The 72089-nt window shown below is 36.9% G+C and overlaps 1 protein-coding gene across 1 annotated transcript; it reads right to left on the minus strand.

Annotated features, from left to right (window-relative positions):
* Positions 1-40204: 40204 nt before the first annotated feature.
* On the minus strand, positions 40205-41239 carry LOC148163060 (endogenous retrovirus group K member 8 Gag polyprotein-like). The gene has a single exon (XM_088028553.1). It carries the CDS (start codon positions 41237-41239, stop codon positions 40205-40207), a length of 1035 nt encoding a protein of 344 aa, XP_087884679.1.
* Between the last annotated feature and the right edge of the window lie 30850 nt (positions 41240-72089).

Here is a 72089-nt window from a genome sequence, read left to right on the forward strand (position 1 = left end):
ATTACCTTGTCAAAACCAGACAAAGACCCCACTGAAAAGGAGAATTAATGGCCAATATCCTTGATGAACATGGATGCAAAAGGTTCTCAAGAAGAATCTAACAAATCAAATCCAACAGTACATTAAAAGAATTATTTGCCACAATCAAGTGGGATTTATTCCTTGGTTGCAAGGGTTGTTCAACATACATCAATTAATCAATGTGGTACACCATGTTAATAAAAGAAAGTATAAAAACCGTGTGATCTTCTTGGTAGATGCAGAAAAAAATTGAAAAAGTATAACATTCTTTCTTGATAAAAATCCTCAGCAAAGTGTGGATAGAGGGAACATACCTCAACACCATAAAAACCATATACAGAAGACCCACAGCTAATATCATCCTAATGGGGAAAAACTGAGAGCTTTTCCTCTAGGGTCAGTAACAAACCACGTTGTCCACTTTCACCATTGTTATTTATCATAGCATTGGAATTCCTAGCCTCAGCAATCAGACAAGAAATAGAAATAAAACTCATCTAAATCAGCAAAGAAGTCAAACTTTCACTATTTGCAGATGACATGATACTCAATGTAGAAAACCTGAATGATATCACCAAAAAATTACTGGAACTGATACATGAATTCAACAAAGGCACAGCATACAAAATTAACATACAGAGATCTGTTGCATTTTTCTACAATAATGAAGCAACAGAAAGAGAAATCAAGGAATTGATCCTATTCACAATTGCACCAAAAACAATATAACTCTTAGAAATGAACCTAATCAAAGAAGTAAAAGATATGTACTCTGAAAACTATAGAACATGTATAAAACACATTGATGATAACACAAAAAATGAAAAAAACAAAACATTCCATTCTCATGGATTGGAAGAACAAATATGGTTTAAATATATGTACTTTCCAAAACAATCTACACATTTAATGCAATCCCTATCAAAGTACCACCAGCATGTTTTGGAGAGCTAGAACAATCCTAAAATTTGTATGGAACCACAAAAGACCCCAAATAGCAAAAGCAATCTTGAAATAGAAAAGCAAATTTGGAGGCATCACAATTCCAGACTTCAAGTTATGTTACAAAGCTGTAGTGAACAAGACAGTATGGTACTGGCACAAAAACAGACACATATATCAACGGAACAGAATAGGAAACTCAGAAATGGACCCACAACTATATCATCAACTAAATCTTTGACAAGGCAGGAAAGAATATCCAATGGAAGAAAGACAGTCTCTTCAACAAATGGTATTGGGAAAACTGGACAGTAAGATGCAAAAGAATGAAAGTAGACCATTTTCTTACACCATACACAAAAATAAATTCAAAATGGATGAAAGACCTAAATGTGAGACAGGAACCCAACAAAATCCTGGAGGAGAACACAGGCAGCATCCTCTTTTACCTTTGTCTCAGTAACTTCTAGCTAGACAAGTTTCCAACGGCAAGGGAAACAAGGGCAAAAAAGTATTGGGACTTTATCAAGATAAAATCTTCTGCACAGTGAAAGAACCTATCAACAAAACTAAAAGGCTACCTATGGAATGGGAGAAGATATTTGCAAATGATGTATGTGATAAGAGGTTATATAAAGAATTTGTCAAATAGAACACCCCAAAACCAAATAATCCAGTTAAGAAATGAAGACATGAACAAATATTTTTCCAAAAAAGACTTTCAGATGGCTAACAGACACATGAAAAGATGCTCAAAATCCCTCGTCATCAGGGAAATACAAATAAAAACTAGAATGAGATATCACCTAACACCTGTCAGAATGGGTAAAATTAACAACAAAAGAAACAACAGATATTGGAAAGGATGTGGAGAAAGGGGAATACTCTTACACTATTGCTCAGAATACAAACTAGTGCAGGCACTTTGGAAGGCAATATGGAGATTCCTCAAAAAGTTAAAAAATAGAATTGCCCTATGACCCAGCAATTGCACTACTAGGTATTTACCCAACTGATACAAAAATACGGATTCTAATGGATACATGTACCCTGCTGTTTTGTGACATTATCAACAATAGCCAAATTATGGAAAGAGCCCAAATGATCAACTGATAAGTGATAGAGAAGTTGTGGTATATATATATATACACACACACATATTGCTCAGGCATAAAAAAGAATGAAATCTTGCCATTTGCTACAATGAGGATGGAACTAGAAAATATTATGCTAAGCGAAATAAGTCAGAGAGAGAAAGATATATACCATATCATTTCACTCATGTGAACTTTAAGAAACAAAACCGATGAACATAGATAGAGGAAAGGGGGAAAATAGAGAGGCAAATCATAAAATAGACTCTTAACTATAGTGAGCAAACTGAGAGTTGATGGAGGGGAGATGGACGGTGGATGGGCTAAATTGGTAATGGGTATTAAGGAGGGCACTTGTGATGAGCACTGAGTGTTATACATAAGTGATGAAATCTCTAAATTCTCCTGAAACCAATATTACATTATATGTTAACTAATTAGAATATAAATAAAAACTAGAAGCATACAAACAAAATAAAAACAAAGAAAACATTGATAATTATGTATTTATTGCCATTTTGTTAGTTGTTCTCTGGTTGTTCATGTAATTTTATCTTTCTTCTTCTCCTGTTCTCTTTCTTTGTGATTGATGAGTTTCTGCAGTGTTGTGTTTGGCTTTCTTTCTCTTTATTTTTTGTGTATCTTTTATAGGTTTTGGTTTTGTGGTCACTATAAGGTTCATATATAATATCCCATATACATAGCAGTTGATGGTCATGTATGTTCAAAGGCATTCTAATAACAACTTTTTTTTTACTCCTCCAAGTTTTATGTATATGCTGTCATATTTTAAATCATTATTAATAATTTTCTTATAATTATGACCTTTTCTTTTCCCCTTAGAGTCCCCTTTAATATTTCTTGTAAGATTGGTTTAGGGGTGATAAAATCCTTTAACTTTTGTTTGTCTGGAAAAATCTTTACCTCTCCTTCAATTCTGAATGATAATCTTGCCAGGTAGAATGTTCTTAGTTGTAAGATTGTTTTTGTTTTTGTTTTTGTTTTTTCTTCCAGCACTTTGAATACATTATGCCAGTCCTTTCTGAACTGCAAAGTTTCTACTGAGAAATCCTCTGACAGCTATATAGTGTTTCCCTTGTAGGTAATTTATTGCTTTTCTCTTGCTACTTTTAAAATCCTCTCTTCATGTTCAATCTTTTATATTATAATTTTTCTGTGTTGTGGTGTGGCCCTCCCTGGATTTTTCTTGCTTGGAACTCTCTGTGCTTCTTGAACCTGGATATTTATTTCCTTCCCAAGGTTATGGAAGTTTTCAGCTATTATTTCCTCAAAAATTTTTCTGTCCTTTAACCTCTCTTCTCCTCAGACCACTATAATGTTCATGCTTGTGCACTTGATGTCAGAGATCCCTGAGCCTATTTTCATTTTTAAAATTATTTTATTCCCTTTTTGATGTTCAGCTTGAGGGTTTTCCACTACCCTGTCTTCTAGACCACTGCTACATTCTTATGTATCCAGTAATCTCCCCCTCCCTTCTGTAACCCTGTTTGTTTCCCAGAGTCCAGAGTCTCTCATGGTTTGTCTCTCTCTGATTTCTTCCCATTCAGTTTTCTCTCCCTACCCCTGTGGTCTTCAGTGCTACTCCTTATGTTCCACAAATGAGTGAAACCATATGATAATTGTCTTTCTCTGCTTGACTTATTTCACTTAGCATAATCCCTTCCAGTTCTACCCATGCAAATGGTAGGTATTCATCCTTTCTGATGGCTGAGTAATATTCCACTGTATATATGAAATACATCTTCTTTATCCATTCATCCATTAAAAGACATATTGGCTCCTTCTACAGTTTGGCTATTGTGGACATTGCTGCTATGAACATTAGGGTGCATGTGCCCCTTCTTTTCACTACATCTGTATCTTTGGGGTAAATACCTAGTAGTGCAATTGCTGGATCATAAGGTAGCTCTATTTTTAATTTCTTGAGGAAATTCCATACTCTTTTCCAGAGTGGCTGTACCAGGTTGCCACCCATCAGCACAGTAAGAGAGTTCCTCTTTCTCCATATCCTCCCCTCATGTTTCTATCGGCCATTTGCATGTCTTCCTTGAAGAAGTGTCTGTTCATGTCTTCTGCCCATTTCTTGACTGGATTATTTGTTTTTTGGGTGTTGAGAATGAGAAGTTCTTTATAGATCTTGGATACTAGCCTTTTATCTGTATTGTCATTTGCCAATAAATTCTCCCATTCTGTGGATTGCCTCTTAGTTTTGTTGACTGTTTCTTTTGCTGTGCAAAAGCTTTTTATCTTGATGAAGTCCCAAACGTTCATTTCTGCTATTGTTTCCCTTGCCTTTAGAGACCTGTCTTGAAAGAAGTGGCTATGACCAATTTTGAAGAGGTTACTGCCCATGTTTTCCTCCAGGATTTTGATGGATTCCTTTCTCACATTTAGGTCTTTCATCCATTTTAAGTTTATCTTTGTGTATGGTGTAACAAAATGGTCCAGTTTCATTCTGCATGTGGCTGTCCAATTTTCCCAGCACCATTTATTGAAGAGACTGTCTTTTTTCCATTGGATATTCTTTCCTGATTTGATGAAGTTTAGTTGACCATAGAGTTGACGGTCAATTTCTGGAGTCTCTATTCTGTTCTATTGATCTATGTTTCCGTTTTTGTGCCAATACCATAGTGTCTTGATGATCACAGCTTTGTAATATAGCTTGAAATCAGGCATCATGATGCCACTGGCTTTGGTTTTCTCTTTAAACATTCCCCTAGCGATTCAGGGTGTTTTCTGGTTCCATACAAATTTTAAGATTGTTTGTTCTAGCTCTGTGAAAATGCCATTGATATTTTGATATGGATGGCATTGAGAGTGTAGATTGCTCTGTGCAGCTAGACATTTTAAAAATGTTGATTCTTCCAACCCATGAGCATGGAATGTTCTCCATCTCTTTGAGTCTTCCTTTATTTCTTTCATAAGTGTTCTGTTGTTTCTAAAGTATAGATCCTTTACTTATTGTTTAGGTTTATTCCTAGGTATCTTATGGTTTTTTGTGCTACTGTAAATGGAATAAATTCCTTAATCTCTCTTTAGTTATATTGTTAATATATAGAAATGCAACTGCTTTCTGTATATTGATCTTGTATCCTGCCACGTTGCTGAATTGCTGTATGAGTTCTAGTAATTTGCAGGTGGAGTCTTTTGGCTTTTCCACATAAAGTATCATGTCATCTGCGAAGATTAATATTTTGACTTCTTTTTTGCCAATTTGAATGCCTTTTATTACTTTTTGTTGTCCAATTGCTGAGGCTAGGACTTCTAGTACTATACTGAACTATAACAGTGAGAGTGGGCATCCCTGACGTGTTCCTGACATTAAGGGAAAAGCTCTCAGTTTTCCCCATTGAGAATGATAATTCTCACAACAGTGAAAAGCCACTGTTGGCTTTTCATAGATGGCTTTTATGATATTGAGGTATGTTCCCTCTATCCCTATACTCTGAAGACTTTTAATCAGGAAAGGATGCTATATTTTGTCAAATGCTTTTTCTGCATCAATTGAAAGGATCCTATGGTTCTTGTTTTTTTCTTTTATTAATGTACTTTATCATGTTGATTGATTTGTGAGTGTTGAACCACTCTTGCACCGCAGGAATAAATCCCACCTGGTTGAGATGAATAATCCTTTTAATTAACTGTTGGATCCTATTGGCTAGGATCTTGTTGAGTATTTTGGCATCCATGTTCATCAGGGATATTGGTTTGTAATTCTTTTTGATGGGGTCTTTGCCTGGTTTTGGGTTCAGGGTAATGCTGGCCTCATAGAACAAATTTGGAAGTTTCCCTTCCATTTCTATTTTTTGAAACAGCTTCAGTAGAATAGATATGATTTCATCTTTAAATGTTTTGTAGAATTGGGGCGCCTGGGTGGCTCAGTTGTTAAGCGTCTGCCTTCAGCTCAGGTCATGATCCCATGGTCCTGGGATTGAGCCCCGCATTGGTTTCCCTGCTCTGCTGGAAGCCTGCTTCTCCCTCTCCCAATCGCCCTGCTTGTATTTCCTCTCTCCTTGTCTCTCTCTCTCTGTCAAAACAAACAAACAAACAAACAAAAAAACAAAGAAACAACTTAGAATTCCCCAGGGAAGCTACCTGGCCCTGGACTCTTATTTTTTGGGTGGTTTTTGATTACTCCTTCAATTTTGTTATTGGTTATTGGTCTATTCAGATTGTCTATTTCTTCCTGTTTCAGTCTTGGTATTTTATAAGCATCCAGGAAGGCATCCATTTCTTCCAGATTGCTTAATTTGTTGGCATATAGTTGCTAGTAATAATTTCTAATAATTGTTTCTATTTCCTTGGTGTTGGTCATGATCTCTTCACTTTCATTCATGAGTTTATTCATTTGGTCATTTCCCTTTTCTTTTGGATAAGTCTGGGCAGAGGTTCATAGATCTTATTAATCCTTTCAAAGAACCAACTTTAATTTCATTGATCTGTTCTACTGTTTTACTGGTTCTATTTCATTGATTTCTGATCTAATCTTTATTATTTCTCTGCTCCTGCTTGGTTTAGGCCTTATTTGCTGTTCTTTATCCAGGTCCTTTAGGTGTAAAGTTAGCTTGTGCATTTGGGACTGTTCTAATTTTTGTGAGAGAGGCTTGGGTGGCTATGTATTTCTCCCTTAGGATCACCTTTGCAGTATCCCATAGGTTTTGAACCAATGTGTTTTTATTCTCATTGGTTTTCATGAATTGTTTAAGTTCTTCTTTAATTTCCTGGTTAACCCATTCATTCTTCATTAGGACACTTTTTAACCTCCAAGTGTTTGTGTTCCTTGCAAATCTTCCTTGTTGTTTTCTAGTTTCAAAGCATTGTGGTCTGAAAATATACAGGGAATAATCTCAAGCTTTTGGTATTGCTTGAGACCTGATCTGTGACCCACTATGTGCTCTATTCTGAAGAAAGTTCCATGTGTGCTCAGGAAGAATGAGTACTCTGTTTTTTTTTAGGATGGAATGTTCTGTGTATATCTGCAAAGTCCTTCTGGTCCAATGTGTCCTTCAAAGCTCTTGCTTGTTGATCTGCTTAGATGATCTGTCTATTGCTGAGAGTGTAGTGTTGAGGTTTCTTACTATTAATGTATTATTATCAATATGTTTCTTTATACTGGCTCTTAGTTGGTTTATGTAATTGGCTGCTCCCATGTTGAGGGCATAGATATTTACAGTGGTAGATTTTATTGTTGGATAGACCCTTTAAATATGATATAGTGTCCCTCTATATCTCTTACTAGTCTTTGTTTTAAAATCTATTTAGTCTGATATAAGAATTCCTACCCCAGATTTCTTTGAGGTCCGTTGGCATGGTAAATTGTTCTCCATCCCCTCACTTGCAATGTGGAGGTGCCTGTAGGTTCAAAATGAGTCTCTTGTAGGCAGCATATGGATGTCTCCTGCTTTTTTTATCCATTCTGAAATTCGGTGCCTTTTGATGGGAGCATTCAGACTGTTCACATTGAGAGTAACTATTGAAAGATTTGAATTTGGTGCAATTGTGTTGCCTGTAACATCCCTGTATCTATAGATGGACTCTGTTTTTTCCTAGTCTGTATTACTCTTGGGGTCTTTTTTCATTTATAGACTCTCCCTTAATATTTCTTACATGGCTGGCTTGATGGCCACATATTCCTTCAGTTTCTGCCTGTCTTGGAAGCTCCTTATCTCTTCACCCATTCTGAATGACATCCTTTCTGGATAAAGTATTCTTGGATGCATGTTCTTCTCATTTAGTACCCTGAATATGTCTTGCCAGTCCTTTCTGTCTTGCCAGGTCTCTGTGCATACGTCTGATGTTATTCTGATGTTCCTCCCTCCATATGTAAGAAATCTCTTCCCTGGGCGGGGGGCAGAGCAACACGGCAGAGATGTAGGAAACTGGATTTCGTCTGGTCCCAGGAGTTCAGCTGGATAGGGATCAGAGCATTCTGAACACCTACAAACTCAACAGGAGATAGAAGAAAAGAAGAGCAACAACTCTCTGAACAGAAAAGCGACCACTTTCTGGAAGGTAAGACATGAGGAGAAGTGAATCCAAGGCGACATTCAGGAGGATAGACGGCGGGGGAGCTGGCCTCCAGCGGCCGGTTCTGGCAAGTGATAAAGAAGCGGAGCACAAAATCGGAACTTTTAGAAATCTTCTCCTCTGAGGGACATCGCTCCAGTGGCTAAGCAGGGAATGGAATCCTTGCGGGACAGTGTGCTCTCAGGACCCTTGGGGTCACAGAAAGACCGAGGGTTCATGAGTGAGGCAGAGCTCCCAGGTATCATAGCAGGGAAGCTGGCTGCAGAGACAGAGCTGAGGAGTGGGCTCTCAGCTCGAGATTGCCATAAACTGTGATCCGCGGCACAGTCAGGCCACTGCTCCTCCAGCAGGGACCCAACAAGCGGCAGATCTGGGGAGACTCCCCTTGCTCCCCTGGGAGGAGCAGCCCGCGAGCACACTGCAGGACTGCAGGGATCTGCTGGGTTTGGAGATTCCACACAGGGTCGGGTGCCAGAGATAGAAATCCTTGGGCACATGCCAGGTGAGCATGGAGTGTGGATAGAGACCGGGGAGACGGGAGTGAGTGACTGCTTTTCTCTGGGAGCTCACTGAGGAGTGGGGCCCTGAGTTCTCAGCTCCTCTGGGGCGGAGATTGGGAGGCCGCCATTTTCACTCTCATCCTCCAAAGCTGTACAGAAAGCCTGCAGGGAACAAAAGCTCCCAAGAGCAAACCTGAGCAGATTACTTAGCCAGGACTGGTAAGGGGGGCGGGCAAGTCCACCTCTGGCAAAGACATTTGGGGACCATGGCAATAGGTTCCTTCTCCAGAAGATCAGAAAGAACAGCCAGCCAAGACCAAGTTTACTGATCAATGAGAACGGCAGAACTCCAGTGCTAGGGGAATACTGCACATAGAATTCATGTTTTTTTTTTCTTTTTACCATGATTCTTTAGTCTTTCAAAGTGATTTTTTAACTTTTTTTTAATTTTTCTTTTTCCCTTTTTCAACCAACATCTTATCAATCCCTTTTTTAAAAAATATTTTTCATTTTTCATTTTTAGAGCTATATTTTATGGCTTCATAGTAGTTACCCTTATTTTTTGTATAAATATATAAGTTGTTCTCTCTTTAAAATTTTGAGATACAGTTTCTTCTAACAGATCAAAATATACCCTAAATCTCTAGTGTATGGCTTTGTTCTAGTCTCCTGTCTGATCACATTCTCTCCCTTTTTTCTTTCTTTTTTCAACCAACTTCTTATCAATTCCTTTTATAAAATCTTTTAAAATTTTCATCCTTAAAGTCATATTCCATCCGTTCATCATATTAACCCTTATTTTTGTACATATATAAGTTTTTCTTTCTTTAAAATTTTGGGAGGCACTTTCTTCTAACAGACCAACATATGCCCAAAATCTAGTGTGTGGCACTAATCTGTGCACCAGCCTGATCTTGTTTGATCAAATTATGATTTTTGTTTTGTTTTGTATTTGTTTGTTTTTATCTTTTTCTTTTTTTTCCTTTTTTCTTTCTTTCCCTTTCTTTTCCGCCAGTTTCAGTTCTTTTCTGATTTGTTTAGTGTATATTTTCTAGGGACGTTGTTACCCTGTTAGCAGTTTGTTTTCTCATTCATCTATTCTCCTCTGGACAAAATGACAAGACGTAAAAAATGACCTCAACAAAGAGAACAAAAAGCAATACCGACTGCCAGGGACCTAATCAATACAGACATTAGTACGATGTTGGACTGGAGTTCAGAATGTTGATTTTAAAGATACTAGCTGGGCTTGAAAAAAAACATGGAAGTTATTAGAGAAAACCTTTCTGGAGAAATAAAAGAACTAAAATCTAACCACGTCAAAATCAAAAAGGCTATTAATGAGGTGCAATCCAGAATGGAGGCTCTAACTGCTAGGATAAATGAGGCAGAAGAGAGAATTAGTGATATAGAAGACCAAATGATGGAAAATAAAGAAGCTGAGAAAAAGAGAGAGAAACAACTACAGGATCACAAGGTCAGAATTTGAGAGATAAGCGATACCATAAGATGAAACAATATTACAATAATTGGTATCCCAGAAGAAGAAAGAGAGAGAGGGGCAGAAGGTATATTGGAGCAAATTATAGCAGAGAACATCCCTAATTTGGGGAAGGAAACAGGCATCAAAATCCAGGAGGCACAGAGAACCCCTCTCAAAATCAATAAAAATAGGTCAACACCACATCTAATAGTAAAACTTATGAGTCTCAGAGACAAAGAGAAAATCATGAAAGCAGCTCAAGAGAATAGATATGAAACCTACAAAGGTAGAAACATCAGATTGGCAACAGACTTATCCACAGAGACCTGGCAGACCAGAAAGGACAGGCATGATATATTCAGAGCATTAAATGAGAAAAATATGCAGCCAAGAATATTGTATCCAGCTAGGCTGTCATTGAAAATAGAAGGAGAGATAAAAAGTTTCCAGGACAAACAAAAACTAAAGGAATTTGCAAACATGAAACCAGCCCCACAAGAAATATTGAAAGGAGTCCTCTAAGCAAAGAGAGAGCCTAAAAGCAACATAGACCAGAAAGGAACACAGACAATGTACAGTAACAGTCACATTACAGGCAATACAATGGCACTAAATTCATATCTTTCAGTAGTTACTCTGAATGTAAATGGGCTAAATGCTCCAATCAAAAGACACAGGCTCTCAGATTGGATAAAAAAAACAAGACCCATTGACATGTTGTCTGCAAGAAGCTCATTTTAGACCCAAAGACAAACCCAGATTGAAAGTGGAGCAGTGAAAAACCATTTACCATGCTAATGGACACCAAGAGAAAGCTGTGGTGGAATCCTCATATCAGACAAATTAGATTTTAAACCAAAGACTGTAATAAGAGATGAGGAAGGACACTATATCTTACTTAAAGTGTCTATCCAACAAGAAGATCTAACAATTGTAAATATCTATGCCCCGAACATGGGAGCAGCCAATTATATAAAGCAGTTAATAACAAAAGCAAAGAAACACATTGGCAACAATACAATAATAGTGGGGGGCTTTAACACCCCACTCACTGAAATGGGCAGATTATCTAAGCAAAAGATCAACAAGGAAATAAAGACCTTAAATGACACACTGGACCAAATGGACTTCACAGATATATTCAGAACATTCCATCCCAAAGCAACAGAATACACATTTTTCTCTAGTGCCCATTGAACATTCTCCAGAATAGATCACATCCTAGGTCACAAATCAGGCCTCAACCAGTACCAAAGGATTGGGATAATTCCCTGCATATTTTTGGACCACAGTGCTTTGAAACTAGAACTCAATCAGAAGAGGAAAGTCGGAAAGAACTCAAATATATGGAGGCTAAAGAGCATCCTACTAAAGAATGAATGCATCAACCAGGAAATTAAAGAATTTAAAACATTCATAGAAGCAAATGAAAATGAAAACACAACTGTTCAAAATCTTTGGGATGCAGTAAAGGTGGTCCTAAGAGGAAAGTATATAACAATACAAGCCTTTCTTAAGAAACAAGAAAGGTCTCAAATACACAACCTAACTCTAAACCTAAAGGAGCTGGAGAAAGAAGAGCAAATAAAGCCTAAACCCAACAGAAGAAGAGACATAATATAGATCAGAGCAGAAATCAATGAAATAGAAACCAAAAGAACAGTAGAACAGATCAACGAAACTAGGAGCTGGTTCTTTGAAAGAATTAACAAAATTGATAAACCCCTGGCCAGACTTAACAAAAAGAAAAGAGAAATGACCCAAATCAACAAAATCATGAATGAAAGAGGAGAGATCACAACCAACACCAAAGAAATACAACCAATAACAAGAACATATGAACAACGATATGCCAGCAAATTAGATAATCTGGTAGAAATGGATGCAGTCCTAGAGATGTATCAACTACCAAAACTGAACCAGGAAGAAATAGAAAATCTGAACAGACATATAACCACTAAGGAAATTGAAGCAGTCATCAAACGTCTCCCAACAAACAAAAGCCCAGGGCCAGATGGTTTCCCAGGGGGAATTCTACCAAACATTTCCAAAATCAATACCTATTCTTCTGAAACTGTTCCAGAAAATAGAAACAGAAGGAAAACTTCCAAACTCGTTTTATGAGGCCACCATTACCTTGATCCCCAAACCAGAAAAACATCCCATCAAAAAAGAGAATTACAGACCAATATCCTTGATGAACATGGATGCAAAAATTCTCACCAAAATACTAGCCAATCAGATCCAACACTACCATTAAAAGGGTTATTCACCATGACCAAGTGGGATTTATCCCTGGGCTGCAAAGTTGGTTCAACATCCGCAAATCAATCAATGTGATACAAAACATTAATAAAAGAAAGAATAAGAACCATATGATCCTCTCAATAACTGCAGAAAAAGCATTTGACAAAGACAGCATTCTTTCTTGATCAAAACTCTTCAGAGTATAGGGATAGAGGGTACATACCTCAATATCATAAAAACCATCTATGAAAAACCCACAGCAAATACCATTCTCAAGGGGAAAAACAGAGCTTTTCCCCTAAGGTCTGGAACATGGCAGGGATGCCCACTATCACCACTGCTATTCAACATAGTATTAGAAGTCCTAGCCACAGCAATCAGACAACAAAAAGAAATCAAAGGCATCCAAATCAGCAAAGAAGAATTCAAACTCTCACTGTTTGCAGATGATATGATACTTTATGTGGAAAACCCAAAAGACTCCACCCCAAAACTGCTAGAACTCATACAGGAATTCAGTCAAGAGGCAGGATATAAAATTAATGCACAGAAATCAGTGGTATTTCTATACACCAACAACAAGACAGAAGAAAGAGAAATTAAGGAGTCAGTCCCATTTACAATTGCACCCAAAACCATGAGATAATTAGGAATAAATCTAACTAAAGAGGCAAAGAATCTTTACTCAGAAAACTATAAAATACTCATGAAAGTAATTGAGGAAGACACAAAGAAATGGAAAAACATTCCATGCTCATGGATTGGAAGAACAAATATTGTGAAGATGTCAATGCTACCTAGAGCATTCTACACATTCAACGCAATCCCCATCAAAATACCATCCACTTTTTCAAAGAAATGGAACAAATAATCCTAAAATTTGTATGGAAACAGAAAAGACCCCGAATAGCCAGAGGAATGTTGAAAAAGAAAAGCAAAGTTGGCGGCATCACAATTCCGGACTTCCAGCTCTATTACAAAGCTGTCATCATGAAGACAGTATGGTACTGGCACAAAAACAGACACATAGATCAATGGAACCGAATAGAGAGCCTAGAAATGGACCATCAACTCTACAGTCAACTAATCTTCGACAAAGTGGGAAAGAATGTCCAATGGAAAAAAGGCAGTCTCTTCAACAAATGGTGTTGGGAAAACTGGACATCCACATGCAGAAGAATGAAACTGGACCATTTCCTTACACCACACACAGAAATAGACTCAAAATGTTTGAAAGACCTTAACGTGAGACAGGAGTCCATCAAAATCCTAAAGGAGAACACAGGCAGCAACCTCTTCGACCTCAGCCACAGCAACTTCTTCCTAGAAACATCACCAAAGGCAAGGCACACAAGGGCAAAAATGAACTATTGGGACTTCATCAAGATAAAAAGCTTTTGCACAGCAAAAGAAACAGTCAACAAAAACCAAAAGACAACCGACAGAATGGGAGAAGATATTTGGAAATGACATATCAGATAAAGGCCTAGTATCCAAAATTTATAAAGAACTTCTTAAACTCAACACCCCAAGAACAAATAATCCAATCAAGAAATGGGCAGAAGACATGACCAGACATTTTTCCAAAGAAGACATCCAAATGGCCAACAGACACATGTAAAAGTGCTCAATATCACTCGGCATCAACGAAATCAAAATCAAAACCTCAATGAAATACCACCTCACACCAGTCAGAATGGCTAAAATTAACAAGTCAGGAAACAACAGATGTTGGCGGGGATGCAGACAAAGGAGAACCCTCCTACACTGTTGGTGGGAATGCAAGCTGGTGCAGCCACTTTGGAAAACAGTATGGAGTTTCTTCAAAAAGGTGAAATAGAGCTACCATACATTCCAGCAATTGCACTACTGGATATTTACCCCAAAGATACAAATGTAGGGATCCGTAGGGTATGTGCATCCCGATGTTTATAGCAGCAATGTCCACAATAGCTAAACTGTGGAAAGAGCCAAGATGTCCATTGACAGATGAATGGATAAAGAAGATGTCATACAGACACACACACACACACACACACACACACACACACACACACACACACACACACAATGGAATATTATGCAGCCATCAAAAAGAATAAAATCTTGCCATTTGCAACGATGTTGATGGAACTGGAGTGTTATGCTGAGCGAAATAAGTCAATCAGAGAAAGACATGCATCATATAATCTCACTGATATGAGGAATTCTTAATCTCAGGAAACAAACTGAGGGTTGCTGGAGTGGTGGGGGTGGGAGGGATAGGGTGCCTGGATGATAGACATTGGGGAGGGTGTGTGCTATGGTGAGCACTGTGAATTGTGCAAGACTGTTGAAGCACAGATCTGTACCTCTGAAACAAATAATACATTATATGTTAAAAAAAATAAAAGAAGAATAAGAAGATAGCAGGAGGGGAAGAATGAACAGAGGGAAATCGGAGGAGGAGATGAACCATGTGAGATGATGGACTCTGAAAACAAACTGAGGGTTCTAGAGGGGAGGGGGCTGGAAGGATGGGTTAGTCTCGTGATGAGTATTAAAGAGATTACTGCATAGATTACTGGGTGTTATAAGCAAATAATGAATCATGGAACCCTACATCAAAATCTAATGATGTAATGTATGGTGATTAACATAACACAATAAAAAAAATTTTTTTTAAAGTACATAGTCTGGGACATAGCAAACAATAAGCACAATATATTCTGTTTAAAAGGAAAAAAAAAAGAAATCTCTTCCTTCTAGCTGCTCTCAGGTTAACTTCCTTTGCTCTAAGATTTGCAAGCTTCAGTATTATATGTCAGGGTTTTGATCTATTTTTATTGATTTGGGAAGGGTATTTTCTGCCTCTTGAACACAAATGCTTGTTTCCTTCCCCAGATTAGGGTGGTTCATTTTGTTTGACTTTCTATGCTTATTTCTAAGAATTAGGCAGAACAGCTACTTCTCCTAAACTTGAAGGTTTGGTCTTGTGTATGGGTATCCCCTAGGTAGAATATGTGTTCTTGGTGACTTTTGCTGGCTGGCTTGAGCTGTGCCTGGTAGCGGCTGGGGTTCCCTGACCTCCCCAACCTGTGAAGACCTGGCAGGACAGCTGAAATTGAAATGGGTGCAAGCCAGTGTTTTGCCAGCCTCTGCACAAAGGGGGGGCTCATTGGCAGGATAGCTGAAGCTGAAGTAGGTTATTTCAGCTGCTCCAGGGCTTTCTGCACATATGGTGTCCTGTCGAGATGGCTGGAGTTGAAGCAGGATTCACACTGGGAGGCCCAAGAGCTTTCTTCACAGCTGGAATTCTGGCAGGACAGCTAAAGCTGAAGCGGGTGTAGGCTGGGGGGTCCCATAGCTCTACATGGGGGAACATGTAGAGCACACTCTAGCAGGATAGCTGAAGCTGAAGTGAGTGCACATTGGAGTATCCTATTCACTTCATGCTGGGAGTTCTTTCACAGGATGGCTAGAAATGAAGTAGGCATATGCCAGGGGTTTCCAGGGTGCTCTGCAAAATGATCACCCTGGCAGGGGAAATGGATCCAAAGTAGATGTCAACCAGGAGGTTCCAGAGCACTTTTCTCTGAAGTTGCCTTAGCAAACCATCTGAAGCCAAAGTGGTGTGAGCCTAGAGAGTTCTGGGGTAATTTGTACTTATGTCCTCTTGGCGGGAAGACTGGAGCTGTATTGAGTGTTAACCAGAGGCATCCCCATGTACACCACCTGTGACCACCTTGTTGGAAATTGCTGGGGCTGGTGTGTTAGGGGCCTAGGGTTCATTGATGTGACAGGCTGGTTAAGTTGCCTGGACCATGTACTGGTCTGTGTTTTCAAGGTGGAGGGGAAGCATAGACCATGTCTGTCAGTCCCTTCCATCCAGAGAGAGTTCAAGCAGCTCCCATGCTGTTTGGCAAGTTCTAGGGCTGGCTCTTTTATATACTAGTTGTTCTTTTAAACTGTGTTGGTTTGTTTGCTTTCTGTGCTGAAGAAAAGTTGAATCTATTCCTGGACCCTCAGTACTATCCTTCCCCAATGCAGTTCCCGGTGTTAAGGGTAGGGGTTCCCTTTGTTACCATGTCTCTGTATCTCCTATCGTTCTCTTTTGCCATTCTCTTTACATTTTGTTGTACAGAATCTGTTCAGTTGACCTTCAGTTCTTCTTTAGGAGAAATTGCCATAGAAATGGGTGTAATATGATGTGTTCCGTGGAGGAGGTGAATTCAGGGTCTTTCTATATTACCATCTTGACTGGAATTTCTCTGTTCCTTTCTATAAGCAACTGTATATCAAAAGTCTCTGTATTGATACCCCACCCTATATCTCCAGAATTTTTCTCCTTATTCTTCCAACAAATAAAATTTCCAAAAAGAGAAAGATTTGGAAAGCCCAATTGAACAATACGTACAAGTCCAAAAGTAGAAGTTTGATTATCAAACCAGTGATGTAGCATGCACTGTTTGTAATCAATGAGTGAAACATTGTCTTCATGCTGCCTATAGTTACAAAATGTTTAGAAATAAAAATTTTCAGGGGCACCTGGGTGGCTCAGTCAGTTAAGCAGCTGCCTTCAGTTCAGGTCGTGATCCCAGAGTCCTGGGATCGAGCCCCACATCGGGCTCTCTGCTCAGCAGGGAGCCTGCTTCTCTGCTCCTCCCCTCGCTCACTTTCTCTCGCTCTCTCGCAATTTCTCAAATAAATAAATAAAATCTTAAAAAAAAGAAATTACGATTTTCAGAACCTATACCTTGGTAACCAAAATGTGGAAATGTTCCTTACCAAAGACTGGTCCCTTAATACTGTGTAAATTCACACACTGTCTAGAGAAGAACTGCAGAAGATAATCAAAGCTGAAACTTTAGTTTACATTTTTCTGTGTTGATTGTGGGGAAAAAAAAAAAAAAACTGGCATGAGCAACCAAAATCTCCTATACAGGAATACAATTTAAACTCTCACCTCAAAATGTCCCACAGATAACGTTTGACCAAATATAAGTTCACAGTAAATAAATCAATAAATCAATAAATCTCTAAACAAACAAGCCATCTTGTTTGAGAATCAGCAGAAAAAACATATAAAACCGAGACTCCAAAGACTGTGTATATTGAATTTACTAAGTAGAGGATACTATAACTATCTAAAATAGATGACATGAAATATAAACATAAATAGATGGGAAAATAGATTTAAAGCTATCAGTAGGCTAACAAAGATACATTGGAATGAGACAAAATAGACTTTGATGTAAAGAGAAAATAGGGACATTTTCATAATGATAAAATAATCCATCATGAAGATTGATAATCAGAAGTATGCATGTACCTCATAATGGAGACTCACAATAAATATGGCAAAAATTGAAAGAATTGAAGGGATAGCCAAAACTATAATATAAGAGATTTTAATACCTCCCTCTCATTCTCTCTCACTGCATTTTATAGAAAAAAATAGACAAAAAATGAAGATAAAAAGGATCTAAATAGCATCATTCATCACTTTGTTTTTTTTTGTTTGATTTATTATACCTTTTATTTATTTAATTTTTAATTATATATATTTTTATTATGTTATGTTAGTCACCATACAGTACATCATTAGTTTTTGATGTAGTGTTCTGTGATTCATTGCATATAACACCCAGTGCTCCATGCAATATGTGCCCTCCTTAATACCCATCACCATGCTCACCCATTCCCCACCCCCCTCTAAAACCCTCAGTTTGATTCCCGGAGTCCATAGGCTCTCATGGTTCATCACCTCCTCTGACTGTCCCCCTTCATTTTACCCTTCCTTCTCCTAATGTCTTCCATGTTATTCCTTATGTTCCACAAATAAGTGAGACCATATGATAATTGTCTTTCTCTGTTTGACTTATTTCCCTTAGCATAATCTCCTCCAGTTCCATCCATGTTGATGCAAATGTTGGGTATTCATCCTTTCTGATGGCTGAGTAATATTCCATTGTATATATGGACCACATCTTTATCCATTTGTCTGTTGAAGGGCATCTCGGCTCCTTCCACAGTGTGGCTATTGTTCACCACTTTGACTTAAATAATATTTACAGAACACTACACTTAAGTCCTTCACAATACATTTTCTTTTCAAGTGAACTTAATGCTTTCCCAAGACAGACCACATGTTAGGTTATTAAAAAAAAATAACTAATTTAAAAAGATTAAAATCATATAGAGTATGTTCTCTAACCACAACAGAATTAAAATTAAAAATCATGAAAAATAAGATATTTAGAGAAAATGCAATAAATTCCATGAGTTAGAGAAAAAAAATAATTGGAATCAGAAATTCTTCAAACTTAATGAGAATAACACATATCAAAATTTGTGGGTTGCAGTAAAGTAGTGCTTAAGAAAAATGTATAGCTTTAAGAAGTGTAAAAACATAAAGAAAAATGGTCTAAATCAATAATTTAATGTTTTACTTTACAAAGGTAGAAAAATTAATTCCAAAATAAGAAAAAGAAAAGGAATATTAAAGATATGGTTAAAAATCCATGAAATAAAAAACAGAATATAGTTCTTCGAAATGATTGACTGAATTTACAAACCCTTAGCTTGATCAGTAATAAGGAAGAGAATACAAATCATCACTATTTAGAAATGGGGTTTATCATTGTAGATTCTGCACTCGTTAAAGAAAGTAAGAATACTATAAACAATTTTATGCTATCAAGTTAGACAATCTAGTTAAAACAGACACATTCCTTGAAAATATTAAAAGTGACAGAAGATAAAACTGAAAATGTGAATAGTCCTCTGTCTAGTAAAAGACTGAATTTGTCATCACAAATCTCTTTACAAAGAAACCGCCACGCCCACATATCATTTAAGAATGAAATAACACAAATCTTCCACAAATCCACTCAAAAAAAATTATAGGAGATGAGAACCCTTCTCAACATATTTTATAACCCTATTTCTTTTGATCCTGAAGAAGTCATTACAATAAAAGTATAGATTAATATCTCTCATGAACTTAGATGCAAATCATTTAATGATTTATTAACAAATTGAATCAACAATATTTTAAATTGATTAGATGACTAAGTATATTTGTCTCAAAAATATAAGATTAGCTTAATAATTCTAAAGATAGGACAATACCAATGGTTTCTAATTTTGGAATTAAAAAATATAAGATAAAACTAAAACAAAGAACAAAAATATCATACAAGTTTATAGAGGTGATTGGAAATAAAGTATTTTAAAGAACTTGTATTGTTCATTAAGATGAACATATATATATATTATTTAAGAATAATATATATATTGTTTTTTTAATTTCTTAAAAAAATATGTTGTGTCTCAACACCCCAGCAGACTCTAAGGCAAAGATGGATGATGGTCCAGTGAAGATGAAGAAATGACTCTGAGACTGCGATGGAGACATAGATTTATTGGGGGAACATTTTTACAGGGAGTCAGGAGTAGCCAACTGGACAAAGCATCTGCTGCTGAGATCTACATGCTTCAAGCTTTTATCATGCAGCAACTTAGCCTAGCAAGTTATCTGTAGCCCTTTCCCTCCTTGCTTGGCCAATGTTCCAAGGAAATCAAGGCCTGTCATTCAAGCACATTTCCTTAAAAGAGATATGCTCAGGGTTGGCCACCCCACTCCTGGTCCCCAACCTTGAATGCTAAACAACCCTGTCTTCTACACATTCTCCTTGATGGGAATATAGAGTGAAGATGGGATCTCTACATTTCCAAGATTGTGTTTAACAGGGACATTCAGATTGTACTTGCACAAACTAGACATCCAACCCATACCATACAGCAGAGTATCATTTATACTAAACAAAAACTAAAAGAGTAGAAATACTTATACGACAAATTACAAGAAATTTCATCAAATATAAAACACATATTTTTGAAAAAAAACTTCCAAAATTCAATTATATCCTAGCTTATAATGTAAGTTTCTCAAAAAAGTTCAAAGAATTGGGATCATAAAGAACACATTCTCTGAAAAAACATAATTAAGAAGTCAACAAAAAGATAATGAAAAACTTGGCTAACTGAACATAATGAAAAATAAAAAAAATAAAATAAAGTTGATCTCAAGTTGCCAAAAAAAGAAAAAAATTTTAAAAATTAAAATTTATATATATAAACACAGGAATAAATCAGAAATAAATATTAAAGTATTTAGAACTTGCAGCAAATGAAAATCACATAAACCTTTCTTGAGGCAACTAAAATAGAATTTATATATAATATATTGGAGAGGTTCAACATTGCCAAAAATTGTGTTTAGAAAAAATAATAAAGTCAAAACATCTGAAAAGATTAATCAAAATTTTGAGCAAGTTTATATCAGTATATTTGAAAATTTAATCACAGTGAAAAAAATTTCTTGAACAATATAAAATGCAAAAAGTAAACATTTCTTTATTAATAAATTAATACATAGTTAAAGTTATCTCACAAACAACAAAATACTAAGCCCAGATCATTATATAGAAAAAAATTTTATAGCAAATATTCAAGAAACATAAAAATAAATTTTTATGTGCCCTTACAGTTAAGGTAAAAAGAAGGGAGTATCCAGTTTTCATGTCACAAGTGTAATCTGGACACCAAAAATATTAAAAAACTTAATTATAAATGAATGATAAAACATTAGCAAACTAAACCCAACAATGTATAAATGGATATTATTAACAAATTTTGTTCAATTTTAGAAACCCAATTAGTGTAATTTTCCTCATTAACACATATGAGACATTTGACTTCTTAATATATGTACAAAAAAACATTTAAAGAAAAAAAACCTCAACATTATTTCATGATAAAAACTCAAGCAAGTGGGCGCCTGGGTGGCTCAGATGGTTAAGCGTCTGCCTTCAGCTCAGGTCATGATCCCAGGGTCCTGGGATCGAGTCCTGCATCGGGCTCCCTGCTCCTTGGGAGCCTGCTTCTCCCTCTGCCTCTCTCTCTCTCATGAATAAATAAAAACAAAAAACAAAAAACAAAACTCAAGCAAGCTAGGAATAGAAAAAAAAAGTTCCTCAAATTAATTAAATGCATTTACTCAAAGTCTAAATAAACATTGCAGTCAATGGTATATATTGAAAGCAATTAATTTAAAGTCTGGAAAAAGAAAAGAATATATTCTGTCAGTTCTTTTATTGCATTTTAAAATTGATGTCTTGACCAGTAAAAAAGTAAAAATAAAAATAAAGCTATTAAGAGTAGAAATGAGGGATGCCTGTGTAGCTCAGTCAGTTAGGTGTCTGCCTTTGGCTCAGGTCATGATCCCGGGGTCCTGGGATCAAGTCCTGCACTGGGCTCCTTGCTTGGGGAAGAGCTTGTTTCTCCCTCTGCCTGCTGCTCTGCCTGCTTGTGCTCTCTCTCTCAAATAAAGATAAAATCTTTTTTAAAAAGGAGTAGAAATGAAAAATGCACTCAATATTGAAAGATTATATGATTGTGCATATATACAGGCCCAATACAATCTACAGAGAAATTATTAAAATTTATAAAATAATATAGTATGTTCATGGCATGCAAGATTAATATGCCAACGCTTATTTATTTACACCAGCAACTGTTAGAATATTTAAAGTTACCATATTTAGTAAAAACAAAATCTTCAAACTTTAAAAAGATCTAATGTAAATGTACAGATATACCTTGTTCACTATAGACAATATTGTAAAGGTATCAGTTCTATCCAAATTGGTCTATAAATTTAATGAAATTACAATAAAATGCCAAGGGTACAGTTTTTGGACATTAACAAAATGATTCTAATGTACATGGAAGTGCAGAGGGCTAATAATAGCAAAGGTTTTTATAAAGAAAAAATATAAAGTAAGAGTCTTACCCTACCAATAATCAAAACTTACTATAAAACCAAAGTGATTAAGATCAAGTGGTACATGGAAAAACATAAGCTAATGGAATTCTACCTCTATCAGATTTTATGATTAAAAATTCCTGAAACTTCTGAAAGAATAAATATTCATTCCATAATCACAATCCCAGGAAAAAATTACCACCACAGACTATTTTGATATACTAGCTTATGGCATGGGCACAACACATAATCTTTTCTAATCAATTGGAAATTTAACCTTCCAATAACTAGAACTCTAGGATCTTTGTGTTGGTTAAATGGCCTAGAAATCTATGACTTACATTTCTTACTCAAAGATTTATTTATATTTATTTATTTATTTATTTATTTATTTATTTAATGGATAGCCTTGGTAATGCTAATAATTGCTACTTTAACAACCTCTGGCAATGAATCTTACTTTTAACTAGCATATCTTGAATATAGAACAACCGTGCGAGTTCACCTCACTGCTGGATTGTATTGTGTTTATGATTAAGTTCTTGGACTTTCATTTGAGTTTCACAGTAACTGGGAACAATTACCCTTTAGTGATTACCTCTCCTTCAGGAACATGACCAAGACCCTGGCATCTCTTTTCACAGAGGTCATCAAAGAGCTATCTGATAATGAGAAATTTTTGTTTGAACCATAACCACATCTTCAAATGATTCCAAGCTTAATAACAATCTCAAAAGCTCTTCAGAGCCTACTGAAGTGTCTGTAGGATTAATTAGAAATTTCTTCATGGGTGCCTGGGTGGCACAGTTGGTTAAACATTTGATTCTTGGTTGTGATGTCTGGGTCATGAGATCAAGCCCCATGTCAGGCTCTGTGCTCAGCAGGGAGTCTGCTTGAGATTCTCTCTCCTTCTCCCTTTGCTCCTCCCCCTGCTAGTGCTCTCTCTCTCTCTCTCAAATAAATAAATAAATCTTTAAAAAATAATTAGAAATGCTTCAGAAATAAAATATATTGTTTTAAGAAACTGTGAGAAGTATATTATGTGAATAAGAACATTTAAAATAATTACACATGCCAACATGATGTGGAATGTCACCTAGGAGTCATGCATAGTATATCATGACTATGATAACAAAATTGAATTTCTGCATCCCAAACTTTGCTGTCACTATAAAAATAACTACTTCTGCTATTCAAAAATGCTTTGAGCAAAAGCTCTAATGTTCCAAATGATCCTGCAAATCCCATTTCTATATGTTTTTTTTTAATTGTTTAGTTCTGAATCAGCAGTCTAAAAATGTGTTTAAACACTGCAGGTAACCATTTCCCATGGAACAAATAGGAAGGAAATCAGGTTATGGTGAGGGCACCCAGCAGGACTCTTCTACTGTCTATGCAGTGTCAATGCAAACAGATTTCTTTAAGAGAGACAGGGAAAAGAGAACAGATTGCAGGAAACATATTCTGCATGCAAGAAAGAGCAAAGAAATAGGATACAGGATACTTGGTGATAATTATGCAAAATGATAAAAAAAAAAAACCAAGAAACAGTATAGCTATAACATAGGGAATTCTACAAACTAGGTTTGCTTGCAGCAGCACAAAACAGATAATACATGAGTGTTCTGGTCTGTTATCTTTCTTTTATGCAAAATAATTGCTAGCTCATAAGTTCCTGATGGTTTCTTTATTATGGTTTATGTTACTCAAATTATTATTTGCTAAACACAAGGTTTGAGCTAAATAAAATAATAGTAATAATAATAACAATAATAATAATAAAGTGCATCATATAACAACTACAGAGAAATATATGCATTAAGAATAATCCTTTAAAAACCATAAAATTCTGAACATGTAGCTGGAAGAAATATAAAAAGCTCAGGAACTTGAGATATATTTGTGTTTCCAAACTTAATTAGCTGCATGCTATTTCAGCAAAGGAGTATGCAGAAGGGAACATTATCAGAAAGGGTAACATTTTCCAGCCCAAGCAACTACTTCAGTAAATAAAAGCTGTGTGTTCTTCCACTTCTCTTCCATTTTAAGTAATACAATCACATTACTGGTGGGGGGAGAACTTTTTTTAAATTAAACATCTTATGCTGAGATAATTTTAAATTCACATATAGGTGTAAGAAATAACAGAGATAACTTGTGCTCCTTTCCCAAGTTCCTACAATGGCAGCATCTTACAAAACCATAGTTTAATATTGGAATTCACGTTATTGATACTAGTACAGAAAAGCTGCATCACCACAAGGATCCCTCATCCTTTCTTTGCCACATGTATTACCAGTACCCCCAACTTTTATCCCAAATGGCTGGCAACCATTAATCTGTTATCCATTTTTATAATTTTGTCATTTCAAAAATGTTATATAAATCAAGTTATATAATATGTGACCTTTATGATTGGCTTTTTTCACTCAGAATAATTCCCTGGAGACTTATCCAAGCTGCTGTGTGTGTTAATAATTCATTCATTTTATTATTGAGTATTGTTGAGTTTTCGTTGGTATGGGAGTATTACAGTTTTATTTAATCATTCACACATTGAAGGATATTTGGATTGTTCCCACCTTGGGGTTGTTACGAATAAAGCTATTATTGCCATTTCCATAAATATTTTTATATGAAAATAAGTTTTCATTTCTCTGGGTAGATTTCTTTTTTTTTTTCCTTTTTAAAGATTTATTTATCCTACAGAGAGAGAGAGAGAAAACACGAGTGGGGGGAGGGGCAGAGGGAGAGAATCTTCAAGCAGACTCCCCACTGAGTGTGGAGCTTGACTTGGGGCTCAATCCCACCACCCAAGAGATCATGACCTGAGCCAAAAACCAAGAGTCAGATGCTCAACCAACTGAGCCACCCAGATGCCCTTCTCCAGGTAAATTTCTTAAGAGTGCAATGCTGGGTCTATAGTAGTTTCATGTTTAATTTTATAAGAAACTGCCAAAACATTTTCCAGAGTGGCTATACTATTTTATATTCCCACCAGCAATGTATGAGTTATCTTATTTTACTACATACTCCCCAGAATGTGGTATTGTCACTATTTTTCTTTTATTTCAGCCATTCGGATAGGTTTATAATGATAACTAGCTATGGTTTTAATTTGCATTTCTCTAATGGCTAATGAAGTTGAATATCTTATGTGCCTGTCATCTGTATAACCTCTTTGTGAAATATCTTTTCATGCCTTTTGTCCATTTCTAATTTGATTTTTACCGTTGAGTTTTCAAAGTTATTTTCAAAATACTACTCCATTGTTGGATATATGGTTTTTGAACACTTGCTCCCATTCTTTAGCTTGTCTTCTTATCCTCCTAACACTATCTTTTACAGAATATTATTTTAAAGATTTTATTTATTTACTTGAGAGAGAGAGACAGAGACAGAGAAAGAGAGCCAGAGCAGGGTGGGGGCAGGGAGCCCGACTCAGGTCTCTATCCCAGGACCCTGGGATCATGACCTAAGCTGAAGGCAGATGCTTAACTGACTGAACCACCCAGCTGCCCCCAGAATATTTTTTTTAATTTTAATGAGGTCCAATTTATCAATTTTTCATTCTATTGATAATGTTTTCTGTGTCAAGTCCATAATCAATTTCAAGTTAATTTTTGTATGGTGTGACATTTAGATAGAGAACGCTTTTCAAAATTTTGTTTTTTTCTGCTTTGATTTGAGGTTTTGCTGGTATTGATGTTGTTGTTGTTATGTGTGTATGCATTTTTATTTATTTGTTTTTGCCTGTAGATGTCTCATTTCTCATGCATTAATTGTTGAAAATGATATCCTTTCTCCTTTGATTTTTCTTTTCTTTTGCTTTCTCAAGTATCAATTGGGCAGATTTGGATGGATTTTGTATTTTTGGGTTACCTTTTCTATTACATGGATCTATTTTTTTTTGATCTATTTAAAATTTTTATTTAAATTCCAGTAATATTTGATAAAATGTTATCCAGTTAAAATACAGTGTAATATTAGTTTCAGGTGTACAATGTAGTGATTCAGCACTTCCATGCAACACCTGGTGCTCATCACATCAAGTGTCTTCCATAATCCCCATCACCTATTTTACACATACTCCCACCCACCTCCTCTCAGGTAACCATCAGTTTGTTCTCTGTATGTAAGAGTCTGTTTCTTGGTTTGCCTCTTGCCCCTTTCCCCCCTATGCTTATTTGTTTTGTTTCTTAACCTCCACATATGTGTGAAATCACATGGTATTTATCTTTCTCTGACTGACCTAATACTCTCTAGCCCCATCCACATCATTACAAATGGGAAGATTCTGTTCTTTTTTATGGCTGAGTAATATTCCATTGTATATACATATACCAATTCTTTATCCATTCATCAGTCCATGGACACTTGGGATGTTTACATAGTTTGGCAATTGTAGATAATGCTGCTATAGATATTGGGGTTCATGTATCCCTTTGAATTCATATTTTTGTATTCTTTGTGTAAATACCCAGTAGTGCAAATGTTGGATAGTAAGTTAGTTCTATTTTTCACTTTCTGAGGAACCTCCATACTGTTTTTCAGAGTGGCTGCACCAGTTTGCATTCCCACCAACAGTGTAGGAGGGCTCCCTTTTCTCAACATCTTTGCCAACACCTGTTGTTTCTTGTGTTGATTTTAGCCATACTGCCTGGTGTGAGATGTTAGATCATTGCAGTTTTAATTTCTATTTCCCTGATGGTGAATGATGTTGAGCATCTTTTTTTGTGTCTGTTGGCCATCTGGATGTCTTCTTTGGAAAAATGTCTATTCATGTCTTCCACCCAGGTTTTAATTGGATTATTTATTTTTTGGATGTTGAGTTGTATAAGTTGTTTATATATTTTGGATAGTAACCCTTTATCACATATGTCATTTGCAAATATTTCTCTGATTCTGTAGGTTACCTTTTAGTTTTGTTGATTTGTTTCCTTCACTGTGCAGAAACTTTTTACTTTGATGAAGTTCCAATAGTTTATTTCTTTATTTTATTTCTCTTGCCTCAGGAGACATATCCAGTAAGAAGTTGCTACTGCGGATGTCAAAGGAATTACTGCTTGTGTTCTCTAGGATTTTAATGGTTTCATGTCTCACATTTAGATCCTTAATCCATTTTGAGTTTATTTTTGTGTATGGTATGTATACTCAGATCATCCTGTTTTATCCTTTCGCATGTTGCTGTCCAGTTTTCCCAACACCATTTGTTGAATAGATTGCTTTTTTTCCATTGGATATTCTTTCCTGCTTTGTTGAAGATTAATTCACCATACATTTGTGGGTTCATTTTTTAATTTTCTATTCTGTTCTATTGATCTATGTGCCTATTTCTGTGCCAGCAATCTGTTTTGATCACTACAGCATTGTAATATAACTTGAAGTTTGGAATCCAGCTTTGCTTTCTTTTTCAATATTGCTTTGCTATTTGGGATTTTTTGTAGTTCCATAGAAATTTTAGGGTTGTTTGTTCTAACTCTCTGAAAAAAACCTGGTGGTGTTTTGATGAGGATTGCATTGAATGTGTAGGTTGCTTTGGGTAGTATAGGCATTTTAACAATATTTGTTATTCTGCTTCATGAGCATGGAATGTTTTTGCATTTCTTTGTGTCTTCTTCAAGTTCTTTCACCAGTATTTTATAGTTTCAGAGTACAAGTTTTTCACTTCTTTGTTTAGGTTTATTCCTAGGTATCTTTTGGTTTTTGGTACAATTATAAATGAGATTGATTTCTTAGTTCCTTTTTTTTCTACTGCCTCATTATTGGTGTACAGAGATGCAACAGATGTCTGTAACAATGATTTTGTATCCTACAAATTTACTGAATTTGTGTATCACTTCTAAAAAGATTTTTGGTGGAGTATTTCAAGTTTTCTATGTAGACTATCATGCATCTGCAAATAGTGAAAGATTGACTTCTCCCTTGCCTATTTGGATGCTTTTTATTCCTTCTTGTTTGATTGCTATGGCTAGGACTTCCATTATGATATTAAATAACAGCAATAAGAGTGGATACCCCTCTCTTGTTCTTGAATGTAGAGGGAAAGCCCTCAGTTTTTCCCCATTGAGGATGATATTAGCTTTGGGTTTTCATATATGGTCTTTATTATGTTGAATTATATTTCCTCTAAACATACATTTTTGAGGGTTCTTACCATGAATGGATGCTGCAATTTGTCAAATGCTTTTTCTGTATCTATTGAAATGGTCATATGATTCCTATATTTTCTTTTATTAATGTAGTATATCATATTGATTGATTTGCCAATATTGAACCACATTTGCAACCCAGGAATAAATTCTACTTGAGCGTGGTGAATGATTCTTTTAATGTATTGTGGGGTTCGTTTTCCAAGTATTTTATTGAGAATTCTTGAATCCATGTTCATCAGGTGTATATTGGTTTCTAGTTCTAATTTTTAGTGGAGTCTTTATCTGGTTTGTTATCAGGGTAATGCTGGCAACCTAGAATGAGTTTGCAAATTTTCCTTCCTTTTCTATTTTTTGGAATATTTTGAGAAGAAGGGGAAGTAATTCATTAAATGTTTGGTGGAATTTGCCTCTGAAGCCATCTGGTCCTGAACTTTTGTTGCTGGGCAATTTTTTATTACTAACTCAATTTCTTTGCTGGTTATCAATCTGTTTGAGTTTTCTATTTCTCCCTGTTTCAGTTTTATTAGTATATATTTTTCTAGGAATTTATCTATTTCTTCCAAGTTGTCAAATTGTTACCATATGGTTTTTCATAATATTCTTATAGTTGTTCATATTTCTTGTTGATGATTGTAATTTATCCTCTCTTATTTGTGATTTTATTTATTTGTGTCCTTTCTCTTCTCTTTTTGATAAGTCTGGCTTGAGGTTTATCAGTTTATTATTGTTTTTTCAAAGAACCAGCTCCTGATTTCATAGATCTGTTCTATTGTTTTTTAGTTTCTATATCATTTCTGCTCTAATATTTATTATTTCCATCTTTCTACTGACTTTAAACTTTGTTGCTCTTTTTCTAGCTCTTTTTGGTGTAAGATTAGATTGTTTATTTAATATTTTTCTTGCTTCTTTTGGTAAGCCCATATTGCTATATATTTCCCTCTTATGACCGCTTTTGCTGCATCTCAAATGTTTTGGATCATCATGTTTTCATTTTCATTTGTTTTCATGTAATTATTTATTTATTTTTAAATTTTCTTGGCTGACCCATTCATTCATTAGTAGGATGTTCTTTAACCTCCATGTATTTGTGGTCTTTCCAAATATTTTCCTGTGGTTGACTTAAAGTTTCATAGCATTCTTGTCTGAAAACATGCATGGTATGATCTCAGTCTTTTTGTAGCAGTAGAGACCTGATTTGTGACCCAGTATGTGATTTATTCTGGAGAATGTCTCATGTGCACTTGAAAAAAATACATATTCTGCTGTTTTAGGATGAAATCTGAATATATCTGTTAAATCCATCTAGTCCAGTGTGTCAATCAAAGCCTTTGTTTCCTTGTTGATTTTCTGCTTGGATGATCTCTCCATTGATGTGAGGGAGGTGTTGAAGTCCCCCACTATTATTGTATTATTATTAATGAGCTCCTTTATGTTTGTTATCAATTGCTTTATACATTTGGATACTCCCATGTTGGGTGCATAAATATTTACAATTGTTAGATCTTCTTCTTTTTTTTTTTTTTAATTGTTAGATCTTCTTGTCAGATCTTCCCCCTTATTATGATATAGTGCCCTTCCTCATCTTTTGTTTCAGTTTTTTGTTTAAAATCTAGTTTTTCTGATATAAATATTGGTACTCTGGCTTTCTTTTGATGTCTATCTTTGTGATAAAATTTTCTTCATCTTCTCACCTTCAATCTGCATGTGTTTTTTTTAAAGATTTTATTTATTTATTCATGAAAGACAGAGAGAGAGAGAGGCAGAGAGAGAAGCAGGCTCCCAAGGAACAGGGAGCCTGATGTGGGACTCGATCCCAGGACCCCGGGATCATGACCTGAGCCGAAGGCAGACGCTCAACCATCTGAGCCACCCAGGCGCCCTCTGCATGTGTTTTAAATCTAAAATGAGTCTCTTGTAACCAGCATACAGATGGATCTTGTTTTCTCATCCATTCTTACATCCCATGTCTTTTGATTGGACATTTAGTCCACTTACATTCAGGGTAATTATTGATAGATATGTTTTTAGTGCCATTTTATGACTTGCTTTGCCATTGTTTCTGGAGACTTTCTCTGATACTTGTTCTTGTCACTTTGGGTCTCTCCTTTTCACTGATAAAGTTCCCTTTAAGATTTCTTGCAGACCTGGTTTAGTGGTCAAGAGTTCCTTTAGTTTTTGTTTGTCTAGGAAACTCTTTATTTCTCCTTCTATTCTGAATGATAGCCTTTTGGAATAGAGTATTCTTGGCTACAGATTTTTCCCATTCAGCACTTACAATACATCATGCTACCCCCTTCTGACTTGCCAAGTTTCTGTTGAGAAATCTCCAACTAGCCTTATGGGTCTTCCCTTGTAATTTAAAGACTTCTTTGTCTTGTTGTTTTTAAGATTATTTTTCTTTATCACTCTGTTTTGCAAATTTAAGTACATTATGTCCTGGTGTTGGCCTGCCTTTGTTGATTTTGATGGGACTTCTTTGTGCCTCCTGGATCTGGTTGTCTGTTTCCTTACCCAGGTTAGGTAAATTTGCAGCTATTATTTCCTCCAATAACATTTTTGCCACTTTTCTCTTTCTTCTTCTTCTGGGACTCTTATAATTTGAATGTTATTACATTTTATGGAGTCATGGAGTTCCCTAAGTCTATTCTCATGTTCCATAGATCTTCTTTCTCTCTTTTTTTCAGCTTCATCATTTTCCATTATTTTGTCTTCTGTATCACTAATTCTTTCCTCGGCTTCTTCCAGACTGTTGTTCATTGCATCAAACTTGTTTCCAAATCATTTATTGCATTCTTAATTTCTGATTTATTCTTTTTTAACTCTTCTTTTAATTGAGAGAGAGACAGAGATAGCGAGAGAGAGTGAGGAGCCCGATGTGGGGCTCAATCCCAGGACCCTGGAATCATGATCCGAGCTGAAGGCAAATGCTTAACCAACTGAGCCACACAGGCGCCCCTCTTTTTTAACTCCTTTATATCTGTGGTAAGTGTCTCCCTATTTCTTCTATTCTTTTCCAAAATCCAATGAGTATCCTTATCATTGTTGTTTAAAATTCTCCATCAAGTTGTTACTTAACATCTGTTTCATTTAGATCTTTGGCCATGGCCTTATACTGTTGTCTCTAAGTTCATCATTTAGATGAATTCCTTCATCATGGCATTTTGTCTGAGTTTCTACCTTCTTCTGTATTAGAAAAGCTAGCTGTTTCCTGCTTCTGAGAGTAATGGTTTTGTGAAGAAGAGATCACATAGTGTTCAGTGCTTGGTGCTTCACGGAATGTCTCTGGTGTGTGTTGTGTGTGCTCTGCTGTTGTGCTTTGGCTGCTTTATTCTTCAGGCCAGTCATCTGCAGAGGATTTCCTTGTCTGCAGTGAGCAGTATTTGGTCCTTGACCAGAATGTGATGAGTTTTAACTAGGTGTGCACTTGTCTGTTTGTTCAATGAGACCTGATGAAAAGAAGCCCTGCAGAATCTGGTCAGGAGATGTGGTTTAGGTGGTGGATTCTGCTGGTCTTCTGGGGAAGGGGACTGTAATGATGAGACTCAGGCAGCTTGACTGAGAAGGGCAGTCCTTTCAGAGTACAGGGGTGTGGGACTTGTAAGTTAGGGAGGCTGTGTTGGCCCTATGCTGTTTCTTGTCGGCATCTCTGTTTTTATGCTGGGGGAGGGAGGGAAATAACACCAACTAGCCCCATTTTCCCCAGAGAGGGGTGTCTGTGCATGCTGCTCTCAGGAAAGCATTCTGAAAAGAGAAAATTTTCTCCCTATTGTGTGTCCCAGGCATTTTTTAGATTGTTGTTCCCACACTGTCTGCCTCCAGGTTTTTTGCTTCCCTTCTCTCCAGGAGCAGTGCAGTGCCCTCCTGGTTCTATCCCTGACAAGCCTGCTGACCTTTAAAACTCCAGGTTTTAAAGATGTGATGTGGGCAATGGCTTGTGCTGGTCTTCTTGAGGAGGGGCCTGCTGCACTGGGAATGGGGCAGCTTAACTGAGAAGGGCATTCTCACCAGAGCACAAGGCTATGGGACTTCCTCCAAACAAGTTAAGCAGCTTGTGTCGGCCCTGCCACATTGATTGATTTTTTAATGTTGAGCCAATCTTGCATACTTGGAATAAATCCCACTTGGTCATATTGCATAATTCTTTTTATACATTGCTGACTTCAGTTTCCTTATATTATATTGATTACTTTTTGCATATAAGTTCATGAGAGATATTGGTTTGTAACTTTCTTTTTGTCCCTGCTTTTGTCTGGTTTTATTATTAGTGTATAATGACTTCATATAATTAATTGAGAAGTGTTCTCACCTATTTTCTGGAAGAAGCTGTTGTATTATAAGCACTAAAATTTCATATGCTGCCTTTCTAACTTTGAAGATCATATGGCCTCAAAAGCTTAACCATTGTCTTGCTTTCACCAGATAGACCCCCAATCCAGAGGGAAAGTTTCCTGACCTAGCTAGTTCCTCTATCAGCCAGATCATCTGTCACCCACCCAGTCCTCAAACTAATGGGTTTCACTTTACTGTGTGCCCTTGAAATTATTCAAACAAGAAAATTGCAAACTTCTAAAACAAAACGAAACAAACAAAAACAAAGATCACATCACCCTTTAACTACTATAAAGCCTGCCTTCCACAACCTCTGTTGGTTCAATCTATTCCTGAGTACAACCCTTGTGCAGCCCTGCATGGTTTGCCATGTTCTTTTTCCCCAGGATGTGAGTATATGTCACTAATAAACTGCAAATATAATCTGTCCATTGTTGGGTGTTGGGTGTTCTGCCATCTCTTATTATTTTGGGTGGGAGCCCCTCCTTCACCAATAATATGAATAGAAGGTAATTGAACAATTGTGTACTATTGGTATTCATAAATATTTTATAGAAATGTCCAATGAAACCATCTAGTACTGGAATTTTGTTTGAAGATTTTTAATTATTAATTATATGTTCTTAATTGTTATAGGACTATTTACACTGTTTCATTTTAGTTGCATTTTGGTGATATGTGAATTTCAAAGAATTGGTCCATTTCTTTTAAACTGCCCAATTTAAATACCATATTTTTTATATTATTCTTTTTTTTTTGATAGTTGCTAGTTCTGGGTTGAAATCTTTGTTTTGCTCCTGATTTTGGCTATCAGTGTCTTTTCTGTTTGTATCTTTTTCAGTTCTGCTAGAGATTTATGAATTGTATCAAAATTTTTGAATAACTAGCTAATAGTTTGTTTTCTCTATTATTTTCCTGTTTGCAATCTCATTGATTTCTGCTCTTACTATATATTTCTTTTTGCTTGTGTTAGGTTTCTTTCTCCTTTCCTCCTTTCTTGACTTTCTTTCTTTTTTTCTAATGTAAGCATTTTGTACTATAAATTTCCTTTACAACACTGCTGTAGTTATATCCCAAAATTTTTATGTGTTTTATTTTCATCTAGTTCTGTTTAACATTTTATTTTCTTTAGACTTCACTTTGACCTCTTTCTTTTGAATTTCTTCTTGGTTTCTTTAAATATACATTTTTAAGAACATTTCCAAGTATTTGTAGATCTTCCTGTTGTCTTTCTATTATCGTATCTACTTTGTATCCATAATGATCAGAGAAAATATTTGTATTATTTCAACTTTTAAAAATAAGTTGAAGTTGAATATCCAAGACATGGTTTATCTTGGTGAACATTCCATGGACACTTGCAAAGAATGTGTATTGTTCTGTTATTAAATAAAGTGTTCCATAGATATCAATTAGATCCTATTAATTAATATGTTGTTGAGTTCGATATCTTTGCTAATTTTCTATATAGTAATTTTATCAATTACTGGCAATGGGAATTTGAAATATCAAACTATATTTATGAATTCATCTATTTTTCCTTTCAGCTTCGCCAGGTTTTGTATCACGTATTTTGAAGCCCTCTTGTTATTTGAATACACATTTAGGATTGCTATGTCTTGGTGGGCTTATCTTTTTATAATTATGTAATGTGCCTCTTTGCCACTAGAATTTTTTTTGTTATGAAGTTTTTCTGATAGTAATAAGCCATTTCTGCTTTTTTGAGTAATGTTAGCATGATTTTTTTTTATACTTTTGTTTTCAACTTATGTTTTATTTTGCAGTGTACTTCTTCTATTCAGCCTATAGTAGAGTCATTTTTTTAAGATTTTATTTATTTGACAGAGAGATAAAGAGCACAAGTAGGCAGAGTGGCAGGCAGAGGGAGAGAGAATCAGTCTCTCCACTGAGCAGGGAGCCTGATGTGTGGCTCAATCCTAGGACCCAGGTATCATGACCTGAGCCAAAGGCAGCCACTTAACAGACTGAACCACCCACGCACCCCAGTAGAGTCAATTTTTAAATTCACTTGGCCAATCTGTATTTTATTTGGAGTATAGTGACCCTTTTCATTTAAAGTTATTATTTAGGAGGGGTAAGAAGTTAAGATGGCAGAGTAGTAGGGAGACCCTGGACTTGCCTTATTCCTTCCTCAAACACAGCTAGATCAACATCAAATCATTTTAGACAACTAAGAAATCAATCTGAGAATTAAAATAACAATCTGTACAATCAGAGGGAGAGAAAGTGGCAAGTGCGAGGTGCAGAGACATGAACTGGGGGAAAGAAAAGCCATGGTGCTGCAGAGGGGAGGGAGCCCTTTTCATGGAGAGAAGACAGTGAGAGAGGGGGAGAGGGGGAGAAAGAACAGTGTGTCAGGTTCATGCAAGAAAAACACTTCAAGACCATTGACTGAGGAATTGAGAGGAACTGACGATACCAAGGTTTTGCAAACAGTTGAGCTCAAATTCTGAGGTTTTAGAAGTCCACACCATTTACTGGAGTGCTCCCGGGGAAAGGGAGCATAAAGGCCTGGAGCAGAGAGTGGACAGCATGGTGTGGGCATCCCCTGGGTTGCACTGGAAGAGAATGTTCCCCTTTCTGCAGTTCATTTGAAAGAGGCTATAACATCTTTCCAAAGACAAGAAACCTAGCAGGTGTCATTGAGTGGCCATTCAACAGCAGGGGACAGAGACATGCACACAGGTCAGATAACCTGGTTGCAGCTTTTTGCTATGCTTCACCATAGACTCCAGGCACTTGCAAGGCTGTGCAACTGCCTTTCTGGGACAGACTGATGCCTGGTGAAATGCTGTGAGGCTCTCCTCCAGGGGAGGAGAGTAGGTCCCCACCTCGCCAGGTCCTTTAAGATTTGGAGTTTGGAATCCCATCTGTGCACCAGAGATAAAACAGAACTGAGGTGCTGGTCATGCTGGCGTTCTGGGCACAGACAGGTTGAGGGCAGGTATCTGATGGAAACCTGAGGCAAAGGAGGGGAGATTGTTGCTTTTCTGTGAGAACTTTCTGAACAGTGGCAGGAGCAAGTTCCCCTCCCCGGGGTGAGAGGGCAGGATGAAACCATCTTCCCCTCCCCACCCCCCCACACCCACTAGCACAGTTGGACTTCAGCAAGCAACACAGAACCCCCAGTGGAGGCTGGAGCCACTTACACCAAACCCCACCACCCTGCACCCTGCAAGGGCATCTTTACTAGGGCAGGTTGGACTATGAGCCAATGCAGTAGGCCTCTCCCCCAGTGGACCAACACAGTCCCCCACTGTCGACCTCAGAGAGTCGGGGACCTGGGGCAGCGAACGAACTGAGAAAAAGAGATGACAGTATAGCGAGGCACAGGGGACCCTGAGCAAACAGCCGAGGTGCCGAGGTTTATTTTCCATACTCTTATATGCCTTCTACAGCAGGGGCATAGTAAGGCACATTCCTCCATGTATACAGGATTAGTCAAGCACGTAAGAATCTTTAAAACAGAATTTACAGGACAAGGGAACAAAGAGGGGAGTGCACAGTGTGCTGTTTACAGCTGGCTTCCTATCTACAAAACATCTTCTGCTGCGTACTTTAGAACTGACCACACACGTTCCTTCTGCTGCGTACTTTAGAACTGACCACACACATTTCACAGTGATCCTTTTGGGCTATTTCTAACCCTGCAATCTTGAGTTTTCTCAGAGATCTCAGAGTCTGAGTGAACATGCACCAGTGGTCATTGTGGCATTCCGTTTCCTACAGCTCCCCCTTTCTTTTTTCAAATTAGCCGCTGTTGTAAGCACTGTGATGGAGATTTTGGGCACTGATTTGTTTTTTTTGAGGGTACGGTATCCGGGATCCAGACCCCCATATGGGCCTGGAGAAGAAGGATGGAATCCATACTGCACAGAGGTGCATGTCACCACCGCTAACATAGCCAGGAACAAATGTTCAGGGGTTTTGGTAGATCTGGTCATCTCCAGGACTCGCTCTGCCCTCTGAGTGAGGGTCTTCAGTTGCCCCCAAGTTGGGGGTGTTGTCGGGGGCAATTTTTGTTTTTGAGGTCTCTTCAAGGAGAGTGTTGCCATCTCTCGGACAGGGGGTTGGGTAGTCAATCCCTACAGTGGCTTGAGAGACCTCTTCTGTTCTCTTTATCACGGGTCCTGGGCCGGACTTTCCGAAAAGGTATCCAAATTGCTCGAGTGGATCAATCTGGAATGACACAAGCATAACCAGGGCCTCGAGTAATTAATTTCCCAGGCAACCAATTATTTTCCTCATTTTTTTATCCACATGGGTGCATCCTAAGTTGAGATTGAGGCTGGTGAGAAATGTTTGTCAGCTCTAGTATATGGTTCTCCTCGGGGTAAGTTTAAAAAATTTAAAATAAGGTTTGTGCCATGACGTCTTGGGGAGAGATTCCCCTTTTCTTTTTTGAAATAGTTTTATGGAGCTGTTTTTTAATGGTGGCATGTGCCCTTTCTACTACAGCCTGTCCTTGAGAATTATAAGGAATACCTGTGATATGCTGTATTTGCCATTCTGCAAGGAATTCTCGTACTTTCTTGCTAGTATATGCTGGGCCATTATCTGTCTTGATACAAGTAGCTAACCCCATAATAGCGAAACATTCAAGTAAATGAGAGATAACATGCCCAGCCTTTTCTCCCGTCAATGGAGTAGCATGAAGAAATCCTGAAAAAGTGTCTATTGTAACATGAATATACGAGAGACGTCTGAAAGGTGGGAAATGAGTAACGTGCATTTGCCAAATACAATCAGGAGCTGTGCCTCTGGGATTGATGCCCGCTGGATCATCAGCTAAATGTAGAGGTCGACAAATAGGACAGGAAGAGACTATTTGCCTGGCAGAGTGCAAGGGTATGTTATAGTGTGAATGTAGGCGGTTGGCGTTGGTATGAAGATGGGCATGTTCTGCTTGTGGAGTTTAAAAAATAGGAGTAGCCAATAAATCAGTAGACTGATTTCCCTGTGTAAGAGGTCCAGGGAGGTTAGAATGAGAGCAGATGAGTAATGAACAAAGGGTGAGTTCAAGAATGAATTTCTAATTGTAATTCCTGAAGCAAAGGGTTAATGATAGAATGAGTTGTGGAAATAAGAGCTGTTTCCAAAGGCGCAACAATGCCAACTACATAAGCAGAATCAGATTCGATATTCATAGGATAATGAACATTCTGCAATAAGAACAATAAAGCTGCAACTGCGACTTGTTGAGCAGAAGTGTAAGGTGTTTTCATGGAGCGCTGAATAGCAGGGCCCCAGACTCCGGTGTGCCCGGAGGAAGAGCCATCAATAAAGTATGTAGGAGCTGAGGGGATTGGGGCGTTATAAACTACGCGATTTATAACCCAGGCAGTGCGCTTTAGGAAGTCCTATAGTTTACCTGACGGATAGTGGCAACCTATGTGCCCAGTATAATCAGCAAGAGATATTTGCAGATCAGTAGAGAAAGGAAGGACTTCCTTAAAAAATGTGGAAGAGATAGGTAAAACAATGAGTGCTGGCTCAAAACCAAGAATTTGAATAGAATACTTTCATCCTTGGAGGATGAGTGAAGCGACAAGAGATAGATATGGAGTAACAGTTCGAGAAGTTTTTGTATGTAAAGTCACCCATTCGAGAGGTTTGTCTTCTTGCGCTAAGACACCAGTTGGAGAATGAGGGGTAGGGAAAATAAGAAGCAGGGGGAGAGAATCATCATACCTGTAAGCAAAAGCAATTTTTAATCTCTCCTCAACAAACTGCAGTTCGGCTTCTGCCTCTGAGGATAGATTGTGAGGACTATCTAAAGCAGAGAATCACCTTGTAAAGTGTTAAATAAATTTTGTAATTTATAAGTAGGAATCCCTAGGAGAGGGTGAATCCAATTAATGTCTCCTAGGAGTTTCTGAAAATCGTTAAGAGTAAGGAGGGTATCCCTACGCATTTGCACTGTTTGAGGTTTCACTACGGTTCTATTTACCACAGTGCCTAGATAAGAAGCCGGAGTAGTTGTTTGGATTTTCTCCAGGGCTATTTTGAGACCAGCAGAAGTCAAATGTTGGGAAGTGGCCTGATAAACATCTTGTAATTCGGTTGCTGTTTGTGATGCCAGCAAAATATCATCCATATAATGAATGCTATAGGATCGAGGATAATGATCTCTTACAGGTCTGAGGACCTGGCCAACATAATACTGACACATGGTAGGAGAATTAGTCATGCCTTGTGGCAAAACTGTCCATTGATATCGTCTCATTTGTTCCTTATTGTTAGTGCTGGGAATAGAAAAGACAAATTTCTCCTTATCCTCAGGGTGAATGGCTACGGTATAGAAACAATCCTTAAGATCTATTATTATCAATGGCCATTGTTTGGGAATGGCTGTAGGAGTGGGTAACCCAGGCTGCAAGGCACCCAAGGGCTCCATGATGGGATTAACATTCTGAAGGTCTATTAAGAGCCTCCACTTACCTGATTTCTTTCTGATAACAAAAACAGGAGAGTTCTAAGGAGATTGTGAAGGCTCTATATGTCCTGCCTGCAATTGTTCTTGAATAATTTGTTCTAAGGCCTGCAATTTTTCTATCAGAGGGGCCACTGAGGAGTCCAAACCAGGGAAGAAGTTTTCCATGTTATTTTAATAGGGGCAGGCCTCTTTTCCTCAATGGCCCCTAGAAAAAATGGTAACTCAGTCCAGTCCTATGAGTTTGTCTTTGGGCAATGATAAGCTCTATGATTCCTTGATGTTGTTTGCCTAAGCCCTGTCCTGGCTTATAGCCCATCTTTGTCATGATTTGATTAACTGGTCGATTTGGGGAGATGACTAGCTCGGCTCCCCACTGTTGCAAGAGGTTTCTTCCCCAAAGATTAATGGGGGTATTTAAGATGAAAGACTGGATAATTCTTTCTAATTCGTCTGGTCCCTCACATTTAAGTGGCACACTACTTTGTCGAATTTCTTCTGCCATCACAAAACCTATTCCTTCTACCGAACTAGAGGTTGCTTGCGTGGGCCAGGTATTAGGCCAAGGCTGGGAAGCTATTACTGAAATATCGGCTCCAGAATCTACTAGACCTGAGAAAGTCCTTCCTCTAATTTTAAGAGTCACAGAAGGACAATCAGTCTGAGTCAATAATGAAGCCCATTTAACCATGAGAGTATCAGTACTACTGAATCCTCTTCATCTGATCTGTGGGACTGACCAATTTGTACATAGGGCAATAATAATAACTGAGCAATTCTATCTCCTCCCTTAAAGGTCCAAGGAACCCAAGTCTGTGCGACCACCATTATTCCTCCTTCATAGTCAAAATCTATTACTCCAGTCATCACCTGGATTCCTTTAAGATTTAGGCTAGATCTTCCTAGCACAAGACCCACGGTTCCTCTTGGTAAAGGTCCATAATGACCCATGGGTATTTTTTGAGGGCTGAGACCAGGGTGAAGACTTACCGTAAAAGGAGTGGTTAAATCTACTGTGGCACTTCCCTGGGTGGCGGGACTGAGTGATAACACGGAAGGTTTATGTACGCAGCAGGAAGTTGCTGCTGGAGAGGCGACATATTGAATCCCCCGTTGTTGTTCAGGGCCGGGGGTGGGCCCGCATCCCGTTTCCCGACCTTAGTGGGAATGGGTTACTTTGCCTGTCAAATTTGGATTTGCCTTCTTTGGCCCAGTGTTTGCCTTTGCTGAAACAAAGGCAGAGGCTAGGGGCAGTATTAGAAAGAGAATTTGCTCTAGGTTGGGGGGTTTTACAGCATTCCTTCTTGACATGTCTTACTTTCCCACAATTATAACATTTTATATCCTGTTGTTTTTGTAGGGCCATGAGTTGAAGGGAGGCTATCCAAGCTTGATGTGTAAGAGTGCTAATATTTTTACATAGACGAAGATAATCGAGAATGTTTCCTGTTTCCCTATGTGGCTGAATGGCCGCTTGGCAGTCCTCATCAGCATTTTCAAAAGCAAGCTGTCTTAGCAAGTGCTCTTTAGCAGGTTTATTATTGACTTGGTGGTCAATAGCCATTTTGAGCCAAGAAATAAAATCAGTATATGATTCTGTAGGCCCTTGCATAATTTTTATATAACTTTGCCCCACTTCCCCTGAAGGGGTTAGCTTTCCCCAAGCTGCGAGGGCAATTTCAGATACTTGCACTGCGGCTGCAGATGGAGTGTTGACCAACTGCTCTCGAACATCTGAAAAGGGGCCAGAGCCAGTGAGCATTTCAAAAGAAATATGATGCATGGCTGGGTTAGCCTGATTTGCCCAGGCTTTCATATAGGTGGCATCTAATAACCACATTTTCCATTGTAATAAATCCTGTGGCTTAAGGCAAGCCCGTGCAACCATATGCCAATCATAAGGGATCCACTCCCCAGAATTTGCCCAAGATTTCAAAATCTCTATAGTATAAGGGGCTGTGGGTCCACACAAGTGGCAAGCCTTCTTTAGTTCCCTTAAGGTATTTGAATCTAATCCCTCACAGACGGGAGCAGCAGCTTGTGTTCGGTCTATGGGGAAAGCCATAAATAGATCATTAGCCTCTTGCCGTCGGAGTTCCTTTTCCAGAGGTGAGAGAGCTAGAGAGGATCTTTTAAGAGGGAATAAATCTATCATGGAGGGAGGTTGATTATCTTCGGTAGGGTCCTCTGTTAAAAGTGGAGGGGCCGTTGGCGCCTGGGTGGCTCAGATGGTTAAGCGTCTGCCTTCGGCTCAGGTCATGATCCCAGAGTCCTGGGATCGAGTCCCACATTGGGCTCCCTGCTCCTTGGGAGCCTGCTTCCCCCTCTGCCTCTCTCTCTCTCTCTCTGTCTCTCATGAATAAATAAATAAAATCTTAAAAAAAAAAAGCAGAGGGGCCGTGGGTAACAGCTGGGACTGTTAAGTCTCGAAAACTTTTTTACTTTCAGTCTTAGCCTTTTCTAAAGTCTCATCATCTAGTTCATATGTATGTAAAGAGTTAGTAGTTTCTTTAGCAACCTCAGCCGGGGTTAACTTATCCCGTTTCCATAGTATTGATAACCATTCGTACTAAAGCCCAAATGGGCCAGAAATCAAGGGGAATCGTTTCACCTTGTCTCATAGCCTTCAAGACATTATCTTTCACTCGGATCCAAGTCTCCTCATCTAAGGAGCCTTCATCCGGAAACCAAGGATTATATTCAACTACTGTTTCCAAACACTTTTCTATGCACTGCTTAGTAAGTTTAGCTCCATATTCTTTAAGAAAATGATGTATCAATGCAGCAAAACCTGATACTTTCGAATTTGATTGCCCCATAACCCTGTAATAAACTTTCATACTTACCACTTTCTGTAGGGTTCCTATTGTTGGCCGATCACTCCTTGATGGGGGCTTCAGGTCCCTGTTTGGGCACCACTCATTGACCTCAGAGAGTTGGGGACCTGGGGCGGCGAAGGAACTGAGAAAAAAAGACGACAGTATAGCAAGGCACAGGGGACCCCGAGCAAACAGCCCGAGGTGCCGAGGTTTATTTTCCATACTCTTATATAACTTCTAAAGCAGGGGCATAATAAGGCACATTCTTCCATGTATACAAGATTAGTCAAGCACGTAAGAATCTTTAAAACAGAATTTACAGGACAAGGGAACAAAGAGGGGAGTGCACAGTGTGCTGTTTACAGCTGGCTTCCTATCTATAAAACATCTTCTGCTGCGTACTTTAGAACTGACCACACACGTTCCAAGGGCATTTCACTCTGATCCTTTCGGGCTATTTCTAACCCTGCAATCTTGAGTTTTCTCAGAGATCTTGGAGTCTGAGTGAACATGCACCAGTGGTCATTGTGGCATTCTGTTTCCTACACCCCACATATACCAAATCTACTAATCATAGAGTGCTCCAAAGCATCAACTTCAGCTATGGTGGAAATAGGACCAGGTTTATTTATTTATTTTTTCTTTTGTCTTTGGAATCAAGCTTATAGTTTTTTGTTTGCTTGTTTGTTTGTCTGTTTACTTTTCTCAATTTTTTAGATCAGACTTTTTTCCTCCTCTTTTTCTTTGGAATCAGCCTTATCATTTTTGTTTGTTGGTTTGTTTGCTTTTTTTCTTCTTTTTTCCTTTTTTATTTTTGATCAGGCTGTTTTTTTTAATTGCTCTAATTTTAACAAACAAATCAAAACACACCTTGTTAAAGGTCTGAACACTCCCCACTACAAGCAAGGAGGAACTCGGCAGAGGACTGACTCTGGGAAAGAGTGGACAAAACACAACAGCAGAGTGCACACAGCATACAGCAGAAAATTTTCTTGAAGCAGTAGAACCTGGGCATTGTATGACCCTTTTTTAATATAGCATTACTCTCAGTAGCAAGAAACATAACAAGCTTTCATAACACTAAAAAACAAAACAAAACAAACAAAAAATTCTAGACAAAATGACAAGATGGAGCAATCTTCCCCCCAAAAATGATAAAGGAAATAGTAGCCAAGGATTTGCTCTAAACAGATATAAGCAATATGTCTGAACAAGACTTTAGAACAACAGTCATAAGAATACTAGCTTGGCTTAAAGAAAACATAAAAAACACCAGAGAAAAACTTACTACTGAGAAAAGAGACCTAAAAATTAGTCAGGCCAAATTAGAAAAAAAAAATGCTATTACTGAGATGCAAAACTGCCTGGATTTAATCACAATGAGGATGGAAAAAGCAGAGGAATGAATAGGTGATATAGAAGATAAAATTATGGAAAATAACAAAGTTGGAAATAAGAGGGAAAAACAAACTACTAGATCATAAATATAGACATAGGGAACTGAGCGATTCCATAAAGCACAACAATATCCTTAACACAGGATACCCAGAAGAAGAAGAGAGGAGAAAAGGGGCAGAAGGCTTATTTGAACAAATTATAGCTGAGAATTTCCCTAATCTGGGGAAGGAAATGTTCATTCAAGTCCAGGAGACACAGAGAACTCACCTCAAAATCAACAAAACAGGTTAACACTAAGATATATCATAGCAAAACTTGCAAAATACAAAGGAAAAAACATTCAGGAAGCAGCTAGGGACAAAAGGTCCTTAACCAACAAGGGTAAACACGTAATCTTAGTGGCAGACCCATCTACAGAATTTGGGCAGGCCAGTAGAGAGTGCCATGATATATTCAATGTACTAAATGGGAAAAATATGCAGCCAAAAACACTTTATCTAGCAAGGTTGTCATTCAGAATGGAAGCAGAGATAGAGTTTCCTAGACAAAAATTAAAGGAGTTCATGAACACTAAACCAGCTCTGCAAGAAATATTAAAGGGGACTCTGTGAGTGAGAAAGAGAGACCAAAAGCAATAAAGACTAGAAAGGAACAGAGATAATCTACAGGAACAGTGACTTTACAGGTAATAAAATGGTACTAAATTCACATCTATCAATAATTACTCTGAACGTAAATGGACTAAATGCTCTAATCAAAAGACATATGATATAAGAACAGAGGAAAAAAAAAAAAGACACACTGATACGCCCCTTACAAGAGACTCATTTTAGAAACAAAGACACTTCCAGATTAAAAGTGAGGAATAGAAAAACATTTATCATGCTAATGGACATCTAAAGAAAGCTGGAGTAGCCATACTTATAGCAGACAAAGTAGAATTTAAAAACAATGATTATAATAAGAGATGAAGAAGGGCACTATATCTTAATAAAGGGTCTATCCAACGAGAAGATCTAATAATTGTAAATATTTATGCCCCCAACTTGGTAAGACCCAAATATATAAATTAATTAATAATAAACTTAAACTTATTGATAATAATACAGTGATAGTAGGGTATTTTAGCATCTCACTTACAACAATGGACAAACCATCTAAGCAGCAAACCAACAAGGAATCAATGTCTTTTAAGGACACACTGGACCAGATGGACTTAACAGATAAATTTAGAGCACATCATACTAAAGGAGCAGAATACACATTCTTTATGAGTGAACATGGAACATTCTCCAGAATAGATCACACACTGGGTTACAAATCAGGACTCAACAAATACAGAAAGATTGAGATCATACCATGCATATTTTCAGACCACAAGGCTATGAAACTTGAAATCAGCCACAAGAAAAAAATTTGGAAAGGCCACAAATACATGGAAGAAAGAACATCCTACTAAAGAATGAATGGGTTAATCAGGAAATTAAAGAAGACATTAAAAAATACATGGAAGCAAATGAAAATGAAAACACAATAGTCCAAAACCTTTGGGATGCAGCAAAGGCAGTCTTAAGATGAAAGTATATAGCAATGCAGGCTTTCCTCATAAAGCAAGAAAAATCTCAAATACACAACCCAACTTTACACCTAAAGCAGCTGGAAAAAGAACAGCAAATAAAGCCTAAAAACAGCAGAAGAAGGGAAATAATAAGATTAGAGCAGAAATAATTGATATAGAAATTAAAAAAAAAAACAGTAGAATATATCAACAAAAATAGCAGCTGGTTCTTTGAAAGAATTAACAAAATTGATAAACCTCTAGCCAGGTTTATCAAAAAGAAATGAGAAAGGACCCAAATTAATAAAATCATGAATGAAAGAGGAGAGATCACAACCAACACCACAGAAATACAAACAAATATACAAGAATATTATGAACAATTATATGCCACCAAATTGGGCAATCTGAAAGAAATGGATAAATTCTTTGAAACATATAAACTACCAAAACTGAAACAGGAAAAAATAGGAAATCTGATTAGATGCATAACCAGCAAAGAAATTGAATCAGTAATCAAAAATCTCCCAACAAACAAAATCCAGGGCTGGATGACTTCCAACGAGAATTCTACCAAACATTTAAGGAAGATTAATACCTGTTCTTCTAAAACTATTCCAAAAAATAGGAAAACTTCTAAAATCATTCTATGAAGCCAACATTACCTTGATTATAAAACCAGACGAAGACCACACTAAAAAGGAGAATTATAAACCAATATCCTGATGAATATGGATGCAAAAATTCTCAACAAAATACAAATCAAATCCAACAATACTTTAAACGAATTATTCACCACAGTCAAGTAGGATTTAATCCTGTGTTTCAGGGGTGGTTCAATAACCATAAAAATCTGAACAGACCAATAACCAGAAACAAAGTTGAAGCAGTGACCAAAACCTCCCAAAAAACAAGAGTCCAGGGCCAGATAGCTTCCCTGGGGAATTCTACCAAACACTTAAAGATGAAATCATACCTATTCTACTGAAGGTGTTCCAAAAAATAGAAATGGAAGGAGAACTTCCAAATTCATTCAATAAGGCCAGCATTACCCTGATCCCAAAACCAGGCAAAGACCCCATCAAAAAGGAGAATTACAGACCAATATCCCTGATGAGCATGGATGCCAAAATACTTATAATGATCCCGCCAATAGGATCCAACAGTACATTAAAAGGATTATCCATCATGACCAGGTGGGATTTATTCCTGGGATGCAAGGGTGGTTCAACATTCGCAAATCAATCAATGTGATAGAGCACATTAATAAAAGAAAAGACAAGAACCACATGATCCTCTTAATTGGTATAGAAAAAGCATTTAAAAAATACAGTATCCAGGGCACCTGGGTGGCTCAGTCATTAAGCGTCTGCCTTCAGCTCAGGTCACGATCCCAGGGCCCTGGGATTGAGCCTCGCATCAGACTCCCTGCTCCATGGGAGGCCTGCTTCTCCCTTTCCCACATCCCCTGCTTGTGTTCCCTCTCTCACTGTGTCTCTATCAAATAAATAAATAAAATCTTAAATAAATAAATAATACAGTATTCATTCTTTTTTTACATTTTTTTATTATGTTCAATTAGCCAACATATAGTACATCATTAGTTTTTGATGTAGTGTTCAATGATTCATTAGTTGAATAAAATATACAGTGCTCGTCACAACACGTGACCTTAATGCCCATTACTCTGTTACTCCATCCCACCACCACCTGACTTCTGAAACCCTCAGTTTGTTTCCTGGAGTCCAGTCTCTCATGGTTTTTCTCCCCCTCTGATTTCTTCCCATTCAGTTTTCCCTTCCTTCCCCTATGGTCCTCCATGCTATCCCTACGTTACACATATGAGTGAAGCCATATGATAATTGTCTTTCTCTGCTTGACTTATTTGACTTAGGATAACCCCCTCCAGTTCCAATCATGTTGATGCAAATGGTAGTTATTCATCCTTTCTGATGGCTGAGAAATATTTCATTGTATAAATGGCCACATATTCTTTATCCATTCATCTGTTGATGGACATCTCAGCTCTTTCCACAGTTTGGCTACTGTGGACATAGCTGCTATGAACATTGGGGTGCATGTGCCCCTTCATTTCACAACATCTGTATCTTTGGAGTAAATACCTAGTAGTACAATTTCTGGGACATAGGGGTAGCGCTATTTTTAACTTCTTGAAGAACCTCCATACTGTTTTCCAGAGTGGCTGTACCAGCTTGCATTCCCATCCACAGTGTAAGAGGGTTCCCCTTTCTCCACATCCTTGCCAAAATTTGTTGTTTCCTGCTTGTTAATTTTTGCCATTCTAACAGATGTAAGGTGGTATCTCATTGTGGTTTTGATTTGTATTTCTCTGATGACTAGTGAGTGATGTTCAACATTTTTTCATGTGTCTGTTAGCAATTTGTATGTATTATTTGAAGAAGTGTCTTTTTTGTTTTGTTGACTGTTTCCTTTGCTGTGCAGAAGCTTTTCATCTTGATGAAGTCCCCAAAGTTCATTTTTGCTTTTGTTTCCCTGGCCTTTGGAGATGTGTCTTGAAGGAAGTTGCTGTGGCTGATGTGGAAGAGGTTACTGCCTATATTTCTCCTCTAGGATTATGATGGATTCCTGTCTCACATTGAGGTCTTTCATCCATTTTGAGTTTATCTTTGTGTATGGCGTAAGAGAATGGTCCAGTTTCATTCTTCTGCATGTGGCTGTCAATTTTCCCAGCACCATTTACTGAAGAGACTGTCTTTTTTCCATTTGATATTCTTTCCTGCTTTATCAAAGATTAGTTGACCGTAATGTTGAGGGTCCTTTTCTAGAGTCTCTATTCTGTTCCATTGATCTATGTGTTTTTTGTGCCAATACCATGCTGTCTTGATGATCACAACTTTGTAATATAGCTTGAAGTCAGATATTGTGATGCCCCCAGCTTTGCTTTGCTTTTTCAACATTCCTTCAGCTTTTCAGGTTTTTTTCTGGTTCCATACAAATTTTAGGATTGTTTCTTCCAACTCAGTGAAAAATGTCTGTAGTCTCTCTGATATGAAATGTCTGTTTGATAGAGATTGCATTGATTGTGTAGATTGCTCTGGGCAGTATAACATTTTAACAATGTTTATTCCTCCAATCCATGAGCATGGAATGTTTTCCATGTCTCTGTGTCTTCCTCAATTACTTTCATAAGTGTTCTATAGTTTCTAGAGTACAGATTCTTTACCAACTTGGTTAGGTTTATTCCTAGGTATGCTATGGTTTTTGGTGCAATTGCAAATGGGATTGATTCCTTCATTTCTCTTTCTTCAGTCACTCTGTTTGTGTATACAAATGCAACAGATTTCTGTGCATTGATTTTGTATCCTGCCACATTGCTGAATTGCTGTAATGAGTTCTAGTAATTTGTGGGTGGAGTAATTTGGGTTTTCCTCATAAAGTATCATGTCATCTGCAAAGAGAGATATTTTGACTTCTTTGCCAATTTGAATGCCTTTTATTACTTTTTTCTGTCTGATTGCTGAGGCTAGGACTTCTAGTACTGTGTTTAACAAAGATGGTGAGAGTGGGCACCCCTGATGTCTTCCTGACATTAAGAGTAAATCTCTCAGTTTTTCCCCATTGAGAATGATATTCACTGTGGGCTTTTCATAGATGGCTTTTATGATATCAAGGTATGTCCCTCTATCCCTACACTCTGAAGAGTTTTAATCAGGAAAGGATGCTGTATTTTGTCAAATGTTTTTTTTCCATCAATTGAGAGGATCATATGGTTCTTGTATTTTTCTTTTATTAATGTGCTCTATCACCTTGATGGATTTGTGAATGTTGAACCATCCTTGCATCCCAGGAATAAATACCACCTGGTCATGATTGATAACCCTCTTAATGTACTGTTGGATCTTATTGGCTAGGATATTGTTGAGTATTTTGGCATCCAAGTTCATCAGGGATATTGGTCTGTAATTCTTTTTGATGGGGTCTTTGCCTGGTTTTGTGATCAGCGTAATGCTGGCCTCATAGAACCAATTTGGAAGTTTCCCTTCTATTTCTATTTTTTTGAAACAGCTTCAGTAGAGTAAGTATGATTTCATCTTTAAATGTTTGGTAGAATTCCCCAGAAAAGCCATTTGGCCCTGCACTCTTGTTTATTGGAAGGTTTTTGATCACTGCTTCAATTTCGTTTCTGGTTATTGGTCTATTCAGATTGTCTATTTCTTCCTGTTTCAGTCTTGGTATTTTATAAGTGTCCAGGAAGGCATCTTTTCCTTCCAGATTGCTTAATTTATTGGCATATAGTTGCTGGTAATAATTTCTAATAATTGTTTCTATTTCCTTGGTGTTGGTCATGATCTCTTCCCTTTCATTCTTGATTTTATTGATTTGGGTCCTTTCCCTTTTCTTTTGAATAAATCTGGCCAGAGGTTTATTGATCTTATTAATTCTTTCAAAGAACCAGCTTCTAGTACTGTTGATCTGTTCTACTGTTTATCTGGTTTCTATTTCATTGATCTCTGCTCTAATCTTTATTATTTCTCTTCTGCTGGTTCCTTTAGGTTTTATTTGCTGTTCTTTCTCCACCTCCTTTAAGTGTAAGGTTAGCTGTGCATTTGGGATTTTTCTAATTTTTGTCAGAGAGGCTTGGATGGCTAGGTAGTTCCCCCTTAGGACTGCCTTTGCAGTATCCCATAGGTTTTGGACTGATGTGTTTTTATTCTCATTAGTTTGCGTGAATTGGTTTAGTTCTTCTTTAATTTCCTGGTTAATCCAATCATTTTTTAACAGGATGCTCTTTAACTTCCAAGTGTTTGAATTTCCTCCAATTTTGTTCTGGTGATGGAGTTCCAGTTTCACAGCACTGTGGTCTGAAAATATACAGGGAATAATCTCAGTCTTTTGGTATTGGTTCAGACCTGATTTGAGACCCAGTATGTGGTCTATTCTGGACAAAGTTCCATGTGCACTCAAGAAAAATGAGTATTCTGTTGTTTTAGGATGGAGTGTTCTATGTATATCTCCTAAGTCCATCTGGTCTACCATATGGTTTCCTTTGCTGTGCCAAAGCTTTTTATCTTGATGAAGTCCCAAGAGTTTATTTTGAATTTTATTTCTCTTGCCTTTAGAGATGTGTCTAGCAAGAAGTTGCTGTGGCCAAGGTCATAGAGTCGCTGCCTGTTTTCTACTCTAAGATTTTGATGGGTTCTTGTCTTACATTTAGGTCTTTCATCCATTTTGAATTTATTTTTTGTGTATGGTGTAAGGAAGTGGTGAGAATTGGTGAGTTTCTTTCTTCTGCGTGGTGCTGTCCAGTTTTCCCAACAGTTAGTTGAAGAGAATTTTTCCCATTAGATATGCATCCCGATGTTTATAGCAGCACTATCAATAATAGCTAAAATAAGGAAAGAGCCCAAATGTCCATCAACGGATGAATGGTTAAAGAAGTAGTTCTATATATATATATATATATATATATATATATATATATATATATATATACACACACACACATAACATTATTCAGCTATTAAAATGAATGAAATCTTGCCATTTGCAACAATGTGGATGGAGTTAGAGTGTATTATGCTAAGGGAAATAAGTCAGTCAGAAAAAGACAAATACCATATGATTTCACTCATATGTGGAATTTAAGAAACCAAACAGATGAACATAGGGGAAGGGAAGGAAAAATAAAATAAGATAAAAACAGAGAGGGAGGCAAGACATTAGAGACTCTTAGCTATAGAGAACAAACTGAGGGTTGCTGGAGGGGATGGTCTAAATGGGTGATGGGTGTTAAGAAGGTCCTTGTTTAATGAGCATTGGGTATTATATATAAGTGATGGACCACTAAATTCTATTCCTGAAACCAATACTGTAGTATATGTTAGCTAACTTGAATTTAAATAAAATATTGGAAAAAATAAATAATAATGTTATTTATATGTTAGTACTGAAGCCTGCCATATTATTATTTATGTTCTATTTGTTTCCTTTCTTCCTCTATTGTCTTTTTATCTTTCCATGGCTTCTTGCTGATTACTTTTTTTTTTTTTTAGGATTTCATTTTGCGTTAATTATACTTGTTTTGAATATATCATTTTTATAGCTTTCTTGTTGTTTCCCTAGATATTCCATTATTCATATGTAACTTATCACAGACTACTGATACTCAATGTTTTACCACTTCAAATGAAGTATTGAAACTCTGCTTACACTCCCCAACTATTAAATATATATTTTTAGTATTTTATCCACAAATATTGGACATTGCAACAGATATAATTTTTGTTTCTACAGTTAGATGTGATTTAAGGAATTCATTGGAAGAAGAAAAAATGATTATATTTACCTTTACTTTTACCCAGCCTGCTTTTCTTTAATTTATTAAGTTCCAACATTTCCTATCATTTCCTCTGTTTTTTTTATTATTATGTTTAGTTAGTCACCATATAATACATCATTCGTTTTTGATGTAGTGTTCAATGATTCATTAGTTGCATATGACACCCAATGCTCATCACATCACTTGCCTTCCTTAAAAGCTATCACCCAGCTATCCCACCCCACCACCCCCTTCCCCTCTGAAACCCTCAGTTTGTTTTCCAGAGTCCATAGTCTCTCATGGTTTGTCTCCCTCTCTGATTCCACTCCCCTCTTCAGTTTTCTCTCCCTTCCCCTATGGTCTTCCCTGCTATTCCTTATTTCCTACATATGATTGAAAGTATATGATAATTGTCTTTCTCTGCTTGACTTATTTGACGTAGCATAATCTCCTCCAGTTCCATCCATGTCGATGTAAATGAATACCTATCATTTCCTTTGTTTGAAGAGCTTCCTTTAGGCATTAGTCAAAGGTAGATTTGCTGGGGACAAATTATCTTAGTATTTTTTTGTCCATGAATATCTCCTCTTACCCTTCATTTCTGAGGGATAATTTCATTGAATGTATAATTCCCAGTTAACTGTTTTTTTTTTTCTTTCAGTATTTTAAAAAATATACCACTGCTTTCTGATCTCCATGACTTCAAATGAGAAATCCAGTTATTGGAATTGGTATCCTCCTACTGGTAAGGCATCATTTTTCTGCTTGCATTTAATATTTATTTTCTTTGTATTTGGTTTCCAGAACTTTATGACATATTTGGCATAAATCTATTTGATGTTTACTCAGTTTTTTAAATCTATAGGTTCATTCCTTTCATCACATTTGAGAAGTTTCAGCCATTATTTCTTCAATAATGTCTTCAGTCACAATCACTGTATCCTCTACTTCTGGAAATTAAATTATATAAATATTAGATCTTGGATTATTATACCACAGGTTTCTGAGTCTTTGTCCATTTTTATTTTATAGTCTATTCTTTCTTTGTTGTTTATCATGGAAATTCTGCTGATCTGTCAAGTTAACCAACTCTTTCTGTCATTTCTACATATTCATTCTGGTAATTTTAAATTTTGGTTATTTTATTTTTCAACCCTTAATTCTTATTGTGTTTTTTTAATAACTTATGTTTCTTTTCTGAGATTCTCTTTTTTATTCATTCCAAGAGGAATCATCATAATTACTTCTTGACACAATTTTAAAATAGCTTTTCTAAAATCATCAGATAATTTCAATATTTGATGTATCTTATTGTTTTCTATTGATTGTGTTTTCTCATTTAAGTTATGATTGTCATTGTTCTTAGATGACTAGTAATGTTTTATGGTATCTGGAACATACTGGATATTACATTAGGGGATTTTTAACCCCATTTCAATTTCTGTTTTACCAGGCAGTCATTCTTTTTTTTTTTTAATATTTTATTTATTTATTTATTTGACAGAGAGAGACACAGCGAGAGAGGGAACACAAGCAGGGGGAGTGGGAGAGGGAGAAGCAGGCTTCCTGCTGAGCAGAAAGCCCGATGTGGGGACCAATCCCAGGACCCTGGGATCATGACCTGAGCCAAAGACAGACACTTAATGACTGAGCCACCCAGGCACCACCCAAGCAGTCATTCTTTATGGGTTTATCATATATATTCTGGCAACCCTCCTGAGCTCTGCTAATATCCCCATTATGGCTAGATCAGGCCTATTGTTGTCAGTGGTTGTGGGATGGAGAATGGGTTGGCCCACAGGTTCTGTTGGTCCTGATGCTGAGAACAGATTAGATCTTTCACCAAGTTTGGGATTTTTTAGCCATTATTTCTTCAAATACTTCCGTGGTTGTACATGGATATGGAGTAGGGGATGGCTTCTCCCCTCCTTGGTTTCACTATTGGCACTGATTCATACAGAGCTTACTCACCATTGCCAGCAGTTTTGAGGCAACACATGTCTTGATCCACCCAGATTCTGTTCATGATGCTTCTGCAGGAAGATACAACCTATTGCTGTTAGCTGATGCAAGGCAGTGATTGGTTTGCCCATGCAGGTTCTGCTAGTGAGGTTTTCATGGTAGATTTTGCTACTTCTGCTGACCACTGTGATGTGGGAATTGGGCCACTTTATGTATTTTGCTAGTGATGTTGCAGTATGCAGATTAGCCACTCCTGTCATTGAGTATGGGTCTACCTCCCAAGTCCTCAATGGACTTTCCCTTCCCCAGTGACTTGCCTAACAAGATTAGGCTTTTCTTTTCTTTTCTTTTCTTTCTATTTTTTGTTTGTCTCACTATGTCTTGTGGTTGTCACATGTAGAGCTTTTTTTTTTTAAGATTTTTTTATTTATTTGACTGAGAGAGAGACAGCGAGAGAGGGAACACAAGTAAGGGAGGGGGAGAGGGAGAAGCAGGCTTCCCACAGAGCAGGGAGCCTGAATCAGGGCTCAATCCCAGGACCCCGGGATCATGACCTGGGCCGAAGGCAGACGTTTAACGGTTGAGCCACCCAGGCACCCCACATGTAGAGCTCCTTATTGCCCAGTACTGCGTGTATAAAGAAATTAAGAATATAAAACACAAGGAATTCACTGCAGTGTTGTAGTTCAACTCCTGAGGACCTTAGCCAGTCAAATTTCTTTACACCTTTCAAAGTTATAACTGTCTGTTGAATTATTTTCAGGATTTTTCTTGTGTTTAGAAGAAAAGTGTGAGGTAATGTGGTCTATTTCATCTTGTTCTGTAACTAAAAGTGGATCATTTTTATAACTCATATGTTTTGTTGATATTTTCTGTTTTTTTCACTTGTATTTGCTTAAGAATTTTTGTGATGACTTCTATTAAAATCTTTGTCATAGAATTCCAAATTCTGATTTAACCCTGTGTTGGTATTTGTTGATTGTCTTTTGTCATTCATATAGTGATTTCTGTGGTTCTTGATATAACAAGTGATTATGATTGTATCCTAGACATTGTTGGATATTATTTTATGTGACAGTGGTCCTATTTAATCTCCTGTTGAAGTGCAATAAAAGGGACAGGTGAGTGTGTGTGTGTGTGTGTGTGTGTGTGCATGTGCATGTGCGTGTTTAAATTCCCTCTGGGACCTCCTGATATACCGTAGGAAAAGTGGAATGCTGGCTCACAATGTTTCTTAACAGATTGGTGGGGAGGGGTGGGAGTTAAGCTTCTTCCTTCAGCACTCTTGACACTTTCCTAGTGAAAGTAGGGTGTTTCCTCCTCATTGCCTCTGAGTGAGACAGATATAAGATCAACTCCTTGCTTGGCCCCACTGACACCAGGGAGTGGAGTAATGGAAGGCTTTCTCTAATGCTTTGTTGCTCTAGGGTGGAGTGGAAAGCTGAGTTCTCTGCTTGACCCTGATGATAATTGTGGAGGGGAGTAGGAAGCAGCTGTCATTCTAGCCCCATATTCTACCTCACTGATGCCAGGTGAGGGTAAAAGCTCAGCCTCCTATGGGATCCTACTGAATGAAGGGAGGTAGATGTGATGACTATCTTTACCTCACATCACCTCATTCTGTGACACTGATGCTGAATGGTGGTATAGGCTTAGTTGCTCATTGGATCTTGCTGACACTGGTGGGAGATAGGGTGCCAAGAAGCTCTGTTTCATACTTTCTCTCTCAGTGTCATTGTTGCCAGATGGTTATGGACATTTAACTTTCCCTGGGCCTGCTGACAACAGAAGGAAAGTGGAGTGTTGACTAGCTTCAATTCACACCATCTTATTCTGTCTCCTAGATCCCAGGTGGGGTGTAGGTTCAGATCCTCAATGAAACCCACTGATACTAGGGTGAGAATGAAACATTGAATACCAACTCTGTTTCATACTGTCTTATTAACTCCCTTTGTTTATGAGTGAGAGTAGATGTTCATATTGATGTTAACTCCAATACTACTATTCAGGCAGGGAAATCTAGCACACTTGCTTCCATTTTATGAGAGATGGAAAATCAACTCCTACTCAGCTTCACTGATGCTGCCCCAACAAGGGTATCAAAAAGTTCCCTGCTACGGTGAGCGCTGTGAATTGTGTAAGACTGTTGAATCACAGATCTGAAACAAATAACGCAACATATTTTAAGAAAAAAGAAAAAGAAGAAGATAGCAGGAGAGGAAGAATGAAGGGGAGTAAGTCAGAGGGGGAGACGAACCAGGAGAGATGATGGACTCTGAAAAACAAACTGAGGTTTCTAGAGGGGAGGAGGGTAGGGGGATGGGTTAGCCTGGTGATGGGTATTAAAGAGGGCACATTCTGCATGGAGCACTGGGTGTTATGAACAAACAATGAATCATGGAACACTACACCAAAACAAAATATGTAATATATGGTGATTAACATAACAATAAAAAATTTAAAAAAAAAAGTTCCCTGCTTCCAATGAGAGGTCAGTGGAAGAATAGCTCCCTCCTCAGCCCTGCCAACACAATCCAATGGGGGAAATGAGAGTATCACTTGCTTCTACCAAAGGGATCATTTATCTCCCTGTTTTTTGATACACCAACATTACTATGAAGAAGAAAAGAATTGGAGTGCTACAACATGCTTCTGCGTGGTGTGGTAGCATATTAGTTTCTTATTCAGCCCCACAGAAATGATAGGGAAGGAAGAATTTTCCTGTTGGTGTCTGGTAATTGTAAAATAGATATTGCCAAAACAGCTTTTCCGTTATTAAGATACTTTTTTATGTCCCAAAACTAAAAAAAAAAAAAAAATGAAACAAAGCAAACAAAAAAAACAAAAACAAACAACAACAACAAATAAGCTTTTCCTGAAGCTTCTTTTGAATGTACCTGTTGGCGGTTCTGAGTTGGAACCTCTTGCAGCGACCTTTTCCAGATATATGGGAATGAATAAGTAAGGAAAGTCACTGGCATATTGTTGGTCAAGTCCTGAGTTCCATAAGTAGTCTAACTTCTTTCTACCCATTAGTTTTTTTATGCTTATTTATTATGTTGTATCTTAGGGTTTTTGAATTTGTAAGATTATCTGGGAAGAATAGCCTACCCCATCTTGCCCAGAACTGGGACATTTTTAACAGAATATTAACATGTGGGAAATGATTTAACATTGAAAAATTACTACTTAAAAATTGTGTATGGTCTCCACTTAAGCTGCTTAACACATAATTTCATCAGCACCTTAAATGAAGAATAGCTGAGTTTGTTTATTAAACTTGCCCTTAATTTTTTTTCCTTATAATAACCCAAAGAAACAAATGAATATTAATGCAGTGGTATAGCAAAGGAGGAGAACAGAATCAATTTGTGCATTAACCACATCCTCCACCAGGGTCACCAAAGGTAACTTCCCTTGAAGTTTTCCATTCATTGGTAAAATTTCCATGGTCTCCTGAATTTGAGAACCTCTTCTTGGTTCCTTTTTATATGACTAAAGCATCTTCCAGTTGTAGAAATGAATGGCTATGGCTATGCCTACTCTTCTCTGTTCTGTCATCTGTATTTTACTAAAGCCAGCTAAGCTGGCCACATTAGTAAGCAGATAAAAGAACAAACATATATATATGAATAATGAAATGGAAAGGAAATATATATCCTCTCTATAAGATCATATCTATTCTCCTCAATATAATTTGGATCAGAGTCTTAATTTTATAAATTAAGAAATCCCCTTAGTCCCATTAGCTTTTTTTAAGGTATAGGGAAGAAAATGCATGCAAAACCTAGAAATATAATGTATTTTCCAACACAAACATATAAACATTTCTAATGGGAAATATATAATTCACAATAGAAAGAATAATTCTAGGCATATGTGTTGTTTCATATATGAAGTAGACACTGAAATCATTGAGAAATAAGGAAATTTGTTTAAAATTAATTTTCCCTAAACTTAAAATATTGTACATTTCTGCTGAAGCATTATCCATATGTTATTCAGTGGCTCCTGTGGATACAGTATACCTTAAATGAACAAAAAGTACACTGGGAACACACTTTGGTGTTTTCAGGCCACTAAAACATTGACTACACTGAAGTAATTATTGATGAAATTACCCTGGTGTTCTGAAAAGTATACTGTCTTACATATATTCGTGTTGAAATACTTACCTTTGAGGAATAATTATGACCATATTGTCAACATTTAGTTATTTGCAGCAATGGGAATTGTGACTAGCAAGGATAAATGAAAGCAAGGATATTTAAAATTTTAATTTTAACTACAGTAGTTTAGAACCCACACACAGAGAAATGTTCACTTACAAATTATAGAAAATTTCTTCAGTTCTCTAAATTATTTCTTGTATAATTCATTTGCACTAAAGGAAGAACATGTTTACAAGGATATCTCATTGCACTTGAAGCAGTTGCCATAGCCCTTATCGTCTATAGCTCCAGCACCTATAGTCAAAATATGCTGTATAAGCTATGCTAAGAGGCTGGAGAGGCATTCAGAATTATTCCTGATGGTTTTGTTAGCTGATGAATATCAGCAAATCCCATTTTCTATAGCTCCATGTCGTTGATGGCTTACATTGAATAGTACCAGCCAGGTGGTACTTGTTTCCTCACTCCCAGCTCCCACCATGTAATGAAGATCTCGGTGGGGTAGCTGGTGAAGAGTGTGGTCCCTCTTTTCCTGCATAGATTTATGTTGTAGGAAAACTGCTTCAATGTACTTACTAGCTGATGGCAGCTCCTATATTTCCAGCTTACTGAGATGGCAGATATATTTCTGGTAAACTCAGAAGCTGGTGAGCATTGACAGATCTCATTCTCACTGGGTTGGGGCTGTAGAAAATCCATAAAGGGCAGTGGCAGCACCCAAGTGACACCAGTTCTCACCACCACCACCCCAATCACACACATACATACAAATTCTGCTACATAGGGAGGGTCTAGGTGGAGCAGCCATGAAGATTGAGTTCCTCATTCTGCCTCCTCCATTTCCAGCTAACTAGCTCAGAGTTTCTGTTCAGAGTAGGGTCAGAGCAGGCATCAAAGTCTGACAACTTAAAGGGGTCCAACTTCAGTTGAATCAGACTGTGAAATAATTTATACCTTAGGACATAAATTCAAAACAATAAAAAATAATAGAGCTATCAGTTAGATAAAGCTAACAGGCGGGTGTGATACCAATATTGCAGATAGATCAGAAGTTTAATCAGGAGGTCAGGGGAAGAAATAATAAAAAAGAACTCATATAACACCAGTCATTCCTGGTGTTTAGAGAGATTATGTGATTGCACAAGGCTATGGCCTCTGTGGAGAAACATCAGAGACTGCACACTGTGGGAAAAATAGACTTCACTGAACTAGTCTAGCCCAGTCATTAAATAAACAAAACAGCAAAAACAAGTTCTGGGTACAGGGGATTAGGAACTAAAGTGGTTACAATATATTTTCTAAACTTTCTAGTTTCTGACAAAATATTATGAGATATGCAAAGAAACAGGAAAGTGTGACACATGCACAAGAAAACCTGCAGGCAATAGAAATTGCCTTTGAGAAGCCCAGAGGTTGAACTAAGTAGGAAAACATGCCAAAACAATTACAATAGATATGATTAAAGATCTAAAGGAAACCATGCTGAAAGAACTAAATGAAGTTATGATGATAATTTCTCATCAAATAGAGAATACCAATAGAGTTATAGAAATTATAAAAAGGAAACAAATGGGAATTCTAAAGTTAAAATGTATGATACCTAATATAGAAAATTCAATAGAGGAGATCAACAGTAGATTTGAGCTGGCTGAAGAATGGACCAACTTTAATACACACTAATGTAAATTATGCTAAGAGAGAAAAAATGAGGAAAAATGAATTACAACTCAGAGAATTGTGGGGCACCATTAAGAACACAAACATATATAAAATAGGAATACCAGGAGAGTAGAGGATACAGAAAAGATTAGAAAATTATTTGAAAGAAAAATGACTTAAACTTCTCAAATTTAGTGAAAAACATTAATCTATACATCCAGGAAACACAATACACTTCAGGTAAGATAAGAACAGAAACTTACAACCAGACACAACAAAGTCAAATGTTGAAAGATGAAGGCAAATACAAATGCTTGAAAGCAGCAAGAGAAAAACAACTCATCAAGCACAAGGGAACTTTAATAAAATTTATAGCTGACTTATTATTAGAAATAATGGTGTTCAGAAGGCAGTAGAATGACATAGTAAAAGTAGCAAAACAAACAAACCCTGTCAATTAGGTCTTATATCCACCAAAACTATCTTTCAAATACAAAGGTAAAATAAAGACATTCCCAGAAAAACAAAAACTGAAAATATATTGCAAGTAGACCCACATTACAAGAAACACTAAAATAAGTTCTTCAGTTTGAATCAAGTGACATTAGAGAGTATTTCAAGTCCATATATAAAAAAATAAAGGTTGTTTGGTACACATGTTCATGTAGGTAATTATAGAGGATAGTATAAATGCATATTTTATCCTTTCTTCTCTTAACTGATTTTAAAAGATTGCAAAAAACATTGTATGTATATATAATTGTATTGTCAGGTCTATAACACTTATAAATGTAATGTATTTGAATATAATAGCACAAAGTGTAGGTTGGGAACAAAGCTATACTGCAGTAATGTAATGTCACTAGATAATAAATTCACAGGAAGAAATGAAGATAAATGGTTAATTAAATAGCTTTATAAATATGTACTTACCCTCCTTTCATCTCTCAGGTTATTTAAAAGACAAAATTGCATAAAGTAATAATTATAAAAATGTATTGTTGGGTTTGTAACATTTACTGACATAATATGTATAACAATAATAACATATAACAGGAGTTGGGGATAGAATAGAGTAAGTAAGTAAAGTTTTATATCTCACTGCAATTAGTGTAAATTAGAAATATATTCTGAGAAGCTAAGATGTATATATTAAATTTTAGAGCAACTACTTAAAAAATCCTTCCCAAAATAGTTTATAAATAAACAAGCTAAAGCATCACAGTAAAGCATATCCACTTATTGCAAAATAAAATACTAAATGAGGAAAAGAGGATGAAAACCCCTAAACCAAGCCTAGCTGACACATAGACTGAAATAGAGCCAACCTACAAGCTCATGATAGACATAAGAAACATTTATTATGAAATTATTTTCTCATATATCATGAATAAAGCAATAGTTGCCTTATATTATTTATAAAATTGATGGAACTGGGCACCTGGGTGGCTCAGTTAGTTAAGCGACTGCCTTCGGCTCAGGTCATGATCCTGGAGTCCTGGGATCGAGTCCCACATCGGGCTTCCTGCTCAGCAGGGAGTCTGCTTCTCCCTCTGACCCTCTTCCCTCTCGTGCTTTCTATCTCTCATTCTCTCTCTCTCTCAAATAAATAAATAAAATCTTTAAAAATAAAAATAAAAAATAAAATTGATGGAACTTTGGCAAGATAAATCAAGATACAAAGAGAAGAAACAAAATTAGCACTTCAAAAATGAAAAAAGTTACATTGCTATAGATTCTACAAATATAAACAGTGAAGACAACATGATGAAAATTTTTATTAAAAAAATTTTGACAAATTAGGTAAAATGAGCAAGCCCCTTTAAGGAATATTTTACTAAACTATTCAAAATAGAAAATCATCTACCTATGTCTATTAAAAAAACTGACTCTGCTATTAAAATTCTTTCCCTCCAAGGAGAAAGACAACAAAAACAAAGCAAACAAATAAGCAAACAAACAGACCAGTCTCTAATGTCCTCAATGATGAGCTTCTGTACACTTTTTAATCAAAAACTTTTCCAAAAAACAGGAAAATAAAAGAAGGCTTTTCACTTCATTTATAGAGCAGTATGACTTTGAACCCGAAACCTAAGAAGAAAGGAAATTTTAAAAAACTTCTCTCTCATAAATATGGATGTTAATATTTTAACCCATATATTAACAATCAAATCCTATAATATAGTACATGACCAACTGAGTTTATTCAAAGAATGCAAATGTGTTTAAACATCAACTAATGCAATCATTATATTTTTAAAGTTTTTAAAATTTTATTAAGTTTTTTATTTTAATAGTGTAGTTAACATACAGTGTTATATTAGTTTCAGGTGTACAATATAGTGATTCAAAAATTCTATACATTACTCAGGGCTCATCATAGCAAGTGTACTTTTTACTTTTTTTATTTTTTCAAAAATTTTGTTTAGATTTTATTTATGTATTTGACAGAGAGAGAGAGACAGCAAGAGAGGAAACACGAGCAGTGGGAGTGGGAGAGAGAGAAGCAGGCCTCCCGCGGAGCAGGGAGCCCGATGCGGGGCTCAATCCCAGAACCCTGGGATCATGACCTGAGCCAAAGGCAGATGTTTAATGACTGAGCCACCCAGGGGCCCCAGCAAGTGTACTTTTTAATCCCCATCATTTATTTCACCCATCCCTCCAACCACCTCCCCTCTGGTAACCATCAGTTTGTTCTATACAGTTAAGAATCTGTTCCTTGGTTTCTCTCTCTCTTTCTCTCTTTTTCTTCCTTTCTTCCTTTCTTCTGTTTCTTACATTCCACATATGAGTGAAATCATATGGTATTTATCTTTCTCTGACTTAGTTATTTCACTTAGCATTATACTCTCCAGCTCCATCCATGTTATAAATGGCAAGATTTCATTCTTTTCGTGGTTGAATAATTCCATTATATATACATATACCACGTTTACTTTATCCATTTATCAATCTATGGACACTTCAGCTACTTCCATGATAAGGATATTGTGAATATTGCTGCTATAAACACAGGGTGCATGTATCCATCCCTTTGAATAACTGTTTTTGTATTCTTTGGTTAAACACCCAGTAGTATGATTGCTGGATCATAGAGCAGTTCTACATTTAACTTTTCAAGGAACCTCCAAACTGTTTTATACGATGGTTGCACAGCTTGCATTCCCACCAGCAGTGCAAAGAGGGTTGCTTTTACTCCACATCCTAGCCAACATTTGTTGTTTCTTGTGTTTTCCATTTTAGCCATTCTGACAGGCGTGAGGTGATATCTCACTGTAGTTTTGATTTACATTTCCCTGATGATGAGTGATACTGAACATATTTCATGTGTCTGTTGGCCACCTGTATGTCTACTTCGGAAAAATGTCTGTTCATGTCTTCGGCCCATTTTTACTTGGATTGTTTTGGGTCTGTTGATTTTTATGAAATCTTTTTATATTTTGGATACTAACCTTTTATTGATATGTCATTTGCAAATAATTTCTCCTATTCAATATGTTCCCTTTCAGTTTTGTTGATTGTTTCATTTGCTGTGCAGAAGCTTTTGATTTTGATGTAGTTTCAATAATTTATTTTTGCTTTTGTTTTCCTTGCCTCAGGAGATATATCTAGAAAAAAGTTGCTATGGCTGATGTCAGAGACATTACTGCCTGTGCTCTCTTCTAAGATCTTTTATGGTTTCAGGTATCACATTTAGCTCTTTAATCCATTTTGAGTTTATTTTTGTGTCTTGTGTAAGAAAGTAGTCCAGTTTCATCATTTTGCATGTTGCTGTCCAGTTTTCCTAACACCATTTGTTGAAGATACTGTTTTTTTTTTTTCTCATTGGATATTCTTTCCTGCTTTGTCAAAGATTAATTCACTGTATAGTTGTGGGTTCATTTTTTAATTTTTTATTCTGTTCTATTGATCTATATGTCTATTTTTGTGCCAGTACCATATTGGTTTGATCACTACAGCTTTGTGACATAACTTGAAGTCCAGAATTGTGATACCTCCAGTTTTGTTTTTCTTATTCAAGATTCCTTTGGCTATTTGTGGTCTTGTGTGACTCCATACAAATTTTAGGATTGTTTGTTCTAGTTCTGTGAAAAATGAGTTAGTATTTTGATAGGGATTTCATTAAATGTGCAGATTGCTTTGGGTAGTATAGACATTTTAATAGTATTTGTTCTTCTAATCTGTAGCATGGAACATCTTTCCATTTCTTCGTGTCATCTTGAATTTCTTTCATCAACGTTTCATAGTTTCCAGAGTACAGTTGTTTTTTTTGGAGTAGTTTGAGTAGAATAGGTATTAACTTTTCTTTAAATGTTTGGTAGAATTTGTCTGTGAAACCATCTATCCCTGGACTTTTGCTTGTTGGGAGCTCTTTGATTACTGATTCAATTTCTTTGCTGCTAATCGCTCTGTTCAAGTTTTCTATTTTTTCCTGCTTCAGTTTTGGTAATTTACATGTTTCTAGGAACTTATCCATTTCTTATAGGTTGTCCAATTTGTTGGCATATAGTGTTTCATAATATTCTCTTACAATTGTTTGAATTTCTATGGAGTTGGTTGTTATTTCTCCTCTTTCATTTGTGATATTGTTGATTTGGGTTTTCTCTCTCTCTCTCTCATTTTGGTAAAGTTTTAATAATTTGGTTGATTTTTTTCAAAGAACCATCTCCTGGTTTCACAGATCTGTTCAATTATTACTTTAAGTTTCTATATAGAATTTATTTCTCCTCTAATCTTTATTATTTCCTTCCTTCTGCTGGTTTGTGATTTTGTTTTTCTCACTCCTTCAGGTGTAAAGTTAGGTTTTTGTTTTTGTTTTTGTTTTTTTTGAGATTTACTTACTTCTTGACATAGGCCTGCATTGTTATAACTTCCTTCTTAGAACTGTTTTTGTTGCATCTCCAAAATTTTGGATTATTGTGTTTTCATTTCCATTTGTTTCCATGTAATGTATTATTTCTTCTTTGATTTCTTGGTTGATGCACATTACATTTTTTAGTAGAAAATCATGGTTGTCATGATCAATGTACAAAAATATATATATTTTTAAATGATGTATTTATGGTAAGACAAAAAATGCACTTAGGAAGAAAAGCAACATCTTTATTTTTTATTTTATATTTTATTTAAAGATTTTTACTTATTCATTTGAGAGAAAGAGAGAGAGAGAACAAGCTGGGAGAGGGGCAGTGGCAGAGGGAGAAGCAAGCTCCCCACTGAGCAGGGAGTCTGATGTGGGGCTCAATCTCAGGACCCTAGGATCATGACCTGAGCTGAAGACAGACATTTAACCCACTCAACCACCCAGATGCCCCAGGAAATATCTTTAGTATGATAAAGATGATCTATAAAACACGACAGTAAACTTTATACTTAATGGTGAAATTTTAAAAGTATGCTATCATGGGGTCCCTGGGTGGCTCAGTCAGTTAAGCATCTGCCTTCAGCTTGGGTCATGATCCTGGAGTCCAGGGATCAAGCCCCATGTCAGGATCCCTGCTCAGAGGGGAATCTGCTTCTCCCTCTCCCTCTGCTCCTCCCCCCACTCGTGCTCTCTCTCTCACTCTCTGTCTGAAGTAAATAAATATGATCTTTTAAAAAAATGTATGCTATCATGTTTTATTGTGGAAAATTATGGCTATTTTAGAAGGAAGTGAAAAAACAAACAAAAAACATGAATAGTGAAGGAAATCTTGATAAATAGTGCATAAATTTAAAAAAGAAAAACAAAATGGGAAGACATAAACTTCTATAAATTAATATCTAATTACAAAATTATATAATTAAATGTATACTGTATCAGTGCAAGTATATACAAATAGACTAAAAGGCCATGATGTTGAATCCAGGAGTAGATCCACACATTTATTGGTCAACCCATTTATGACAAAAATAACAATGTTGTGGTGTAGAGAAAAAATGCTTTTCTCAATAAATTCTTCTGAGTTATTTGAATATCCATATTTTTAAAAATTTTTTATTGTTATGTTAATCACCACACATTACATCATTAGTTTTTGATGTAGTGTTCCATGATTCATTGTTTGTGCATAACACCCACTGCTCCACGCAGAATGTGCCCTCCTTTATACCCATCACCAGGCTAGCCCATCCCCCCATCCCCCTCCCCTCTAGAACCCTCAGTTTGTTTTTCAGAGTCCATCATCTCTCATAGCTTGTCTCCCCCTCCAACTTACCCCCCTTCATTCTTCCCCTCCTGCTATCTTCTTCTTTTTCTTTTTTCTTAACATATGTTGCATTATTTCAGAAGTACAGATCTGTGATTCAACAGTCTTGCACAATTCACAATGCTCACCATAGCACATACCCTCCCCAATGTCTATCAACCAGCCACCCCAACCTTCCCACCGCCCACCACTCCAGCAACACTCAGTTTGTTTCCTGAGATTAAGAATTCCTCATATCAGTGAGGTCATATGATACATGACTTTCTCTGATTGACTTATTTCACTCAGCATAACACCCTCCAGTTCCATCCACGTCGTTGCAAATGGCAAGATCTCATTCCTTTTGATGGCTACATAATATTCCATTGTGTATATATACCCCTTCTTCTTTATCCATTCATCTGTAAATGGACATCTTGGCTCTTTCCACAGTTTGGCTATTGTGGACATTGCTGCTATAAACATTGGGGTGCACGTGCCCCTTCGGATCCCTACATTTGTATCTTTGGGGTAAATACTCAGTAGTGCAATTGCTGGATCGTATGGTAGCTCTATTTTCAACTGTTTGAGGAACCTCCATACTGTTTTCCAGAGTGGTTGCACCAGCTTGCATTCCCACCAACAGTGTAGGAGGGTTCCCCTTTCTCCACATCCCCGCCAACATCTGTCGTTTCCTGACTTGTTAATTTTAGCCATTCTGACTGGTGTGAGGGGGTATCTCATTGACGTTTTAATTTGGATTTCCCTGATGCCGAGCGATGTTGAGCACTTTCTCATGTGTCTGTTGGCCATTTGGATGTCTTCTTTGGAAAAATGTCTGTTCATGTCTTCTGCCCATTTCTTGATTGGATTATTTGTTCTTTGGGTGTTGAGTTTGATAAGTTCTTTATAGATTTTGGATACTAGCCCTTTATCTGATATGTCATTTGCAAATATCTTCTCCCATTCTGTCAGTTGTCTTTTGGTTTTGTGGACTGTTTCTTTTGCTGGGCAAAAGCTTTTTATCTTGATGAAATCCCAATAGTTCATTTTTGTCCTGGCTTCCCTTGCCTTTGGCGATGTTTCTAGGAAGAAGTTGCTGCAGCTGAGGTTGAAGAGGTTTCTACCTGTGTTCTCCTTTAAGATTTTGATGGACTCCTGTCTCACATTTAGGTCTTTCAACCATTTGGAGTCTATTTTTGTGTGTGGTGTAAGGAAATGGTCCAGTTTCATTCTTCTGCATGTGGCTGTCCAATTTTCCCAACACCATTTGTTGAAGAGACTGTCTTTTTGCCATTGGACATTCTTTCCTGCTTTATCAAAGATGAGTTGACCATAGAGTTGAGGGTCCATTTCTGGGCTCTCTATTCTGTTCCATTGATCTATGTGTCTGTTTTTGTGCCAGTACCGTATTGTCTTGATGATGACAGCTTTGTAATAGAGCTGGAAGTCCGGAATTGTGATGCCGCCAGCTTTGCTTTTCTTTTTCAATATTCCTCTAGCTATTCGGGGTCTCTTCTGGTTCCATACAAATTTTAGGATTATTTGTTCCAGCTCTGTGAAAAAACTGGATGGTATTTTGATGGGAATTGCATTGAATGTGTAGATTGCTCTAGGTAGCATTGCCATCTTCACAATGTTTGTTTTCCCAAACCATGAGCATGGAACGTTTTTCCATTTCTTTGTGTCTTCTTCAATTTCTTTCATGAGTATTTTATAGTTTTCTGTGTACAGATCCTTTGCCTCTTTGGTTAAATTTATTCCTAGGTATCTTATGGTTTTGAGTGCAATTGTAAATGGGATCGACTCCTTGATTGGTCTCTCTTCTGTCTTGTTGTTGGTGTATAGGAATGCTACTGATTTCTGTGCATTGATTTTATATCCTGCTACTTTACTGAATTCCTGTATGAGTTCTAGCAGTTTTGGGGTGGAGTCTTTTGGGTTTTCCACATACAGTATCATAGCATCTGCAAAGAGTGAGAGTTTGACTTCCTCTTTGCCGATTTGGATGTCTTTGATTACTTTTTGTTGTCTGATTGCTGTGGCTAGGACTTCTAATACTATGTTGAATAGCAGTGGTGATAGTGGACATCCCTGCCACGTTCCTGACCTTAGGGGAAAAGCTCTCAGCTTTTCCCCACTGAGAATGATATTGGCTGTAGGTTTTTCATAGATGGCTTTTATGATATTGAGGTATGTACCCTCTATCCCTATATTCTGAAGAGTTTTCATCAAGAAAGGATGCTGTACTTTGTCAAATGCTTTTCTGCATCTATTGAGAGGATCATATGATTCTTGTTCTTTCTTTTGTTAATGTATTGTATCACGTTGATTGATTTGCGGATGTTGAACCAAACTTGCAGCCCAGGTATAAATCCCACTTGGTCATGGTGAATAATCCTTTTAATGTACTGTTGGATCCTATTGGCTAGTATTTTGGTGAGAATTTTTGCATCCATGTTCATCAAGGATATTGGTCTGTAATTCTCCTTTTTGATGGGATCTTTGTCTGGTTTTGGGGTCAAGGTAATGGTGGCCTCATAAAATGAGTTTGGAAGTTTTCCTTCCATTTCTATTTTTTGGGACAGTTTCAGGGGAATAGGTATTAATTCTTCTTTAAATGTTTGCTAGAATTCCCCTGGGAAGCCATCTGGCCCTGAGCCTTTGTTTCTTTGGAGATTTTTGATGACTGCTTCAATTTCCTTAGTGGTTATAGGTCTGTTCAGGTTTTCTATTTCTTCCTGGTTCAATTTTGGTAGTTGATACATCTCTAGGAATGCACCCAATTCTTCTAGGTTATCTAGTTTGCTGGCATAGAGTTGCTAATAATATGTTTTTATAATTGTTTGTATTTCTTGGTGTTGGTTGTGATCTCTCCTCTTTCATTCATGATTTTGTTGATTTGGGTCATTTCTGTTTTCTTTTTGATAAGTCTGGCCAGGGGTTTATCAATCTTGTGAATTCTTTCAAAGAACCAGCTCCTAGTTTCATTGATTTGTTCTACTGTTCTTTTGGTTTCTATTTCATTGATTTCTGCTCTGATCTTTATTATTTCTCTTCTCCTGCTGGCTTTAGGCTTTATTTGCTGTTCTTTCTCCAGCTCCTTTAAGTGTAGGGTCAGGTTGTGTATTTGAGACCTTTCTTGTTTCTTGAGAAAGCCTTGTATTGCTATACACTTTCCTCTCAGGACTGCCTTTGCTGTATCCCAAAGATTTTGAACAGTTGTGTTTTCATTTTCATTGGTTTCCATGAATTTTTTAAATTCTTCAATTTTCTGGTTGACCCATTCATTCTTTAGTAGGATGCTCTTTAGCCTCCATGTATTTGAGTTCTTTCTGACTTTCCTCTTGTGATTGAGTTCTAGTTTCAAAGCATTGTGGTCTGAAAATATGCAGGAAGTAATCCCAATCTTTTGGTACTGGTTGAGACCTGATTTGTGACCTAGGATGTGATCTATTCTGGTGAATGTTCCATGGGCACTAGAGAAGAATGTGTATTCCCTTGCTTTGGGATAGAATGTTCTGAATATGTCTGTGAAGTCCTTTTGGTCCAGTGTGTTATTTAAAGTCTTTATTTCCTTGTTGATCTTTTGCTTAGATGATCTGTCCATTTCAGTCAGGGGGGTGTTATAGTCCCCCACTATTATTGTATTGTTGTCAATGTGTTTCTTTGCTTTTGTTTTTAATTGCCTTATATAATTGGCTGCTCCCATGTTAGGGGCATGGATATTTACAATTGTTAGATCTTCTTGTTGGATAGACCCTTTAAGTAGGATATAGTGTCCTTCTTCATCTCTTATTACAGTCTTTGGTTTAAAATCTAATTTGTCTGATATAAGGATTGCCACCCCAGCTTTCTTTTGGTGTCCATTAGCATGGTAAATAGTTTTCCACCCCCTCACTTTCAATCTGGGGGTGTTTTTGGGTCGAAAATGAGTCTGTTGCAGACAGCATATTGATGGGTCTTGTTTTTTAATCCAATCTGATAGCCTGTGTCTTTTGATTGGAGCATAGCCCATTTACATTCAGAGTAACTATTGAAAGGTATGAATTTAGTGCCATTGTATTGCCTGTAAGGTGACTGTTACTGTATATTGTCCGTGTTCCTTCTGATCTATGCTGCTTTTAGGCTCTCATTTGCTTAGAGGACCCCTTTCAATTTGAATATCCATATTGAATAAAAGAATGTTGATACTACTTTATGCCATATACAAAATCAAATTTAGTTTATAACCTAAAAGTAAATTTAAAGCATTTAAGCTTTTATAAAAATATGAGAATCTACCTAAAATGGAATTAAGCAAGGATTTCCTAAATGGGGCACAGAATATCATCACCATAAAGGGAAAAATGATAATGTGGACTCTATTTATTTGTTTGATTGTTTTTACTTTTTAATTATTTTAGGCTCCATTTTTGTCTTTATTTTTTAAAAGAAATGTCAAAGATTTTTATGTATTTATTTGAGAAAGAAAGAGAGAAAGAGTGAGTATGAATGGGGGGAGGGGAAGAGGAACAACCAGACTCCCTGCTGAATGGGGACCCCCCCCAATGCCGGGCTCAATCCCAAAACCCCGAGATCATGACTTGAGCCAAAGTCAGATGCTTAAGTGACTTAGCCATCCAGGCACCCTGGTCTTTATTTTTTTTTCAAGTTTTATTTAAATTCCATTTAGTTAACATGCAGTGTAATATTAGTTTCAGGTGTACAATACCGTAATTCAACACTTGCATACAGCATACATCACCCTGTGCTTATCATGACAAGTTCACTCCTTAATCCATATCACCTATTTAACCCAACCCCACATCCACTTCCCCTCTGATAACTAACCATCAGTTTGTTTTCTGTAGTTGAGTCTGTTTCTTGGTTTGCCTTCCTCTCTCTTGTTTTTTCAAAACAAATTCTCATTTGTTTTGTTTCTTAAACCCCACATATAAGTGAAATCATATGGTTTTTGTCTTTCTCTGACTGATTTATTTATTTTTTTATTTTATTTTTTAAAGATTTTATTTATTTATTTCACAGAGAGAGATAGCAAGAGCAGGAACACAAGCAGCAGGAGTGGGAGAGGGAGAAGCAGGCTTCCCACCGAGCAGGGAGCCCGATGCGGGGCTCGATCCCAGGACGCTGGCATCATGACCTGAGCCGAAGGCAGACGCTTAACGACTGAGCCACCCAGGCGCCCCATCCACATCATTGTAAATGACAAGATTTCAGTCTTTTTTACAGCTGAGTGATAGTCTATTGTATATACATACCACATCTTTATCCATTCATCAGTTGATGGACACAGGCATTTTCCATTAATTCAGCTATTGTAGATTATGCTGCTATAAACATCAGGGTACATATATACCTTGAATTCGTATTTTTGTATTATTTGATTAAATACCTAGTAATACCATTGCTGGATCATAGGGTAGTTCTATTTTTAACTTTTTGAGGAATGTCCAGCTGTTTTCTAGAGTGGCTATACCCGTTTGCATTCCCACCAACAGTGCAAATGTGTTTCCCTTTCTCCACAACCTCATCAATGCCTCTTGGTTCTTGTGTTGTTGATTTTAGCCATTCTGACAGTTGTGAGGTGATATCTCATTGTAATTTTGATTTGTATTTCCCTGATGGTGATTGATGGTTAACTTCTTTTCATCTGTCTCCTGGCCACTGGATGTCTTCTTAGGAGAAATGTCTGTGTCTTCCACCAAGGTTTTAATTGGATTATTTAGTTTTTGGGTGTTGAGTTGTATAAGTTATTTATATATTTTATTTTATTTTTTTTAAAGATTTTATTTATTTATTTATATATATATTTTTTAAGATTTTATTTATTTATTCATGAGAGACAGAGGGAGAGAGAGAGAGAGAGAGAGAGAGAAGCAGAGGGAGAAGCAGGCTCCCACGGAGCAGGGAGCCTGATGCGGGACTTGATCCCAGGACCCTGGGATCATGACCTGAGCCGAAGGCAGACGCTTAACCATCTGAGCCACCCAGGTGCCCGTTATTTATATATTTTAAATCCCAACCCTTTATCAGATATATCATATGCAAATATCTTCTCCTATTCCATGGGTTGCTTTTTAGTTTTGTTGATTGTTTCTGTCACTGACTACATTTAAATTAAGAATTTTCATTTATCGAAAGACACTATGCAGAGCATTAAAATGCAAGTTGTGTAGTGTAAAAAGTTATTTGTAATACATATACCCAGTAAAGAACTTATATCCAGAATGTATAAGCTGCTCTTTGAAATTTACTTAAAAAAAGAAATTTCAAAAGGAAAATGAAAAACAGAATACCCACCAAAATATAGACAGAATGACCTTAATAGACCATTCAAAACAAGTGCAACTTAACAGCCAAAACACATATTCAAAGGTGTTCAAGTTCACTAATTATCAAGAAAATGCAAAATGTAAATACATGCACACCAGAATTGCTAAAATGAAAGACAGTGTATATCAACTGTTGGTGAGAATGTGGAAAAATTATAACCCTCATAAAATACTTGTGAGATTGTCAATTGGTAAACACACTTAGAAAACCATTTAACAATATTATTAAGATGAACAAGGCTTTATTCTATGACTTAGCAATTTCACTCCTCAGTAAATATCCAACAGACTTTTGTACTTTTGATCACAAACACACACACACAGCCATGCTATAAATGTGTATAGCAATATTATTAGTAATAGGCAAATCTAGAAACAAATTCGCATTTAGAATAAAACAAATTAATACGTTTGGGTTTACTTATGAAATGCCATGTGGCAATTAAAATTAACAACAACCAGAATAACAATATGCATGAGTCTTATGAACATAATATTAAGCAAAAAATATTCACAAAAGAGTATACATAGTATTATATCATGTATATACAATTTATATACCAGCAAATCTGATCTATAGTGTTAAAAATAGGGTTCATGGCTAATAAAGAGCTTATGCTTCTGTTTCTTAATA

This window comes from Eumetopias jubatus, unplaced genomic scaffold (assembly GCF_037043125.1).
Source record: "Eumetopias jubatus isolate StellerSeaLion01/CBP00866 unplaced genomic scaffold, mEumJub1_p1.0 scaffold_11, whole genome shotgun sequence".
NCBI lineage: Eukaryota > Metazoa > Chordata > Mammalia > Carnivora > Otariidae > Eumetopias > Eumetopias jubatus.

Excerpts from the sequence above, each read along its gene's own strand:
- LOC148163060 (XM_088028553.1), bottom strand. The coding sequence starts at position 41,239 with ATGATAGATTTATTCCCTCTTAAAAGATCCTCTCTAGCTCTCTCACCT.